We start from the raw sequence: 71317 nt of genomic DNA on the forward strand, positions 1-71317 counted from the left end.
TATGATACTTTTAACCAAATATTAAGAGCTTGGAGCTAAGAACCAGCCGCTTGGGTTGGAATATCAGTTCATCCACTTACTGGCCTGTGCCTTTGACATATTTTCCTCTCTGCACATCAGTCTTCTCATCTGCAAAACGGAGATACCAATAATGCAGTTATTGTCCCATGTGTAGGGTTGCCTTGAGGATTTGAATGTCGAATTCTAAGTATAGAGTGTATGTAGACAGTGCCAGGCACTTGGTAAGCATTTTATAAATGCGAGCTATTATCTTAAGGTTTCCTTTAATGCCTTTTTTCCTGCTTGAGTAAATTTACCAACGCACACCACCTTTGTGTGATAGCATAACGCCACAGACCTGAGAAACACCATAGCAAAAGACCTTAATGATGTCAAGTAGGTAGGAGCAGAACGGTGAACTTCAGGGCTGCGAGCTTCTCTCACAATTTCCCTACATCACTGCGGCTGAAACTGCAGTTTCTCGTTAACACTACGAGATTTCCCCCCCCCTTTTCTTTACTTTTTTTAAGGGGGTAGTGGGGGCTGACGCTCCTAGGGAATACAGCTGTGATTTATCATTCTTGATACCGAGCCAAAAATCCTCCAGATAAAGGGGATGCAGTCTGAGGAGAGGAGGCCCGGGCAACTCTTGTAAACAGTCCCTAAATAAATCCTGGCGGGGGCGCGGGAAATTCCACCTAGTTAAAAATCTAGGAAGCGGTGTCAAGTTCACCCCAGGAGGTCTCTGGGGAGGAAATCCCCATCTCCCCTTGTCCCAGAAACCACATCAGGTTAAAGTCACTGTCTAAAGAGAGTTTGGCGCATTCGGGTTCATTTTAGGGGCACTCTTTTATCTCACGGAGCACAGCCTGTCTAGGGCTGACCGGAGCCGCCTAGAAGCCACACGCAGTCCTCCCAGAGTCACCTGGGCGAGGACGAGGGGGTACCCCGGCGCGGCCGCGGGCGGCGGGTACCGGGCGTGGTATGGGAGGGCGCCCCCCCCCGCGGCTCCTTTAAGGGCCGGCCGCGGCCCACGTGCTCCGTGACGTCAGAGCAGGAAGTGTTTGAGGAAGTCGCGCTGGGCTGGCAGGTTTAAGATTCCCGCATTTTAATGTCTTCGGGGAGGTGCCAGAGCCCCCGGTTTTGCCGCCCCAGCCCCCGCCTCCCCCGCCCCGGGGAGCGGCTCCCTTGCCCCGCGTCCCTGCCAACAGGTGAGTCCCTCGGAAGGCCGCGGGGGGGGGGGCCCTGGTGCCACCTGCAGAGCCCGCCTCTCCTCGCACCTCCCTCCTCACTTGAGGCTCCCGAAGGAACTTCTGTCGAGTTTAAAAGTCGGGGTTTCTGGGCGTACAAACCTATCTCTTGCGCGGGTTGGAGTTGGGAGGCCCGGAACAGCCCTGGCCCGGGTGGTTCCAGGTGGCCTCTTGGAAGTGGTGGCTTTAGGAGAGAGAGAGCCATGATTCATTTGGACTGTGTGAAGACACACGTGACCGTGGGGAAACGCAACGTTAGACTCTGTCCCTGCCACCTTGAGCAGAATGCGGGCGAGGCAGGGCGCCCCTTGCTGGAGTCTCGGCTGGGATGCCCTTTCGAGTTCAGGGGGTGTGGAGTAACGTCTCCTTTGAGTGTCTTTCCTTCCTGCCTCCTTCCACAACAGCTGAGGTGGGGGTGGGGGAAGGTGAGAAAAAAGTTTGCTACCAAAACCCAAAAACAAACCAGACAACCTGGTTTATTTACAAAATGAAAACCAGCTGAGGTTTTTCGTCTGTCGCATAGAAGGGCAATGTTATTTCTTACCTTCTCCGTCTATCTCAATGAGTTTCATTTTTTCTTAACCTTAATCTTTTGTCCCCCACTCCAAATTGCTTACAGAGCTAGCACGGCATCAGTATGAGCTGGTCACCTTCTCTGCCAACCCAGACATGTGGGGCCTGGGAGATGAAAGAACGACTTGGGACGGGGGGATTTGGAAACGTCATCCGATGGCACAATCAGGTAGGGCCTCTGTGGAGCTGGGAAGAGCTAAGGGCGAGCAAGGGTCGGAGGAGGGGAAGACAGGTTCCCCTGGAATCACCTCTGCCCAACACTGTGCTGGGTGGGGGAGGGGGCTCACCTTTGGCCAGGGGCTTCTTGGGAGAGAGTGAGAAGGTGGAACTGGAAAGGGGCTTCAGAGCTGCCAAGCTGACTCTAAGTGGTCTCCAAACTTTACTATGTTCCCCAAATAAACAGTACAAATATTTTAAGTTTTTAGCCTCGGTTTTATGTATCTTAAATTAGTATCTGTGCTACCATCACACTATCATGTACTAATATATTACATGTTACAAAACATACAAAAATAGAAAAATTTAAAGGATGACCATAGTAAAGTATATTTGTGTTTAAAAAGTTGCTTTAAAAATATTTTAAATATGTACTAATTATGATACCTTCCCAGTATTGTTTGCAATATTGCACAGCACAGGATATACAGATCCATATGAAAGTGAGAATTATTGTTAAAGGTAGTGGATGAAAATCCATGTTTCAAAGAATTTTTATAATTTGGAATTATTTGGGCTGATTTCTTTTTAGATCTGATTAGATCCTCATTGTTTTTATTCCTTCTGTGTCTGAAATGAGTTTCTCACAAGAGGAGTGTTCTTCCATATTCCTGTTTGCCTGTGCTGGTGTTACATGTACTGAAGTTCTCTGCAGGAATTTCTTTAGGCACTTGTCCATTTTATGAGAGTCATTTTATTGAAATTGGATAATACAATCCATAATCTACCTAAGCCTGGGCCCCTGTCCACCAGCGCCTGCGGAATCACAAGTGATATGTACTCTTCTGAAAAATAATGTGAGGAGGGTGTCATAAAGCTAATATCAGAAAAGCTTAATTTCTTTTTAATTCTTTTGGATTCCAGTCTTGGGTAACCCTGGTGCACATACACCCAATTTGGAGACCACTGCTCTAGGGAACCCTCAGTCACCAAATAACTAAAGTTAGCTTTCTGACTCCAAAATCAGACCTGTGAAGTCCTTGAAGGAAGGCACCTACTTTTTGATCAGGGGCTGCTGAGCGCTTTTATGGGCTGAAGGGATGGCAGATTGTGTCCCGCTTCCTAGGAGCCCGCTGCAGAAGCCCGCGGGAGAGTCATCAAGCCTACTGGCCAGCCACATGAGAGCGTCATTCCAGACAGCCACCCTCCTTTATCAGTTAGTTGGAAGACGTTCTAGGCCCTGCCCTGAGTCCTGTCAGCTCTGAGTAGATGGAATGACCCCTGGAGGAATGCGGGAGCCAGAGCTGGAGGGCGGCAATTCCCACGTTTGACCCGGAAACCAGAATTCCAGCAAACCCTATGGCCAAGTGGGCCATAGAAACACAACTGGCTCAAATGTGTTCTGTTCTGAATGTAACCATGGGCCTAGCATTACAACATAAGAGCCACATCATTCTATGGCCCCACATAAACCTGGTCTGGGCTGCTTCTAGATAGGCCACAGCTTTTAGATTCTTGACTACAGCATCTGTCTCGCAGCAGCTGAACTAGAGTTGTTTGGTTTCCCTCAAAAGGAGTTCTGTCCAGCTGTGCCATGTGTCTGTCATCTCTAGCTCAAAATGACCTCTGTCTGCTCTGTGAGTTTGGAAAGCTATTGTCAGATGGAATTTGTTTCTGGCTTTATAGATACAGGCCTGAAAAAATTGTGTGTGTGTGTGTGTGTGTGTGTGTGTGTGTGTGTGTGTGTGTATAGATTGGTCTTCTAGAATTACTACTTTCAAGTTCCTCCCCCTGTTCAAAACCCTGTTTGTTTTTCATTTTTATTTTATCTTTTAATTGAAGTATAGTTGGCATACATTGTTATATTAGTTTTAGGTGTACAACATAATGATTTGATGATTCTGTACATTATGCATTGCTCACCGTGAGATAGTCACCGTCTGTCCCCATACAGTGTTCTTATAGTATTATTGACTATTATTTCCAATGCTGTACTTTTCATCCCCCCATGACTTATTTATGGTACTGAAAGTTTGTATCTCTTAATTCCTTCATCTGTTTCACCTATCCCCCAACTCTCCTTTGGGAAACCATTAATTCTCTGTATTTATGGGTCTGTTTCTACTTTTTTTCTTATTCTTTTATTTATTTTGCTTAGATTCCACATGAAGTGAAATCATGTGACATTTTTTCCTCTAACTTATTTCACTTAGCATAATACCCTTTATGTGCATCCATGCTGACACAGATGGCGAGATTTCATTCTTTCTTATGGCTGAGTAATACTCCATTGCATATATATATATCCCACATCTTCTTTATCCATTCATCTGTTGATGGACACTTAGGTCGCTTCTCTGTCTTGGTTGTTATAAATAATGCAAATTATTTCCAGCAAACCCTATGGCCAAGTGGACCATAGAAACACAATTGGCTCAAATGTGGTCTGCTCTGAATGTAACCATAAACATAGGGGTGCAGATATTAGTGTTGTCAAATTAGTGGTTTTGTTTTCTGTGATTAAATATGCAGCAGTGGAATTACTGGATCATATGATAGTTCTGTTTTTAAGTTTTTGAGGAACCTCCATCCTGTTTTCCACAGTGGCTGCAGCAGTTTGCATTCCTACTAACAGTGCACAAGGCTTCCCCTTTCTTCACGTCCTCGCCAACACCTTTTATTTCTTGTCTTTTTGATTCTAGCCATTCTGACAAGTATAAGGTGATATCTCATTGTGGTTTTGATTTGCATTTCCCTGATGATAAGTGATGTTGAGCATCTTTTCATGTGTCCATTTTCCATTTGTATGTCTTTGGAAAAATGTCTTTTCAGGTCTCCTGCCCTTTTTTTAACTGGATTATTGGGGCTTTTTTTGGTGTTGAGTTGTTAAGTTGTTATATTTTGCATACTAACCCCTTATTGGATATATCATTTGCAAATATCTTCTCCCTAGGTTGCCTTTTCATTTTGTTGATCACTGTTCTTTCTTCTTTTCTTTTCTTTTTTTATCTTTATTTTTTAAAGGCCAAACTCCTTATTCTGCTGTTTGAGGCCTCTTCACGGTCTGGCCTTACCCTATCTTTCTAGCATTACCTCCGCTTGTTGGCTCCCAACAAGTTGGTTGGCTGAGCCTTCTCTGGGACAAGCCTCTCTCTCCTGGACAGCTTTACGTAATTCTGCCCATTCCTCCAAGATCGGCTCTAGACCACCTCCTCAATAAACCTGCCATGGACTCCTTCATTCAATGGAAATTAGTTCTTCCATTGAATTCCCTCAGCTCCACTCATTTGGCATGCTTCATATACTGCCCTTTTGTCTGTGTATAAGAATGTGTCTTGTCAAGGCTCTAAGTTCCTGGTCAGCTAGGGCCCTGTCTGGCTTTGGCTTTCTTTCAGTTCCCCCATAGCAATTGTCTTTATGTTATACACACGTTATGTGCATAAAGTCATTCACTTTCTCTAAAGATCTTTTTTTTTAAAGATTTTATTTATTTATTCATGGGGGGGGGCGCAGAGGGAGAAGCAGGTTCCCAAGGAGCAGAGAGCCCGATGCGGGACTCGATCCCAGGACTCTGGGATCATGACCTGAGCCCAAGGCAGACGCTTAACCATCTGAGCCACCCAGGCGCCCCTCTAAAGATCTTTTTGGAAAGGGGAAAGAGCCATTAATCTGTCATTACAAATGTAAGCTCCCAACTATCATAAGTGTGACATGGAGAGGGGCCCATGGCAGTGATACCTTATACCAGGAGGTGGGATTAGTCAGGAGGTCGGGAGTGGGGGGTGGGGGGGAGAGGCTGCTTCAAGGAAGTGGCACTTAAGCAGAGACCTGAGTTATTGGTAGAAGTTAGCCGGGCTTAGCCGGGCTAAGAAAGTGGGAGGAGAGTTCCAGGAAGAGGGAGCAGCCTATTCAGAACCCCTGTGGTGGGGCAGGTCTTGGCAAGCAGGTGGGACAGAAAAGCCAGCAGGACCAGAAGGGAGGAAGGGGGGGAGCCAGTTGCAAGGGAGGCTGGAATGTAGAAAGTGACAGTGAGACCCTGCCAAGAGCTTTCATTTTTATCTGAAGAGCAACAGGAAGCTGTTGGAAGGGGGTCCGCTCCGACTGCAGGAAGAGTTTGGAAGGGGCCCAGGCAGTGATGTGCTGGGAAATTGGCTCCCCAAAATAACATCCTGAGTAGTAGTGTTTACCAGTTTCCATGGGGTAACTACTCCCACTATGGCTTGTTTCAAGCCACTGACAGTTTAATTAGCCGGTCTCACTGAATTCCCAAATGTTTAACAATCCGCTCTCAGAAGAGCTGGTACCAGGACACCACTGGCACTGCCCTGTCATGTGGGGAGACGAGTCATGAAGCTTTTGGAGATTGGACAGGTGAGAGATTGGACACGGCTGAAGGTGGCTGGAGATGGAGAGAAGTGGGCAGATCTATGAGCTATTTTAGGACTTGGTGGGGGAATAGAAGGTGAGGCCTGAGAGAGCAGGAGGAGTCAACTTTCACACATACTTAGTGAAACCTTGCTGATGAGCCTGGCTCAGTCCGGGAAGCTCTCCGTCACCCTCCTGGGTTGTTCCTCGGGTGGGGAAATCCTTAGGTCTGCTGTGGGTGCTTAGGAGGTTCTTTAGTTGATGTCCAAGATCAGAACAGGAGTAGTGTATTCTTTGGTGGATGCGCCAGTGTTCACAGCCTCTTGAAGAAAGCTGGTGGGATAGGTGATTTTGACAACTTAACTCCAGTCATACAATGATTATACATATATCTATATACACATATAACGATTGTACTTTGCAACCGTGTACGTTTCCTAATATTCCATATACTTTATCTTGTCTACAAAAGAGAGACTTTTTAGTTTATCACAAGAGCAATTGCATAAAAGAATCTAAGCCTTGGTATCCTCAGTCACATTTGTGATGCCCAGTAATCAGACCTATCATTTATCGAGAACCTACCATGTGCCATCAGTGGGCTAGGCATTTTACATGTTTTATCTCCAGCCTGCATAACCCTAAAAGGAAGAACTGTTACCTTTTTTTTTTAAGTTTATTTAAGTAATCTCTACCCTCAAAGTGGGGCTCGAGCTCACGATCCCAAGGTCAACAGTCATACCTCCAAGTAAGCCAGCCTATTGTCTTTATTTCTGTTTATTGCTGAGGCAATTGAAGCACAGAGAGGTTAGGTCACTTACCTAAAGAGGCTAAGCTAGTAAGTGAAGGAACTGGAATCTGAACCTACATTGATTCAAATCCCAACTTCCTGTTTCTCTACTGTGGCTTGTGGCTTTTCCATGGTGGGTGATCCAAGATTATGGACACCCCTAGAACATTCTCAGGTCTCTTCAATCAGTCTAAACCATTTTGAAGCACTAAGGGAAAAACTCTCCTTTGGAGGACAACATGCATAAATCTTTCTAAAACAAATATTTCTTAGCAAGGGCAGTGTACCAAATGCCCCTACCCCGGTTTCCCTGAGGTTGTGGAATCTGTTACCAAGCATGGGCCTTGGCAGTCCTTGCTGTGTCTGTACTCCCATAAATCCTTAGCCCGAGGGTCAGCACAAACCGTTTATCAGTAGATAGGCTGATGTTTTCAATAAGACCTTTGTTAAATACAGAGGAAGAAGAAAAAGATGACCTGAGTGACCTCAGCCTGCAGCACCTTTTGGGAATAAGGGGGGAAAACCACATGACTCCCAGTCACCCATACCTGGGTTCCAGTCCTGGCTCTGTTACTTGCCAGCTTCATGGCTTTGGGCCCAAACTTCCCCCATGGATTTTGAGGATGCTAAAGATATTGATCTCCTTGGCTCTCAGCATGTTTGGGCATGAAATAGGGCCGCTGCTTTCTGAAAGGATCTGGAAATGACCCAGGGTGCCTTGCAAATATATTCTCTGTGCACTTTTGCTGTGAAAGAGGCTGGGAATTGCTGTCTGGTTTCTCAAGGATGCCTGTTAGGATGACACGAGGTAATGAATGTACTGGTTATCATAAAGCTATAAAAAGTAAGGTGTTACTAATTATCTCTCCAAAGTAGTACCGACTTTGACTTGTTTCCTCACTGGACAAGATTAAGCTCACTTCAGCTTATGTGTGTGTTTTGGAAGTTTTAAAGACTTCATTCAATTCACTAAGAATTTATTGAGCACCGACCCAAGCTCCATTAGGGGGAAAAAAAGAAACAACCTTGTCCTCAGTGTCTTTATGCTCCAATTGAGGAGGTAAAATGAATGCTTAGCAGTATATTAAATAGGTCTAAATATGGGCGCCGAATTGTGTAGAACTATGAATGGCTGTGTCCTGTACCAGCTGTGTTTGATGCGTTATCCATATTCTCTCGTGAATGCTCAGGGGAGAGGGAAGGCTCCTTGAGGAAAGGGAACTTGAGCAGAATCTTGGAAGGAGACAGACTGTAGAGAGTCTGAAGAGAAGACAAATCAAATGGGTAGAGTAACATCTACACAAGGCCAGAGAAAGGAAATGATGCTACTGTAATTTGCTAAAGGCTCACTCTGTGTCAGACACTCCATCTCGTTTTGCCTGAGGGGTAGAGTCATCTCCCTCTTATGGATAAAGACCCAGAAGCTAAACTAGTGGGCTCAGTGTCCCACATATACCAGGTGAAGGATGAAGGAGGTACACCCTGACTTATTTCACCCCATAAGCCCCTGTGGGTGAGTTTGGAGGCCTCTATGTCTGTTGGCTGTTTACACCAAAGGGAATGGGTTGAACTCAGAGCCTTCTCAGCCTAGACTGGTCAGCGTGGCTGAGTCAGTGGTGAAAGCTATAGCCAGACCCTGTACCTTTTGACTCTCAGACCTGAATTCTGTCCTTAGGCTCTCTCTAGGCCTAGCTTAGCACTTCCTCTCTGAAGTGTTCATCTTGGAGGGCAGGGCCTGAGAAGGAATGAGCTGATTATTACTAATTACCCCCTTTTACCACAGTGGCCTGTTGGATGGTTGCCACGGTAACAGGAAACAGGTTTCTGAGCCAGAGGTTTGAATGTACCTCTTGGCTTCCAGTGAGTTTCCCCTCCTCATGTGAAGAAGGCTAACTCTGGGAAGCTGGGTCAGCTCCTGAGTAGACTGACCTTCAGCTCACTTGTGCTGTCACACCTTTTGGTAGCTCTCAGCCATCTGAGGAGGTGCCCCCCCCCCGCCACTTTATACCATACCCCAGTTCCACACAAGTTTTGTTTTCATGTACAAAAGAATCGCAGACTTGAGGGACCTTCATGATAAACTGCATTCAGTATGGGTAACACTGTTGGTACCTGTCTCCATTTTCTCAAAATACAAACCAGTTTTAAATTTTGTCCCACATGAGGCATCACTTACCAGAAGTTGGAGGCTGAGATGGTTTGCGCCAAGTCTGGGTTTCCACAGAACTGAGCTAAGACTCTAGGAAGTTCTAACCAAATAAAGAAAGTCATCCGCTGCTCTTGGAGTTTCATTGCTAGTGAAGAACAAACTCCCCAGGGTTTCAAAGCCGGTATTTTTAGTCTGTTTCTGAACTGTTTAATTGAATTTTGCTTTCTAGAGCAGGTATGTTTTTAGCAACAAAAAGTCATTCTGTATGGGTTTCTGTTTCAAATGAAGTATTATTCATGGAAAACTGTAATGTTTTAGAATAGCCTCAAGGGTCACTGTGTAAGAAAAGTTTAAGTGTGTCTGTATCTGTATGAGACATTCCCAAGCCTAGGGAGTTAGGATTTCCCCTGAAACCGTAGGACTAAGCTGAGTTGTCCACAAACAGAAAGTGAGTTTTGATGTCTGTGCCCAGTTAGTCCACAATGTGTTTAGTATTCATATTGCGAAGTTCACTTTTTAGTTTGAATTAGGATACTGAGGCCAGTATCAAATCTTCAATCTTTAATATCAGTCTTCAATATCAAAATCTATTTCTGGACTCTGGGTTGGGCTGGGTAACAGCTGTGTGTTAGATCCAGTGAGTGTTGAACAGAAGATTGCAATTATCTACAGTTATCCAATGTATAGATTACCTAAAATATTTTCTAAATCACTTAATCTACCTTTGGGGTTTGATTTATTTGTCATTTTTATGAAGGAAGCATACTGTCTGCGGTAGGCAGAATAATGGCCCCTCCCAAAGATGTCTGCATCCTAACCCCTGAACCTGTGAATATCTTAAAAAAAAAAGTGGAAGAGGGAGGCGGGAGAGTCAGTGTCCAAGTGATACAATGTGACAGGAGTCACCTGGTCCTTGCTGGCTTTGGGGATGGAGGGAGGGACCCTGAGCCAACGAATACAGGCAGCTTCTAGAAGCTGGAAAGGTCAAGGAAATTTATTCTCCCCTAAAGCTTCCAGAAAAGAACACGGCCCTGCTGACATCTTGATTTTTGCCCAGTGAGATCTGTACCAGATTTCTGACTCGAGAACTGTAAGGAAATAAATTTATGTTTTAAGCCACTAAGTTGGTGGCAATTTGTTAATAGCGGCAGTAAAAAACAAACAAAACACAAAAAACTAACTGTTCTGTGTATGGAAGTTAAAATAGGTGCAGATCTTTAAATATCTTGATTTAAGCTCTGAGTCATTCTGAGATGACAGACCGTGAGTTGCAGTATCTTGTTCTAAACTGTTACTTTTATCAGACTGTCCATTAAAAGATTACCTGCTGAATGGACTCCCTTGGCCCTGTTACCTTGTTTTGCACTTGGCCCATCAGTTGTAGAACCGTACATTCCAGTCTCAGTTTCCATGGAGATCCCACCTGACTGGAAACAAGCATCTCTAATGGCACGTCAGAGCTGCCATTGATGAAGTTACCATAGAACTGGGCTAAAATGTTTCAGTCTGAACATTCAGGGGAAGTGAAACCTGAAAGCAAATTTAAATCCGTTTGAGGACAGACAGGAATCGGGAAGTTCACGATGTAGAGGGTGTAACGTTTTGTGAGATCTAACAGTCTGTACATCAATTGAAGAAACAGTATTTTCACATGTTCCCTAACTCATGAAAAGTATTAGATGGATTTCTACCTGAGTTCACTTGTACAGCTGCACTGGTTGGTTCAATAGCAACAGGATTTATGATTTTTGAAAGAGATCAGCTCTTCTTCAGAGAGTGCCTCGGGATCTGGGCCAAAGATCGGGGTTCTAATAGCAATGTGTGAATGGTCTGGTAGGACCTGATTATCAATGCCTGCTTCCACGGGCTGCACCCTCAGGATTGTGTGTCCTTACAAAAATAGGCATGTGGCTACCGCATGGGTGGGCCTTGGAAACATCATGCTAAGTGAAAGAAGCCATCACAGAAGACCACTTAGCATGTGATTCCATTTGTGAAATGTTCAGAACAGGTGAATCTGTGAGGATAGGTGATTGCCCTTGCTCAAGGGGCTGGGAGAAGGGTGCCTGCTAATGGATGTGGGGTTTCCTTGGGGGATGATGAACATGTTTTAAAATTGATGTGTGGTTTTGGTTGTACTATGCTGACCGTACCCCACACCGTTAACACGGCACACTTTAAAATGGATGAATTGTGTGGTATGTGAATTATATTTCAGTAGAGCTGTTAAAAAAGTAGGCATGTGAGGGAACTGCTTGACACACAGCTTAACCACAGCAATATTGGGATCTGGTAGAAGCAACTTCTGAGAATATCGTAGAGGTGTTGTCTCTTTTCTGGCACTGGCACTGTATGAGGCACAAGAGGCTTCTTTCTGAAGCTCATCTTTCTCGAAGGTCAGTTTTAGGGATTGGTCTAACAATAAGTGACTCAGTGGTTTTCTTAGACTACTTCTGCTCATGTTTGGAGACTTCCATTTTTCTTTTCCTTACTGGGTGGGTCTGTGTTCCTGCGGGGATCACGGCCAGTTTGGTAGCTGCGTGCCCATGTTGCAGTTCCTGCTGCAAGACAGCGCGTGCGCATGGGGAGGTCCTGCCACACTTCTCCAGGTGCCTGTTTCAAGATTTTATTGATTTATTTGAGAGAGAGAGGGGGAGAAATATGTGTGATCAGGGGGAGGGGCTGAGGGAAAGGGAGAGGGAGGGAAAGAATCTTGAGCAGACTCCCCGCTGAGCCCAGAGCCCTGAGATCATAACCTGAGATGCCACCCAGAGTCTGTCAACCGACTGAGTCACCCAGGTGCCCCTCAACGTGTCTTGTTCAAGTCCCATTCAGCACCGTATGAATTGCTACACTTACAAGAATGGGGATTCTTTTCAGGGTGCGTTTCCTAAAATGACAAAACTCAGAAAATGGTCTGTCAGGGCCTCTAGAATATCCTTCTTCAGTTGGGCAAGTAGTAGAATCTTGGTATCGTTCTGCCATCTTTTCTTGCTGGAGGTTTTGCTGAAACCATCCTGCAGGCGTGGCTCTTCCCTAGTACATAGGGCTGTTGGGGAGGTCGTTCGTTGCTGCACGGACACAGAATATACAGGTTGCTGGTATAAGTCAGCTTGCTCACTGGTGGTGGGCCCAGCTTTCAGGCCTCTGCCACTAGAGGCATGGCCAGGGACACCCACTGTCTCTCAGCCATCCTGGAGGCCCCGTGGGCCTGAGGAGGTGGCAGCGGTTGCTCCCTGTGGTGGGCAGAGCACCTGAGGCCAGAGTCACTGTCCCTGCTGCCTCCAGCACTGTAGCCGTAGGGCTCACTCCTTTTAGTCTGTCCCCTGGGGCTCCTTGGTGCTGCCTAGAGTACCAAGGAAAAGGGGTGAGTTAATCCTCAGGACACAGGCAGGCAGTTAATTATTCACAAACGTTTTATTGATTGCCTTCCCTTCCATTCACAAAATCTCTCGGCCGAGGGCATTGTGCTGGTTACTAGAGAAGAGGTTAAAGTGCGTGAAGATGGATAAGCCTGTAATCTAACCAAGAAAAGAAAATAAAGCTATGACTCTACAGGAAAGAAGTCTTTGGTAGGTGTGTGTGATGAAGTGGCCTGTTTGGAGAGCAGAGTAAGACCCCCTTGAGGTGGGTTCCTGCAGCGCCTGCGCACCTACGCGAGCAAGAGCATAGACCAGAGAAGCCCGGGACTGGACAGCTGGTCTGATACAGCTGCAGTGTCAGATGCGTGGGCTGGGGGAGGGGATGGGGGGCTTCTCGGGAGAGTGGCTGGAAAGGCCGGGTGGGGCCAAGCTGCAGAGGATTTTGGACGCCAGGAGTACTTGTGTGACATGGGTCTGCTCTGCCCCCAGCAGTGTTATTGGACGCCTGCTGAAAGCTGGACACTGCTAGGTACTAAGCTTCAGGATAGCTCTGGAAAGTGGGTGTAGGCGTTCTCATTTTACAGATGAAGAAACTGAGTCAGACCAGGTGCTCTGCCCCAGGTCACAGAGCTAGGAAATGCTAAATTGAATCATCCTCTGTGTTCCAGCTGCTCTGCTAGGTTTGCCCTCTCTCTGGAGAGACGAAACTTGCATGAAGTATGAAGGCAGTGTGGCATTAACTGTTAGGTTGAGTCACAGGCAGGTGCCATTGGCATGGGTCAAAATGGTCAATACCAGCAATGTCCTGTGGTTCTATCTAGCAGTTGGGGCTCAGAGAAGTGAGAAAGCTCTTCGGCAGGAATGGTGAGCAGAGGTTTCATGCAAGAGGGGGGACCTGAACAAGGCCTTGGTGTTGACTCTGGGTGGCTAGAAGTGAGAAAGTCAGGCAAGAGGTGGAGGTGTGGAGGCCAGCCTGAGAGGCTGGCAAGTGACTTGGGGACATCTATCAGAGGACACGTATGTGGGCCTTGGGATCCCAGAGGTCCTGCGGGCCGTGCTCCGGGCCCCAAGGAGACAATTCATGTTTGACCCATGGCGCTCTTGGTGGGTCTGGTCGGGAGTTCTGCTCCTCCTGTCCCTGTGCGTGCTCTCTCTTCAGGAAACAGGTGAGCAGATTGCCATCAAGCAGTGCCGGCAGGAGCTCAGCCCCCGGAATCGAGAGCGGTGGTGCCTGGAGATCCAGATCATGAGAAGGTGAGGGCCCCCGCGCACCAAGCCAAGACAGGGCTGTCATTGCAGGGGGGACGCGGGGCTTTGAGGCATTGCAATGAAATCTGGAGGGAGCCCTTTGAGCTTTGGGATCGGGAACAACGGCCCCACCTGCTGCATCTGGAAAAGAGAGTCATAAATCTCAGTCCCTCAGTCAGGATAACAGATGACTTCTAGAGGAGTGGCCCTCAGTGTCCAACTCTGGGCTTTTGGTCAGCTTTACTTATATTGAATAATTTAAGATAGCCATCACAGTGACTTGTCCTTTGTCACAGCAGAGATCCTTTTTTTTCCCTCCTATATTTCCGATTCTGAGATGGTATGTGACTCTCCACTGCCGTAAACCGATCGCAGATACTTATTCCTCCATTGTGGAGACAGGGACTGTCAGGCCGTGCATGGGTGCTGTCCTCCCACGTAGTGAGGGGTTTAAGTAAGCATTTAGGTAAACTAGCAACCTAGTTGTTTTGCAAGACCTCAAACAGGTGCTCCCTCCATGAACCTCTTAAAACACACACCCACCCACCCACACACCCTAATCCCCGCTTGAATGGCCTGAGATTGGAAGTCCCTCTACTTTCTATGCTTTTGGCAAGACCTGTAACAGGTGCTCCCTCCGTGAACCTCTTAACACACACACACACACACACACACACACACACACACCCCTAGTCCCTCTACTTTCTATGCTTTTGGCAAGACCTGTAACAGGTGCTCCCTCCGTGAACCTCTTAACACACACACACACACACACACACACACACACACACACACACACACCCCTAGTCCCTCTACTTTCTATGCTTTTGGCAAGACCTGTAACAGGTGCTCCCTCCGTGAACCTCTTAACACACACACACACACACACACACACACACACACACCCCTATCCCTGCGTGAATGGTCTGAGATTGGAAGTCCCTCTACTTTCTATGCTTTTAAAAGCAGTTTCAAAGTATAGTGAGGACTTGATATGGGCACTCTAAAGAAAATTAAGTTGCACATGAGGCACTCACAGTCCTTGAGCTCATGGTGCTGGGTGGATGCTAACTGACCTGGCACCGAGGTAAGTAGCCCGTGCCTGACCTCTGTCCTCCTGCTTATTCCAGAGGGCCCTCGGCTTGTCCGGGCCTTTGTTGTAAAACTTGTAAAATGGACAGAGGAGGAGAGTGGGTTTGAGCCAGATCCTGGGTTTTTCCCTCATTGCTGTCTCCTTCCTAGGCTGAACCACCCCAATGTGGTGGCTGCCCGGGACGTCCCCGAGGGGATGCAGAACTTGGCCCCCAATGACTTGCCCCTGCTGGCCATGGAGTACTGCCAGGGAGGAGATCTCCGAAAGGTGAGGCTTCCAGGGTGGTGGGGAGCAGCGGGGACGCCGTTCGCCCCTTTCCTCACTGGGAAGCGTGGGCAGCCGTGGTGACTTCAGTGGGCTTGCTTTTCCTTCTCAGATCCCCCTCTTCCATGCTCAGGGTGGGGCGACGTGCATGATGTGAATCAAGAGACTGAATCAGAAGCCCTTAGGGGAAAGCCAGGGAGGGGTCGCTGTATGTATGTCCTGCACCATGATTACTAAAATGACAAGAAAAAGTCACCAGATTTTGAGGACGGGGAAAGACTGGACCAGTTCCAAAACAAACTTTCCCTCCCTGGGCATGTTAGGGCCACCAGCTGTCCTTCAGCGTCCACGTCACTGCTGTCCTATCAGGGCTTTTGTCCCCCAGATGTGGCAGCACTGCAGACAGGGTCACAGAGTGGAGCCGGAAGGGAGCTGGTTTAGTAATCAGGGAACTGGGCTGATGTTCCAGAGCCACCAACTGACTCACCATCTGGGCATTTGTCCCTCTAGTGCATTCACTTCTCCTTACAAGAGCATGTACTTCAGGGTGGGTGACGTCAGCCCTTCCTTGTCTCGGGGATGGTCATGTCTGGCCCCCTCCCCAGTGTCGTCCGAAACGGGATCATACAACCTGCTTTTAGACTTGGCCTTGTTTGATTTTCAACATCCCTGAGGTGCTGGTACAACACGATTCCCACGTGAAGGATGTAGATGGATGGTGAGGTGGATTACCAGGCCTCACACGGCTACAGTGGCAGAGCTTGGGTCACAGCCCATGGGAAGCCAACTGCAGGCCACCTCTCCATCTAGGACACTGAAGAATGCCACATAGTATGAGGCAAAATAGAAGTTGTCTCTGGACGACTAAGTTGTTTTTGTATTGAAAAAGAGGTTGCTCTGTTAGTGCACATCTCCCTGAACTCTTCCCTCTGGAAGAAGGGTCACAATATTTTGGGGGGGGGGCGGGGAGGCAGGATACCCTAGCATTTCTTCTGTCTGGCAGTTTCCTGGACCCAGCATCATGTGCTGTTTCCATTACTTTTTTTGGCCCCTTCTGTCTTCTTTTTGTAAAGGAAACCTTCCACAAGGGTTGATCTGCCTGAGTGGCTTTCTCCTGCCATGGGAGATAGGCGGGTCGAGGGAGTGGTGCAGCAGGATGTGAACAGTCATTGGCATGACCTACAAGCTGGGGACTGATAACGGATGAGAAATGGGGAACTTGATAATGCTTCAGTTTTCCTCTTTGTTTTCCTAACCTTTGACAATCATCTGATTACTAAATGCAGTTATTTAAAATGGGAGCTCGAGTCATGTTGTTGCAGTTGAGTGAGTGGTTCTTGGAGGGCAGCATGGGAGTTGGTGGGCTGTGACCTGATTATGGAGGGCTCGGAAGCCTGGCAGAGAACTTGAGACTTGATCATGCAGGCCGCGAAGAGCCAGTCAGCCAGGGAAGAAGATGACGAAAACTGCAGCGTGATTGACCTCGCGTAGGGCACAAGATGATCTGGGGGAGGCGGGCAGCCCTTGCACTCTAAGGGGCCTTTGTCCGTGGGGTCCCCCCACATGGGGTGGGCAGTGCAGGGAGAGCGCCGCTGCCCAGAGCGCCAGAGACCTCTGTTCTCTCTGTGCTCCAAATGAGGTAGCCTGTCTTTCCCTCCTCTCAAGAGTTCAAAGCCTATCCCCCTGCGCACTGAGAGACCAGCTTGGCCAGCATGTGAGCAAATGTAGAAGCCAAAACTGACTGAAAGAGTGAAGTCTGTATGCCCAGCTCAGGAAACGGGCTCTTCAATGTTCTTGGATATAAATATTAGTTAGTGACTATAACCCTCAGCTGGGAAGTTATTTTCTCCATTGTTTTCATTTGAGGCCAGCCACCAGCAGCATATTGAGCCAGGGCCAGGAGGGCAGAGAGGGCACGTGTTTGAGCTCAGGCCTCAGCTAGACACGGCCTCATATTCCAGGGCTGCACTGGAATGGCTGTGTGAGCAGACCTCACAGAACCTCTCCAGTCTCAGGCTCCTCACCTGTGAGGTGCAAATGCCGACGGTATTTCCCTTGGTGGCAGTGGGAGGATGGATGAAAGGAGACAACGTAGGTAGAGCTTCACTGAGCTAAATCGTGTAGAAGTTTGCCGGGTCCCAGGCTCATTAAATATTCCCCGCTACCATCATCACCCCACTGGCCACGTTGGAGAAGTGGTCAGAGCGTGGTGTACAGTGAGTGCCTTCCATCCTAACCTCTTCGGGATGCAGGAGCAGTGGTCCCATTGTGGTGGAGTGTGGCCTCTGGCCTGCCTCCCTCAGAACTGCGGCTCAGGTGAGCCTGAGAAGCCCTCCTCTGAGAATGACTCAGACACCTCACCTGTGAGTACGTGAGGACTTCTGGGAGTTCTCACTACTGCTTCCTACTTCCCTGCCCAGGCCACCTGTTAGCCTACGTCCCCAAAGCCCCGGGGCTGGGGTGAGCACTCAGATGACTTCAGCTGGGAAAACACACTGTGGGCTTGTCGGTGGTCGGGGACTGCTCACTCTGATGCTTCTTCTCACCTTCTTGACAGTACCTGAACCAGTTTGAGAACTGCTGTGGCCTGCGGGAAGGAGCCATCCTCACCTTGCTGAGTGACATTGGTAAATCCCAGCCCTGGAAGTCAGGCTGTGCCCTCCGGGGAGAGTCTGTGGTGCGCCTGTGAGTCCTGGCGGAGCACAGAGGGGAGCTATTTTGGTCCTCCGTTCCCTCCAGAGGGTGGGGTTGAGGGGGCACAGAGTGGGGAGGTCAACAGGGGACTAGTCAGGCAGGTGCTGAACTCAAATAGATTTCTCTTCCTTCCGGACTAGGTCATGAAGTGAATTGTGGGTATATAGAGTAACAGATTTCCTTCCCATTAAAAAGCTCCACTCCCTACTTTCCTGGAATGGCCAGCAATGGAATGGGTTGTCATTTGAATGAATTTCATCCCTTGGCAACTAATTTTTCCACTTCGACATTGGCAGTTCTTTTGCCAATTATAGGCATAGGAAAAACTGCTCCTGCTTAATCCTTTGGTGCTGTTACTGTCCTCGGACACGGACGAGGGTGTCTGCCACTGTCTCTGAGAAGGTCAGGGAAAAGAGTGACCTCAGGTCACAGAGCTCAGGTGCAGTCTCTGGACCCTGGTGCCTGCTCTGGAGGGAGCGTGGACAGGGGTCTCCGCAGGTTAGCACATGGCTCCAGCCTTCAGACGTGAGAGAGGGCCTGATCCAAACCTCTTTTTTTTTTTTAATCTCTGAGGTTGTTGGTACAAGTTGATAGCTTAAAGTTTAAAGTTATCCAGAGCTTATCACTGAGTGTTTGCCCCCAGATGTGGGCACTGATACAGTTTTCATCCCTCTCCCTTGCGAGTTCTTTGATGCTGCATGTTTTTTTCTTTTTGTTTGCTCAAACTTTTTTTTTTTTTTTTTTTAGAAAAATATCAAGTGTATAGAAAAGTTGAAAGAGTAGTACAGTGAAACCCACATACCTTTCCACTGGGTTCATCAGTCATTACCATCTTGCCGCACTTGTAAACCTGTGTTTTCTAACTTTTGTCCTGGAAGGATAGGTGGGCCTCCAGGCTCTAAAATGCTTTGCTTTGTAGGTATGGGTCCGCCTTTACCTTACCCTGCGCCACTTTTCATAGAGGATGGGCAAGAAGGAAATGAAGGCAGGGAGAGCCCAGCAATGACATCAAGTTATGATCCAAACAATCTGACACAGAAAATTCCATCTCCCTTTGGATGGAGTTCACCGTGAGGACAAGTTGACATTGCACGAGTTTATCTGATTTGAATGGTGTCCACCACCCGCCAGGCTGGTTCCTTCGTGAGTTGGCCTGTGTGGGTCTGCCGGAAGGGCCCTCTCTGTTTGCCTGGAGGATCTAGTCCATAGGTTAAGAGTCCCACCTGTTTTCCTGACACTTACTTTGCCACATGGCTCACCAAGGCAAGTTTTGCTTAGACAATACTTGTCTTGTTACCCCAGTGACCAGATTACTCATTTATTCTCTGTTGAGTTCCGTTAAAGGCAGGTTAGTAGGTTGGGAATATTCTTTTGCTCTTCATGGGAAACTCATTTTATTTCTCTCTGGTTAGAGCTTTAAGTCATTTTTTAAAATGTTATTCTCTCAGATATTTTTCTTTCACTGATGAGATTATTTGTGCATTCAGCAAATAGTTATTAAGAAAGTCTTTATTGGCAGGAGTACACAGAACATTCTACTTCCTCATATAACTTTTACTTCCTCAAGTGATTCTCTAGTGATATTAAGAGTGCCTCAACTGGTTGCATCTTCTTTGGACTGGGCACATTTTGTATCCAGTTACCATTGACTGGTGTGACAGCCTTCATATTATGTATTGAAGTTGTAGGTGTGTGTTTAAGTCATTCATAAGTCAGAATTATGAATGCTGGTAAGCTCCCAAGTGCGTATGTAGTTCAGCTCTCCTACAGATGGATGAACATTCAAATTCTTTAGGTCACTGATTCCCTGTCTTTCCTCTTCATGACCCTAAACTGGAAATAGTGAGTCTTTGAAGTACTAATGCACTAGAATTAAATTCTTGAAGGAGAGACTTGAGTCATTGCTGTATCTCCAGCATCTGCAATAGTGGTATCTTATGTAGCAGCTTCTCTGTAAATATCTGTCAAGTGAATGACATAAATCCCAAAGGAAATTAAAATAAGTAAGACCTGCTTAAAAAAAAAAAAAAGATGTTCACATATAATAAACAGTCCCAGGTCAAATGCCCACTCCTCTACTTATTGGCATTGTGACTTTACACATGTTACCTAGTTTTTTTTTTTAATTTTTTATTGTTATGTTAATCACCATATATTACATCATTTGTTTTGGTGTAGTGTTCCATGATTCATTGTTTGTTCATAACACCCAGTGCTCCATGCAGAATGTTACCTAGTTTTTAAGAACATCTGTTTTATTAGCTGTAGAATGGGACTATCACGTGCCTCATTAGAACTGTTACGAGGATCAAATGAGGTGCTATACCAACAGCTGCTAGCACGGTGTCTCCTGCCCCTAGCATCATGTGCCACTAGCACATGTTTGTTCCATTCTCAGTTCCTTCACCCTCTGGATTTGGATTAATAGCATTCCTTTTGAAAAACGTGTCACCCTGATTTGGGATCTGGTAAGCCAGGCTGCTGGTTGCCTTGTTGAAACTTCCCTTCCTGGAAATGGTTACCTTTCAGACCTTTTCCTGTGTCAGTCACTTTTTGGAGGCAGTCACATCCCCTGGTATTGTGGTTGTGGAGGTTGTTGATAAGCTTGTATTTTACTTTCATTCCCATTTCTGATTTGTGTACAAGATTTATCAAATTTATTTCTTTTGCAAGGATCTCCCCACTGAAAGTTCAAAAGCTTTTCTTGGAGCTCGTCTAACATAACTCTTTTGTATTCTGAAACATTTCCTGAGCATATTTTGTTCTAGTTTGTTCCAAGTGCTGGCCTCATGTTTCCTTTGTTGGAGTTGCCACTGCTGTTCTCTGCTGGGTTGACTTCAGATAAGGGGCAGAGCCACACCCTTGACCACGGGGTCCAGAATTCATCGTCTTCTCTTCTGGATTAAACCTGTTTTAACGTAAAACCTCTTCTGCGCCACTAACCTTACAGAGATGCCCACTCAGAGCAGCATCAAGATAATAGAAAAGATTTTTCCAATGAACTTTATATTGGCCAAGAAGATAATACAGAGTACACATGAGAAAATGAGCAGTTGCCTGGTGAGCATGTGCCAGGACAGAACTATTAGACAAATTCTTTTTTTTTTTTTTTAAGATTTTATTTATTTATTTGAGAGAGAGAGCGCGCAAGTGAGCACGAGCGGTGGGGGGTAAGGGGGGGCGTGGGCAGAAGGAGAGGGAGAAGCAGATTTCCTGCCGAGCAGGGAGCCTGATGTGACCTGAGCCGTGTGACCTGAGGTGAAGGCCGATGCTTAACTGAGCCACCCAGGCGCCCCAGACAAATTCTTTTATGCTGGTAAAAGATCAGGAGACAGGTACAGATGCAGCCAGAAATGATCTGGATTTCCATATAACCGTAAAATAGCTCAAGGAGGTTACATCTAAGTGAACTCTATTTAAGCAGTCTTGCTCATTATCCTTTGGAAAATATTGGAGTGTGTTTCCTTTTGCCAGCAGAGGTACAAACTCCTGAGACAAGGTTGAGGGACAGATGGACACACTCCGGAGGCCTATGTCTCCACCGTCTGACAGGGACCTGCCTGTGCCTTGGCCAGCTGGGTGGTCCCTGTTGTGTGATCTCATGGCCTTATTGGGTCTTAAGTCTGAGTCAATCTTCCTTGATTCTCCAGATGGTCAGTTCACTGTGGGGACTGACCATCTTGTCCTCTGAACCTTCAGGAACCCCACTCCCCATCTCATCTGTGCTGCATTTTCAGAGTCACCATTTCTGTCCCTGTTGGAGCTGCTCCTCTCAGGCAGCAGTACATCAACATTAAAAAGCAGAGAGGGTTTCAAAGAGAATACAGGGCTTTAGGGAAGAGAACTTCAGTCTTTGAATCAGAAAATTGGCCTCTCTATTTAGTGTTTCTCTCTAATTGTGGATTTCTAATACAAGAGGATTATCTGATCTCAGAAATTCAGGTCATTGGTATATGAAGTATGTTGGAAAGCATACAGGAACTTTATAATAATAGAAGACAACTGGCTTTTGGTCCTGGCTTCTCCATGTTCCCAGCTCTGTCACCTTGGGCAAGGACCTTTTGGTCTGTTTATCTTTTCATTTCTTCTCTATGGAAAACGATGGTAACTTTCTGGGCCTACATGTCCTCAACTTTAAAACGAAGGGGTTGAGATAGGTGGTCTCTAAGGTCCCTTGTAACTAAATATTTCGTTTTTATTATTCAGGGGCTGGTTTTCAGAATGGGTGCCCCAGAATGTCTTTGACACCCTCTCCACTGTCCCAGCTTGACCGTGTGCCCGGTGTCTCTCGCCGCTCCCCTAATGTGTCATCTTCCCCCAGAGTTTTGTCTGGATGCTTTCTGTTCATTCCTGGTCCATCCCCTTTGTCCCTGTCTGCACCTGGACTGACTGCCCACTGCTTTCCAGTATTCTGTTTGCCAGGCTGTTCTCACAACATCTTTATCAACCATATTCTCTCCAAAGTCTGTGTATTCAACCCTGAGCTCTATCGTCAACTCCATACCCATGTCTATGTACTTCTCCCAAAGTCGTTACCAAATGGAAGTCCTGGTAGATTTCTTCCTTAAGCCAGATCCTTTCCCAGCATCCCTTTGTTGTATCACCAGCCCATCTTCCCATCGGCAACCCAGACATGAATCTTGTGTCTTAGAACCTGCTCTCTTCCTGCTCCATACCCTCTCATTTAAAGGCTCCAGATCCTTTCAGCCCTCCTTCGTGTCACATATCCCGTTTTTCCTCTCTGTTCCCACTGCCTGCACTATGTCAGTGTCAGAGCAATTCATTGTCATGACCCCTCACCCGGCCTTCCTAGCCCCATCTTACTCACCCATCTTCCATGCTTTTGAAGAGGACACTTTTATCATAATCCTTCGAGGCCAGACCTCTTCACCTCACTTTTCTCTCAATCCACTGTCACCAACTTAGCATCTGTATGGCTCTCAAAACCCCCTTAATCAACCCTCCTGCTACCCTTCGCACATGGCCGCTCTCTTTAGAATGCTGCTCTTACACCTCCCCAACGGTCCTAAGTCTTCCTGTCTTCCAGGACACGGCTTTAGACCTGCCCTGGCCTGTCACTCATAGTGGTTCTCCTTCTCATGGCTTTCCTCCGCCCGCTGCCTCCTGCACTCAGTACTTGGTGTCTCTGCTATTGCTATGGGATCTCTGCCTGTGCTTGACCGTGGAGACTGACTTCTGGCACGGGAGCTGCCGGCCAGACTCTGCAGTAAGTGAAGAAAATGCCTTGCTTCAGTGGCACATTTCCCACGATACCTAGGAAATACAAGACACCTTATCAGTACTTGTTGAACGAACGAGAATGATTGTGCACTTTTCTCCCAGCACTCAGTGTGACTGCCTTGTTACCTTGCTGATTAGTCATAGGGGCTATTTTAGCTGAGAAACCCTCAGCTGGATGAAATCTTTCTCCATGTGTTCACACTGGGCCTTCTAATATGTTTTGTTTGGAAAGTCTGGTGACAGCAGAGTGACTGGCACATAGTAATATGAAATGTGCAAAAACAAAATGCAGCTGAGTCGATTTTAAAGATCTTATTGACTTTATTCAGTGATTCATGAATTGGGCAGTGTCCGATCTAGCAAATAGAAAGGAGCTCTGAAGAGCTGTAGAAAATGAAAGACTTTGATAGGCAGAAGGGGGCAGGACAAGGAAGTCACTAGCAAAGAGTGGATTGGTTTAGGTAAGGTCACCTTTCTTTGGAGATGGCAGGGGTCCCATCAGGCAGATTACCTCATTAATGCAGACCAGGTAATTCCAGACTGACTAAGATTACATTCTTGGGAGAGGCTGAATCTATGGTTAGGTTAGGTCTTAAGTCTTGGTTTGGTGACGTGGGCTTAGCACAAGTGACTCCATTTTTGGCCTTTTATCTCTCTCTCTCTCTCTCTCTTTTTTTTTTAACAATTCCTCCCTTTTGATTAGACTTTCAGCTTAACTAAGAGATGTGATCAAAATTAAAGGAATTAGTGCCACTCCCAGCTACTGCTCTGAAGTTCTTACAGCTTTTCCCGAATCTGTGGTATTCACAGGTCATGACTTCAGGTTCTCATTTCTTCAGTCAGTAACTCTCTTCATTCCTTTTTTGACATTCTAGTCTTAGGGAGATCATTTGGTGGTTAGTGGCAATGAACATGCATTTAAAACTTTTTGAGGAAATACAGTGCACCAGGGAGATGACTGTGATTATTATATGCAGGGTGATTCCTGATGTCTAGAGTGCACTTCAAAGCCATGGTCTCAAGACCCAAACCAATCAAAATCAAATAAAGAATAACCGTGTTGAGTCCCTTTGTTAAGCCAGGCAGCTCAGTTCAGTGATTTTATGTAGCTGAGTTCCAGCTTCCCCAGAAGTGTTAATCCAGGGGCAGCAAGCATTGTTGCCCATAGCACAGACACCTTGCTCAGCTGCCGGATTATCAAGAAGGACTGTCCTTTTATCAAGCACAACTTTGGTCAGAGTCTAAGGATTTTTGTTGGGCACCTGTTGCTTTAAGAGTTAAGGAGAGCATCTTGATCATTTGTACCCCTAACTGGGAAAGCAAGGATCTGCAGAAGGGAGCTAATTTTGAATGCCTCCTGGTAATTCCCATTTGAGCCTATGGCACAGGACTGGCATGGAGGCCGGTAAAATTTAGGGGTCTGTGGTCCACACAGGCGGTTTTTATTCTCATTACCCTTGCCTTGTGTCCCTTTCTTTGTGTAGAGCCTGGATGCAAGGTTCCCTGGGTTTGGGATTGTTAACCAGACACCAGGAAATGGTCCCCCCCGGGGTTAGGGAGTCTGACACAATAGAGAGGGGGTAGAGTTTGTTCTAGAGAAACTGACACATTGGAAATCGTACGTTTGTGATAGGCAGAACTGCACAATCACCACCATTGTGGCCTACCCAACAGTTATTTGGGGGTTGGGTTACCCACCTTAGCAGTGGCCTGCAAGGTACAGAGGACAGTGTTCTCTTCCCAGGCCAGTGCCAGAGTAAAGGGCAGAAAAGGAGGAAGAAAGGATTTCATGTTTAAAGTATGAAGTCTTGATCTGGTGGCTTGGGTGGAAGTAGACTACTTTGGTGTTAACTATTTCTCTTGCTAGTCAATTTGATTTTGAGGTCTTCACCTGGTGTGTAGTCCCTGAAGTCTGAAGGAGCCCTTTTTAACTGGTAGATGTGGACCTAAGTCCATGAAGTCTGGCTGCCATTTGTGTGGTGAGGAGGACCTGTTGTAGTCCCTTCCAAGGAGATTCAAGGGCAGTCTTTGTCCTTATTGATTCCAAATCAGAAGGAGTAGGAGAAAATTAGAAATGTTAGTTTGGAGAATCATAGCTAGATATTTGAAGAAACTAGAAGAATTCAGGATCCAGTCCAGTTTACGGGTATATAACAAAACCTCAAAGAAGATTAACAGGACTAGAATCTAATATTTACAAAAGTGCAAACAATTTTTCTCTACAGTTACCCCCATTTTTAAATTAAAGATAATTGCAGTAAAACTGATTTGTTTGCATTCATCTTGGCCTGATTACTTAGATAAATGCAGCAAGAATAGTGATTAGTCATATAAGCTCCGTTTAAGACTACTTTGTGGAACTTTTCATAAAGAATCAGATTGCACTCTTAAAAGCCTCTGAGGCCAGGAAGCCACTCCAAAGACTTACCATCAGATTTTACCTGCAGTACCAATAATTTGGGTGAATTTCTGTCTCCTCGAGGTTCCCCTAAATATCCTGAGGTTTCTGGGCCTGCCGGGAGTGACCTTTCTTACTCATCTGGTAAGGCTGCTAGGAACCTTTTATAAGCAAGGTACCAAGTAATTTTTCCAAACAGTTCCTTAAACTGTCACGTCATAAACATCTTTCTTAAATGTGACATTTCAGTCAAGTCCTTGATAATATAGCCCATGTTTTTTAATTTTGTCCTGTTACAAGGAGAATGGAGTCTTACTGAACTTACACAGTTACCTAACTATATTATCACGATAAGAATACTCAAGAGTTTCTGGATTCTGGAGGGATCAGGTAGGGAGAAAAAGGAAAGGTTTTATTCATACTTTTGTTACAAAGGTATGCTTTATCAAATGGCTGTAAGTCATAGGTAGCTTAAAAACTTTCCTTAAATTTGGAAAGGAAAAACAAAACATTGAGGAACCAGCTGTGTTTCAAACAAAAAGTCATAATAATCATCCTCCTCCGGTCATTCAGTCATTTAATTAACATCTGTTCTGCTTGAATCCAGTTCTTCCATTAGTTCTGGAAATTCTTACTGAGGACAGTTTTATGATCTTAAAGTGATCAGAAACCTGTACTCGCCAAAGTTTTTTCCAGAGTACAAACCTGTTCTCTTTGAAGACGGAGCACTTGCACAAAAACACTTTCTTAAGAGCATCAGAGTAGAACAGTAACTCTCTGCAAGCGACAAAGACTTAAAAATGCCCATTGTTAAAAATCTGAGAGTTCATTTGATTAGGAAATTTAGTAATTTCTGTGATATACAACATTTTAGGATAATAACTGGAATTATTATTGGGGTAATATTCTAGAACGTGTAGATTTCCAGGAATTTCATAGTTTCTGGAACACTTACATATCTACACAAGTACAGAATAAAGAAAGCTTAGTATTACTCCCCACTTGACAATGCTTTCCATGTAATTTAACACAGTAAATAAGCCCAATTAGTTTTTCACACCCCTTTGTATGGAGAGAGTAAATCTTTTGAGATGTTCCAGGAGCCCTCTGCAAAATATCAGGTAGTTCAAGTCAGAAAGACTTCATTTAGACCAGTAGTCCAAGAAAACTTTGTCCTTTTAACAGAGAAAACCAAATTCTAATTTTGTACCAGCTTATTTTTGATCTTAAAAAACTCCTTTTTTTTTCAAATCAATTCATTTTAATCTTAGCTAACTTGACCACACATAAAATTCCTTTCTCAGGATTTCCTTTTTTACAAACCTTCTACATCTTTTTTACATTCAGATTTTGTCCTGTGTCTTTCCTCTTTTCCATTCTGATATAAACAGCTTCACTTTAGGACAAAATGTCTTTTCCCTCAACAAAAATGCCTCTCTGTTCCTCATACCTTCTTTTACCAAAAACACATCCTGCTTTCGTTGTGTACAGAGATGTTTCTCTTATCATTTACAGTAGCTTTGATTATGTATTATTTAGAATTTTTAATCCTTAGAAACTTTATAGTGAAAACTAAGACATAAGCAGTTGTGAACTGCCTGTTACACCAACATTCATTACCATGCAAATGTATGAATATATTTAATAATTTTTAGAAGCATATGCTTTTGTTTAGACTACCCAGGGAAACTTCCTGAGACATTAGACAAAGTCAGCCATCATCCTGTTATTTTTCCTATTGATGATATAGATATCATATGTTCATATATTATCACATAGATAATATCAGGTTATTTGACTTGTAAACCTATGTAGAATAAATGTTCTATGTCTGCATCATATTTAATGCTGACAACACTGAAGACGTCTATTTTAATTGAACCAACAAACTTAAATTAACTTTTAATACTGAATATTTTCCCAGAACATGTGAACCTGAAAGGCATTTGGGTTAGTTTCTATTATATTTCTGAGAATTTTAGGAATACTACATATAAATGCTTGTTTGTTTTTAAGCCAATTAAATAGAGCCCTTTTGCATATGAATTTTGGCAGTACCATTCAGAGGAAGAATATGCCACACATCTGCAACACACATACGTATAGGCGCCCATAAACATACAGACATATGCAAACAGAGCCCTTATAGCTTTCATTTTAAAATTTTAGCAATAAGATGGGTATGATAATGCAAAACTCACTAATTTATAAAAGAGAATTTGGATCCAAATCATGTTTCTGGCAGATGAAATAAGGTTATCTGCTTAGATGCTTAAAGCTTTTTCTATCAATATTTGTGGGGAAGACACTTAAGATTTGTAGTTGTCCTTAAAAGTAAATGTATGGAAGCTGTGGACCAAATTTGGGACAAGGGAGCTTCTACAGCAATTTGTATTTGTAAATAGCCTCCCCCGCTTTTTTCTTAAGTCCTAGGAATTGGGGATGGTCTAGATGAGAGTTCCTGGAGACAACCAGGTAGAGCATTTACCTCTCAAAGGCTCAGGGAAAGAGTGCAAGTTCCTCTAAGAAGTACTTTTGGGGGTGCCTGGGTGGCTCAGTCAGTTAAGTGTCTGCCTTTGGCTCAGGTCGTGATTCTGGGGTCTTGGGATCGAGCCCTGCATCAGGCTTCCCGCTCGGTGGGGAGCCTGCTTCTCCCTCTCCCTCTGCCATTCCCCCTGCTTGTGCTCTTTCGTTCTCTTGTCAAATAAATAAATAAAATCTTTAAAAAATAAAAAAGTAAAAAGATTTAAAAAAAGAAGTACTTTTGTTCCCTAATGTCAGAATTTTCACAGTCCTTACAAGACTTTTGAGAAAACTAGGGGAGGTTTTGGGGTTGGTAAAAAGGATAGGTGGGCTTTGAATTGTTTCTAGAGCTGCATTTCTGGTTTTGTAAAGATTTGTAAGGTAAGGACAGTTGCTTTTAATTTCTCAAGGAATTGGGCTGTAACTTAAGTGATAACATAGGCCGATCTACCCATTTAAACCACATTATCTTTAATTTGCTTTTTTTTATATCAAGGAGAAGATTTCTAATTAAAATCAAAAGTTTGCTGTGTTCTAGATTTAGAACCATTTGTCTTTGGAATGTTTAGCAAATCCTTCTGCAAAGGCTTCAGAAGTTTTTTTCTTTCCCTCTGGATACATAGTTTTATTTTAGTTTAGGGGAGAAGGCCTAAAAAAAAAAATTACCTCTCAGGCTCTGAGTATCAGCTTCCAATTTGGCCAACTTCTGACCACAGTGTTATTTTTAAAAAGTCCTTTCAGGGGCACCTGGCTGGCTCAGTTGGTAGAGTGTGCGACCTTTGATCTCAGGGTTGTGCGTTCAAGCCCCATGTTGGGTGTAGAGATTACATGGAAAAAAAAAAAAGTCTTTTCAAATATTTTGTCAAGTTGGAGCTGGGACAAACAGTAAATATTCCTGGCAGTATTGAACAATCCTTTGGACTCAAGAGGCCTCCCCAGAGAGGATGCAAAAGATATTTCCTTTTCTTTCCTCTCTCTACTGGGTACTAGAGACAGATATCAGGAAGAGCTGACTCTAGTAAGAATTCTCAGCTTAGCTGGCTTCTGCCAGTCTTTAAGGATCCCATCTGTAGACTCTGAGTGGGGTTTAAAGTAGAGTGTAGCTCCTGTGTCTACCAGAATTTGGTAAGGATTTTCATTAGTTTTAATTTGTTTCCCCTTAGCTGTTTAAGGGAATAATGTAGCACTTTACCAGAAAATCCCTCAGAGTCTCATAATTGGGGGCCTTCTTTCGGAGGCAGATATGTGAAGGACATGCACAAAACCTTTGAGAAAACCTTTTTTCCAGTGTCCCAGTTGATTGCCAATGAAACATTGATTTCCAAGCCGGTTTTTTGATAATGCACCCCTGGGACGAGGCAATGCAGAAGACCTAGGTGTTTTATTTATTTATTTATTTAGTTAGTTAGTTAGTTAGTTAGTTAGTTTTGAGAGAGAGAGAGAGAGAGAGAGAGGATGGGAGGAGCATGTGTATGAGTGGGGGGGGGGTGGAGGTACAGAGGCAGAAGGAGAGGGAGAGAGAATCCTAAGCAGGGTGTACATTCAGCACGGAGCCTGGTGCGGAGCTCAACCCCACAACCCTGAGATCACTACTCGAGCCAAAATCAAGAGTCAGACACTCAACCAACTGAGCCACCCAGGTACCCCTAGGTGTTGCTCTAGATACATTTTGTGTCTGATTTTTCATTAGCCTCTTTGCAATGAAACTTTCAATGAAGCTATTTTGAAATCTTGAGACCTTTTGAAAGCTTCTATACATCTATTAAAATAGGTATCCCGTTCTATTTGATTTGGGAACGCTTGCGTTTAAGTGTACTTCTGAAATAAAGTATCTTGTTTAATTGGAATGTTCCCCATGTTGGTCATTGTAATTCTAGGTTGTCCTTAGTAAGATTTTGTCATTTTTGTAGGTATTTATACCTTCCCAAACTGTAGTTCTTAGTCATTAAATAAGCAGGTTGCTGGAAGGTAGTGCACTCAACTCTTTGGAATTTAAGGACTTTTTTTCTTTCTTTCTTTTTTTTTTTTTTAGCTAAGTCTTTGATTCCCTTGGAGCCAACCTAATACCTAAGGGGAATGTGCTGGTGGTTTAGTGATTATAAGGTGTTGTATGGGATACCACACTGTGTGGAAATTTTCTTGAGGTTGCAGGTGCCCTAGTGTCAATCTAACCCAACTTGTAACCAATTTATTCTTAAGTTAGGTGACCAATTTAAAACACAGGAGTCTCAAGAGTTAGGTAGCATGCGTTCTAACAGCTTTTACATGCTCAGTTGTACCCACTGGTTTTGTGGATTTTGGCTTCTGAGATTAACAATAGCCTTCACCTACACAAATCACAGTGGACCCAGTCTGACCCTGGTCGGTAACCACCAGCAGTGCTCACATGGAACTGGGGACTGGGGAAAGGACTAAAGCAACAGACGCCAAAGAATGGGGACTGCAGGCTGGGATTCTAAACAGATGGAGAACTGTGAACTGGACTGCCAGCAGTTCCCGAGGTGGAATCTGGGGACTGAACCAAGGGCTAGGGATTCCAATCAAATGGGGAACTGTGGAAAGCCAGTTAGGTGGGGAGCCATCTTATTGCCAGTTAGTGCAAAGAGCCGAGCTCAGAACCAAGAGGAACTTACCAATGGCCCTTGGACAGCAAAAAGGAGAACTTGAAGGGTTCGAGGGTACCATGCCTGTGTTTCTAGTTGCTGAAGTTATCAGAAGTTTCCTTCGGATCCCACGGTTGTCACCAAATGTATTGGAAAAACAGAAGCCAGCTGAGTAAATTCTAAAGATCTTGTTGGCTTTGTTCAACTATTCATGAATTGGACAGCATCCTGTCTAGCAAACAGAAAGGAGTTCCAAAGAGCCGTACAAAATGGAAGACTTATAGACAGAAGGGGGAGGGACATGGTAGTCACTAGCAAAGAGGTGGATTGTTTCAGGTAAGGTCACCTTCCTTTGGGGGTAGCAGGGATCTATCAGGCAGATTACCTCGCTAGTGCTGACCAGGTAGTTCTAGACAGGCTGAAAATGCAGTGAGGTGAGGTGTTTTTTTTTAAATATTTTATTTTTTTTTGAGAGAGAAAACATGAGCAGGGGGAGGGGCAGAGGGAGAAGCAGACTCCGCGCTGAGCCAGGAGCCTGATGCAGGGCTCTATCCCAGGATCCCGGGATCATGACCTGAGTCGAAGGCGGACGCTTAACTGACTGAGCCCCCAAGCACCCAGTTAGGTTAGGTATTAAGTCCCTGTTGGTGATGTGGCCTTAGCACAAGGGGCACCATTTTGGACCTGTTTCTTTTTTAACATAGTCAATTTTTATTGAGTGAACAAACATCCTGTGCTCCTTCTTAGTCACTGGTGACTTAAATCAGTTGGCGACTGTCTTTCCTTTCTCATCTCTTTGTCAGTTTTTTGGTCCATTTATCTTTCCATTCCTTTTCCATGGAACGTATCCTAAACAAGATTTTTTTTTTTTTTTAAAGATTTGATTTATTTGAGAGAGAGAGCATGAGCAAGGGGGAGAGGGAGAAGCAGACTCCTCACCAAGCAGGGAGCCCAACGTGGGGCTCGATCCCAGGACCCTAGGATCATGACCCGAGCCGAAGGCAGACGCTTAACTGACTGAACCACCCAGGCGCCCCAAACAAGAATGTTCTTAAGGGAGTTTAATAATCCCTTTAAATTTGGGGTGTGGTAAATAGGAATTCATCGATACAACTCTTACAAAACTGCTTTTCTGCATGGAAATTTTGCTGGTCCTGGCTGGTCCCTGATTTGTGGTTGTAATCTGAAAAAAATATGTAAGAGCTGTGATTTGAAATTCTGGTTCATCAGTAAGAACTCCAGAGCGTAGCATTCTTCAGTTAGATATTTATGTCTTCTCATGAACTAAGGGAAAGTTGGGGTAACTACCCAGTTGCCGTTCCCGACAGGGATAACAGAGAAGGCTGTTGTTCTCCTGTGGCAAGCCCTTAACCTGGACCCTCTCTACAGTCTTTTCTAGGAAATGTCAACTGTGTAGCTTAAAAGTTCACAAAGAGTCAGTACTTCTTACAACTCTTTTCTAGAATTAGAATGTGAGAAATTAACTTTTAGGCTTTATGCTCTGTGGTATGATTTTCAGTTTTTACACGCATGTATTATCACTATCACTAAGGGTTTAGATTTTTTTTTTAAATATTTATCTGACAGAGAGCATAAGCAGGCGGAGAAGCAGGCTTCCCGCTGAGCAGAGAGCCTGACGTGGGACTCGATCCCATGACCTGAGCCGAAGGCAGACGCCCAACTGACTGAGCCACCCAGGTGCCCCAAGGGTTTAGATTTTTAATAACCTTTCAGATGCAAAAGTATTTTTCTTAATCTCAAATTCTCATTTTCCATCCAATTAGATTAGTTTCTCTCATCTCGAGACAAGTTTGACTCATTCTGTGACGCTGCTTCTCAGGTTCTATTTTGTAAAATGCAACACAGTCAGGCTGTGCCTTTTACAGACTGATTCAGTAAGGGGAGCTGTTTCAGAGTTGTTGCCTATCGAAATTTTTACTATCTTATTCAGTCCAACAAACTACATATAACAATATTTGAAGAATTCTTTATTTCCAGACGTAATATTAAGTTGACAGAGGTATTTGAGAACAAATGTCCTGAGATGAGGGTTAAAGTTTGTTATGCACAGTTGCTTACATGTAAATAGCTATTAATAGTAATCAAGGGATTAGTTACCAGCTTGTATCCCTCCTCACTAAAGATCAAATGTAAGTATTTTACTCCAAGCTATGCAATAAGCATCCTTATCTATATGTTATGGAGCTTTGACTTTATGAGCTAGATTACTAGAGGTGGAGATAATGGGTCAAACAATATGTACATTTAAGACTCAATAGATATTGTGCTATTTCCCGAAAAGGCACAGCATATGTACTCCTTTAGCCATGTAGGGAAATGCCTTTTATTTCTCATCTGAAATTCTTGCTGATTGAAGAGGAGGAAGAAGGCATTTCATTTTGCTTTATTTTTATTAATTTTTAAAATATTTTTAAAAAGATTTTATTTATTCATTTGAGACAGATACAGAGAGAGAGAGAGCATGAACAGAGGCAGAGGCAGAGGGAGAAGCAGACTCCCCGCTGAGCTGGGATTCCCAGGACCTGACATCATGACCTGAGCCCAAGGCAGACGCTTAATCATCTGAGCCACCCAGCCACTCTTCATTTCACTTTAATTTGCAGTTTGTGGATTACTCATGAGCTCAAGCAACTTTGTGCAGAATTGTTCACTTTTAGAGTAAATTGCTCCCTTTTCTCCTGAGCTTTCTTACTGATTTGTAAGAACTTTTTGTCCATTAGGTATATTTGCTGTCATGTATGTTGCAGTTGTTTTTTTCTAGCCTTTTTGTCTCTTGACTTTGTGTATAGCCTCATGTTGCCATAAACTTTTTTTTTTTTTAAAGATTTTATTTACTTATTTGGCACAGAGAGAGAGCAAGCACAAGCAGGGGGAGCGGCAGAGGGAGAGGGAGAAGCAGACTCCCCACTGAGCAAGGAGCCCGATTCAGGGCTCGATCCCAGGATCCTGGGATCATGACCTGAGCTGAAGGCAGACACTTAACTGACCAAGCCACCCAGGCGCCGCAGTCTATTGAGTTTCTAAGCATAAAGTCATATCAAATACAGATAATTTTATCACCTTCCAGTATTTACCCCATTTTTTTCTTTTGTAGTACAATGAGCTAGGACTTCTGTTAAAGTTATTAAACCTCTTTTATGGGTGCAGATCACATCGGGCTTGGAGCCCTGCTGCAGCGGGAGCGCTGGTACTCTGTGCCATGGCCCTCCCATATGACATGCTCACATCTCTGCACAGCCAGGGTCGCGCAGGCTCTTTCCTTCCTTCCCAGCTGGATTCTGAGCTCTTGGGCATCATGTCTCTTCTTTTATGTCCTTCCCAGAGCCCAGCAGAGAACTGAGCACATAATAAACACATGTTGAACTGTCAGATTCGTGGAATGTGCTCCTTGTCTCTTCTTCAGGGCTCTCCGCTTCTTTCTTGAAGCTGGCCTCGGACATCAGTAGACGTTAGATCAGATGACCAGAGTGCTGTCTGCCCAGAAGGTCCTTCTCCTTTACCCACCCTGTGGAGTTTAGACTTTTGAGCCTCTACACCAGAGACGTTCCCCTTCTCAAACTTCATCAGCGTCACCTGAGATCTTGTTAAAACACAGATTGTGGGGTCACCCCTACATTTCTGAGTTAGTAGGTCTGGGGTGGGACTGCAGAATTTTGCGTTTCTTACAAGTTCAGACGCTGCTGGTCTGGTAGTGCAGTTTGGAAACCATGGCTCTAGACTAATTGGTGACTTTGTGCGAAAAAGCCAGATTCCTGTGGTGCTCCAAATTCTGCTCAAGTAACCAGGTCCCCCTTCACGTCACCCCAGGAGCTTCTGCCCCAGGCCTTGTCCCTCCCTCTGAGTCTGCGCTGAAAGTCAGAGTGTGTGTCAGGGGCACACAATATTCATCTTTCACAGGATAGGCGATTTTGAAGTGAAACACATTTTGTAGGTTTAATGAAAATTGACCCCCTTTCCACCCTCTCAGCCTCTGCACTTAGATACCTTCACGAAAACAGAATCATCCATCGGGATCTAAAGCCAGAAAACATCGTCCTGCAGCAAGGAGAGCAAAGAGTGAGTCACCTTCCTGGAAAGTTCTGGGGACTACCTCAGGGGAGCTGCTCTAGCAGAGAAAGAACACCCTTTGTATCTTTATGTTTGTGTTTCCTTGACTTTGTATTTGCTTTGATTCTCTGGGAACACTTTTTGATTTCAGCAAACAGAATTCAGCAAAAAACTTGCTTGCAGATGGAGGCAAATTTGAATGGATCACATTGTTGCCCAAGTTACAGGAATCTGATAAGGAAAATAATGTTTCTCTTCCCACCTCCGCCCCAGCCTTTGGGACCAGCCCCTCTGAGAAATAGATTTTTTGTTTTTTGTGTGTTCGAGAGCGCAGCTTTTGATGCTAACCTGGAAACCAGCTCTGAGCTGGTTCTGGATGTGATGCAGAGGAGGCATTTGGAGCTGACACCTGCCCATAGAGCCAGGCCCAGCCTGCAGTCTCTCCAGAGCTCTTTGGGACCCTCCTCAGGGCCCCTCCTGCTTGGGTGTGGCGGTTACCTCCCCTTGGCGCTATACCCTTTCATAGCCTTGTTTGTTTAGCTGGGGGTGACAAGCAGGGGCTCAGCTGAGTGGAATATAGTAACCCAACCTGTGGGCCACTCAGTCTTTTCTGGTGGAGCTTCCATCAGCATTCTGGGCCTGACCCCTGACTGTCCTAGCGCTCACCTTGGTTCCAGTTCACACTCCTTCTTGCCAGTAGTTCTAAGATTTGAGAACTACGGGTATTCACTGAGGAGGTCTTTCACCTCATCAAGTCCAGATTTAGCAATCTTGAGGGCTGGTGCAGAGTCCATTCATTTTGACCTTCCTCTGGTGAATAGTTGCAGAGCAAAGGAGAACATGTGCCTTTTTTCAGCATTTTTACCCTGTATTTTTTCTCTTGCCCTCTTTCTGCCATGTTGAAGGCAGTCTCCTGTGTGGTTCTTAGGAATTCAGGATCTAACACCACCTGGGAATTCAGAATATCCTCTGCTCTGGTCAGCAATCTGTTCTTATAGGAGGACAGTGTATTCTCATAATCCTCCAATTTTTCCTTTTTTTTCAGTTAATACACAAAATTATTGACCTAGGATATGCCAAGGAACTGGATCAGGGCAGTCTTTGTACTTCCTTTGTGGGGACCCTGCAATACCTGGTAAGCAATGGGGTTTACATGTTTGCTTATCAGCTGCTCTCTGACGGCTCTACGTGGGTGGCTCCTCTCTGTCCTTGCCTTCTAGCATCTAAGTCTTGCCAGCTCTTTAGAGGTTTCCCAGAAGTATAGGAATTACTGTATGACAGAGACATACTCTGTTCAAGTCAGCACTTTTTGCCAGTGGAGGCCCAATGGAAAGATAGTCATCTTCTCTGATGTCAAAAGGGCTTTGCTAGTGTGTGCTCTCGCACACACATCCCGTAACATCTTGGGCTTCAGTATTTTATCTGAAAATGAAGAGTTTAAACTAGATTCATGCTGGTCTGTAGAAGCCACAGTTTCCATGACATGTCTTGGGCCACCAAGAAGGAGCTGAACTCTGAGCCCCCACCCCTTCTTTACATTATTTGGTCTGAATATTGGGGTTCTATTTGAGTCATTCATTCAGGAAATACTGAGTATAGTCTATGTTTGCCAGGCACTGTGCTGGCAACTGGCGATGGATTGGTAAAGAAGACAAGCATTTCCCTGGTCTTAGGAGTTTGGAGTTTAGTGAGAAAGCAGGCATTGACCCCACACTTACACAGATAACTAAGAAATTAAAATTGTGACAAGTGCTACAAAGGGAAAGTGCAGGGTGTTATAAGAATATGTATTAGGAGGACCTCACCTAGTCTGGGACCTGAAGGATGAGTAGATGCAAGGGGCTGGAGGTCGGGGAAAGGAGAGGAAATTGAAGCAAAGGATGTGAGAACCAGAAGGACATTGAAGGGTTTTAATTTGGAGAGGAATTGGGTTTACCCTTTGAAAAGATCACTCTTGATGCAGTGTGGAGAACGAATTATACTGAACAAGAGTAAATAGTGGGCGAGTAGTAAGGAGGCTGTTGTGATGAGCAGCTGAGAGCTGCTGGTAGCAGTGAGGTTGTAGAAGGTAAGTCAAGAAATGCCTAGCAAGAGACTCAGTAAGACTTGGTAATAGATTGCTTGTTGATGGTAACAACCAGTAAAATTTTGGTTGAATCAAAGGGTCGGCAGTTTAATAAACAAGAAAAAGTTGAAAGCCACTGGGCTAAATGAGCTTAAATATTTTATCTAGTTCTTAGATAAAAAAGAGAAAAATTCTTTGAAGTCTCTCTGAGTGCGTTTCTGCTTCCTGCTTATCTCACCAACTAAAGTAATGGGCTCCATTGCTTTATGACCTGCTCTGTGGAATAGAGGTTTCAGAGTGGTGACCCATGGGGGGTTGTGATTCGGGCCCTGTGTCCATATCACCTAATTATGTAGGTCCTGCTGAGCATCCTCTGAGATCCTCATGGGCTCAGCAGCAGTTAAGCAGGGGGACCCCATGCTCTGACCAGGACGCTTAGTCAAATCCTTCACCTTCAAGAACTAAAACTTCTGTCCATAACCAGATACAGAGATTGATCTGCCCATCCCCCAATTTTTCCTCATGATTTGCACTCCCTGGCCCTTCCATAAGTGTCACACTTCTAACCAGACCATGCACGGTCCTGTTTCCCTGCCTTTGCTTTTGATGGTCCTTTCTAGAATGTCTCTTCACAGACACTCGTGAGGTGCCGCCTTCTGAGCCAGGTTCCATTCCCACCTGTGCTTCAAAGCTTTGCTTGGTCACTCCAGCTCTCTCTGGGCAGCAGTCATGCATCTGGCTTTTTTCCTGCCTGATTGTAAATATCCCATCCCATTGTACCACCACACGTCCTGAGTCACATCAGTTTAGGAGATGTGGTCCGCATTTAATGTGTGTGTTATGCATTTGGTGTGTCTAGCCTGGTATCATTTTCCTTTGTTGTATGTAACTTATCTTCCCACCTGGACACGGCACCCAAGAAAAGGGTAATGATGTGCTCTGGTCTACCTAAAAATACCCCTAGGGGCCCTTGTATCAGCATCAGGCATGCATGAGGTACAGAAAAATTCTAGATACCACCAGCTACACGTGTGGTCCACCTCCTCCTCCTTGAGTGTGGACATGCCAGTGTCCTCTGGATGGAGTCAGGGGAATGGGGGGACATGATGAGAAGGGCCTGTTGCCCCCTCCTGAGGAGGCTCCTCAGCAGCAGGAGCAGCTCAGGTGCTTCCCCACCACATGTTCTTCTGCAGGCCCCAGAACTTCTGGAGCAGCAGAAGTACACGGTGACCGTGGACTACTGGAGCTTTGGCACCTTGGCTTTTGAGTGCATCACAGGGTTCCGACCTTTTCTCCCTAACTGGCAGCCCGTACAGTGGTGAGTGAGGGACTGGGGCCTGCGGGTGGGGCCAGGAGCACCCCCTGAAGGGGCGAGTGTGTCTCTCTGTCTTTGTCATGTCTTTCACCTGTTCCCATCTCACTGGGTGCTCCCAGCCTAAGACCTCTGTCATCTGTCTCCCATAGAGGATGTCCCTTTAGGATCCAGCATGTGGGCACTCCAGGCTCAGAAGTCCTAGAAAAGGAGAGCAGTTGTTAAGTGTTAACGTCTTTAAATATAACACCCTATGAACATTTGCCGTGTGTGCAGTGGCAACATGGCCGTGTTTACAGACCATTGCATACATTGTGCACTTCCACTGAGGATGCTGTGTACTAGTAAACAAAGGACATGTACACATGACAAGTGAGAAGTATTTACATGGAAATGTATTATTGACATATTTTACTATACCTCAATAGAAATTTTTGTTTCAAAAGCATAAGAAAGTGGCTTAAAATATGACCCAGTATGTACACAAATGTTACCAAAAAAAAGATTACTTAATAAAAACTGAAGGATATAATTAAGGTTTTAAAAATTTATATCTTTACCTTTTTTTATTACAAAAATATGTATTCATTGTATATGTGAAGGTTAGTCATTACCAAAATGCATAGTTCAAAAACATTGCCCTAAATCAGGTTTCATTTGGAAATAAATTTTGTTTTTATTCCCAGCTTTTGTCCTTTTGGAGCAGTAATAAGTTCACATGGTTCAAACTTCCAAAAGTAATAAAAGAGTATGCACCGTAAGTCCTCTCTGACCAGCCTCCCAGCCACCTGGCTTCCTTCCCCACAGGCACCTGATACCACTGGTTTTGGGTGTGCTTCCAGGGATGTTTCAGATGGGTATAAGCAAATTGGCCTATTTTTGTCTCTTGGTTCATTTATGTGTTTCACCCCATTTTTACATCAATGATAGCATAATATGAACTGCCCCGCAAGTGCTCTCAAAGCATTTCTATGCCGTGAAAATTTCCTTCACACAATCCAGAAACAACCACTACAAACGTTTTTGTGTGTCTCCAGGCTCTTCAGTATATGTGTTATACTGTAAAAAAACCCACAAATAAATTACTACAAATACCCTCATATAACCTCTTTTTCAGTCTTGCTATTGAAAAGGGCTTTATGTTTTTCCGTTATTTATAATGTCTGTTCAGTATTCAACTGAGTGGCTATACTGGAATTTTTTTTTTTTAATTTATCCCTTGTTACTGGAAGCATGAGTGTTTTATAATCTTTACTTCTTAAAAGAGCACCAAGAATAATGTCCTTGTATGGAAATCCTTGTATATCCATAATTATTTCTAGCCACTAGAAATGGAATGAACTGATCAAAGATTATGCACATTTTAAAGGTTTTTGATGTGTATTAAAATGCTCAACAGTAAGGCTATATAAATAATGTTTCCACAGGAACATACAAAGCTACCTCTTTCACCACACCACTGCCAGCACTGGCTATTATCATTTTTCTAAATACCTTTCTGGAACTAATGAGAACATTAACTTTTTCAAAGGACAGGTATTTGCATCATGAATTATTTATTTATAAGATGTAACCTTGGAAATCCATTCCAGAAGAGTGGTTTTTGTGATGGCAGTCCAGTTTAGTCAATATGTATAAGCCCAACACTGGAAATGCAAAGATGATTGCAGCCAGGTCCCTGCTCTTCAGGAGTCTGGTGAAATGGCAAAGTATGCCCTCCTCTGGTGATTTATTTTAAAACAAGCAATACTTGTTGACCTACATAGGTTCTGGAACATTGAGGAATTAGCTCATTAATTTATAGTCACACCTGATACTCTAGCCATCATAAAAATAACTTTACCTGTACATCAGTAGTGTTTTTAACTAACCAAAGAATTACTACATTTCTGCAGTTCAGATGTTGAGTTTTTCCATTATTTTTAACAAGGTGAGTTAAAAATCCATTCGAACTGGAAGAACAAGTGCTATTTGAAAATATGTCTCTAATGTCTCAGCATCTTTATAGTAAGTCTGTTGTCTGCAGAATCAGCTTCTTAGAACTCCCCTCGCCAGTGCTGGAAGACCAGATGACACTTTCAGGTAGACTTCTTGGACCCCCAATCAGGAGCTGTTCAGTGGACTAGTTTGTGAGAAGTGTCTGTCTCATCTGCCTTGTAATGCCTCAGACAACTTTTTAAAAACTTCACGCTGAGTAATTGGTTATCTTTGAAGCATTGTTCACACTTAAGTTCTTTTCCTCATCACCAAAAAGCTTTGAAACTAGTTGGATTTAAAATTTTTCTCCTTCAGGATGCCTGGGTGGCTCAGTTGTTAAGCATCTGCCTTCAGCTCAGGTCATGATCCCGGGGTCCTGGGATCTAGCCCCGTATCGGGCTCCCTGCTCGGCGGGAAGCCTGCTTCTCCCTCTCCCACTCCCCCTGCTTGTGTTCCCTCTCTCGCTGTTGTCTGTCAAATAAATAAGTAAAATCTTTAAAATTTTTCCCCTTCAAATACTATTTCAGATGCATCAGTGCATCTGTGAGTTCTCTAAACTGGGAAATGTAAAAGTTCCTTCACCACTAGAGGTAACATCTAGCCATCTACATTTAGAGGAACATGAGTTGTGCATGCATGTGTTCATATTTCCCATCAATATGATACTCGTGCAGTGATCCTGGTTTGGAAGTTCTAATTTTATTCCCCGTCAAAACATGAGTTTTGTATGAGATAAAATGAAAAGTAGAGGAAATGATGAAGACACGCTAAGGGCGAGATCAGGAGTCGGCTGTCCTGGCTGTGGAGCTCTGGGCACAGGATGGTCGCTGCCTCCACTCCCGCAGGCAGTCCAGACTAGCCTCTGGCTCTGAAAGAAGCCATCCTAGCAGGATCCTGAGGGACTGACTGTCACCCAAAGATAAAATTGCAACCTGGGGGTATCCTGTACAGTTGTAAAGTGATCTGTTACAGATGTAAAGTGCGTCTTGCCCATTAAGTGACTTAGAGGCTGTAATTAAGGAGATGACATGTTCGCAGGCATTCCAAAGTCCGGCAGAAGAGTGAGATGGACATTGTCGTCAGTGAGGACTTGAATGGAGCCGTGAAGTTTTCAAGCTCTTTACCCTACCCCAATAATCTGAACAGGTAAGGCCCAGTCGCGCTTCTCTACGTAGTTCTCTTCCTCTTTTACAAATAAATGTTTGCGATGACATCGGATAGCTTTTAAAGAGGTTATCAGGATAGCATCCCGTGACTAAGGACTTGACATAACCATCTCCATCTTAAACTTAGAATGGATTCCCGCCCCTCACCCCATCTAGAAATCATCTCTTTCCTCAATTCACATAACAATTTATCTGTACCTCTTACCACCCTTAGTAGCTTCTACCTCATATTACATTTGGTTTTGCATAGGGCTTATCTCCTCAACTGTAGGCCTTTTCAGGGTAGGGAATTATATTTTACTTCTCTTTGCACTCCTGTGTAGACTCATACTGTGTCTTAGTCAACAAATAAATCTTTGTAGTTTGAACAACATTACATTCTAGTCTTAGAGCCCAAATGTGGACACTTAAAATATTATTATCAGCATCGGGTAGTAGTACAAAAGAAAGCAGCAAGGCAGTCACACACAGCTGAGTAGCATGGATAATAATTACCATGGGTATTTAGAGAATGGGGAGAGAGGTATCGTGTGGACTAGAGCTGTGTGGAATGACTTTGGATGAGCTGGAACTTTCTGGAAGGATCTGGAACAATGTGCAGGACATGGATAGATGAAGAGGAAGGAAGTTTGAGGGGGAAGGAGTGAGGGGAGCAAAGGCATATTCCAGGGGGCAGTGAGTAGGGTGTTGGCTTCTGTGGAGGTGGAGAGCACCTGTGGCCAGGGAGGAGTGTAAACTTTGTTGTGGGACCACGAGTGGTTTTTTTTGGGGGGGGTGGATTAACAAATCTGGCAGGATGGCATCTAGCTTGTGTGTGGGGGGCTCACCAGGAGGTAGGACATGCCTGCAGCGTTCAAAGAGTTTTACAGATCATTCTCATGCAGCCAGGTGGAGATCAGTCTGTTGACTCATCTGTTAAGACATCTTGGCTTTCAGGGGGTGTCGTAGCAGACCAGGCGAAGGAATAAGCACCTGAATCATTAGTTTGGCTGGAAATGTTCGCTTTCCCTCAGATTAACTCATTTTCAGTAATCACATATTGGCTGCCACGGATGTGTGTAGCAGTGAATGTACGTGAGGTCGCATGGGAGGCCACCTGAGAACAGCGTTGGAGCTATCCCCTTCCACTCCATGCTCTTGTTCTCCTCAGCATCCTGGCACAGCGACTGGAGAAGTGGCTGCAGCTGATGCTGATGTGGCACCCACGACAAAGGGGCACCGATCCTGTGTACGGGCCCAACGGCTGCTTCAAGGCCCTGGATGACATCTTAAACCTGAAGGTGAGTGCGGAGCCAGGTCAGCCCCGAGGCAGCAGGTCAGGTCCCCAGTGGGCTGTGGTAGGGCTTGGGAGAAAGAAGAGCGCCTTAAAAAGCAGGTCATGGGCCATCTGAGCAGTGGGAAGGGAGGCCCCGTGAGAGTGCTTGCCCTGGGCCAACTGACATTGGTTGTGAGGTGGTAGCTGTGGACAAACAGGAGTATTAAAGACCAGAATGTATGAACCTTGGCACTGGGGCTCCCTTCCCTCCCGCTAGCCTAGCCACTCTCTTTGTGTGGCTGGGAAATGTTGGGAGCAGCAGACGATCCAGGCAAATAGGTGGGCCTCTCTGTAAAGATGGGTTTTTTCCAGTAACATCTGGGTTGTGTTGCAGCTGGTTCATATCTTGAACATGGTCACAGGCATCATTCACACCTATCCAGTGACAGAGGACGAGAGTCTGCAGAGCTTGCAGGCCAGAATCCAGCACGACACAGGAATCCCCGAGAAGGACCAGGAGCTGCTGCAGGAAGCTGGGCTGGCGCTGATCCCTGACAAGCCTGCCACTCAGTGTATTTCAGATGGCAAGGTGAGCCCCTGCTCCTCACCGAAGGAGTGAGGAACACTGAAGTGTTCCTCGGACTTCGCCTCCCAGCTGTTCAGATTTCAGCTCTACTTTGTCACACAGTGCAGACGCCTGCCTGTGTTTTCAGTTGGAACGTCAGATCCCCTGCATGGCCCCATGGGAGACACGAGTCCCTCCACGCTTAACTCGTTACTTCCAGACCGCTCAGAGTGCCTTTCCATTTCGTTTGTTGCCAAGCAATGCTTCATTCCTCCAAGTCAGCCAAAGCTTTGTCCGGTGTACCTCTCGTGTACAAAACTGTGCAGACAGCCAGAGCTATGCACACCACGGCCCCTGCCCCAAGGAACTGATAAAGCCAATTTAGGAGAAACAAGCACTGGATAGGAAGGGAGATGGCGAACGTCTACGTTGCACAGTAAAGACAACAGAGAATAGATAGAAAGTAATGAGTTGTAAATAAGACATCCATTTGGATAATAAGTCTAAAAGAAACGGGAATGGGAAATCTAGGCTGGAGTCATGAAGAAAGGCTGCATGGGCGCTCAGTACTTGCCCGCTGAAGATGCCGTTGGTGAACAGCAGGAAACACTCAGAAATCCCTGTGTTATTACTTGGAAAAAGCAGGGGTGGGAGCCACAAGATCTCATCTTGTTCTTGTTCCTTTGCAGCTGATTGAGGGCCGCACGCTGGACATGGATCTCGTCTTTCTCTTTGACAACAGTAAAATTGCCTATGAGACTCAGATCTCCCCCCGGCCCCAACCTGAAAGTGTCAGCTGTATTCGTAAGAACAGCATTGTTTTCTTGAAAAAATAATCTTTTGTAATGCTTGCGACGGGGTAGGAGGAGGGAGAGACATGGACCAGGGGAGGGGGTCCACACCAAGGAGATGAGCTTACCTGGTCCCCAGGGCAGCCTTCTTTACTTGGAGCCTCTGCGTGGCTCAGCCAGAGAAGAGGAAAGGGAGTCTTCAATTTCAGTGTCATAGGTAGAACTTTAAACATAGGACAGAGAATACTGCCTGCAAGTCTCTGAACTTGATCAAATCAGATGGCCATTTTACTTATTTTTGAAGTTTTATTTATATTTTAATAATTAATACATGTACATGATACAAAAAAAGCAAAAGGTACAAAAAGAATAAACAGTGAAAAATAAGCCATCCTCTCTTCCCAATTTCCCAGTCTCTTCCAGGGAAACTTGCTCCTGTCAGATTCTTGGGTATATCTTCCGGGAGTACTCTACTCATATATAAAGTTTATATATATATATATATATATATATACACACCCCCAACAAATGGTAGCATCAACATGTACTGTTCTGCACCTGTCTTTTTCACTTAATAATATATTTTAGAGATTTTTCCCCTGTTGGTGCATATAGAGCTCCCTAATTTTTTTTAATAAAACTTTTTTCTGAAGATTTATTCATTCATTTGAGAGAGAGTCTGTGGAGCAGGGGGAGGGGCAGAGGGAGAAGGAGAGAGAGAATCCCCAAGCAGACTCCCCACTGAGCTTGGAACCTGAAGCAGGGCTAGATCCCAGAACCCTGAGATCATGACCTGAGCCAAAATCCAGTTGGCTTCTCAGCCAATGGAGCCACCAGGTGCCCTGAGCTCCCTAATTTCTAATGCTTGTATAGTATTCCATTGTATGAGTCTTAATGGACATATTAATGCATCCCTCATTACTACCACACACACACACTTACTCACTCACTCACACTTAAGAATAGATCAAGAGCCCAAAGTCTTAGTTCCAGACTTACTGCTTATTTAAACATCTTCTAATACTACTGGTTGAAGCTGAATTTTTGGAAAAGTTCACGTGACCTTAAATGTTATAAAGCTTTCTGTTGAAAGCATATGAGCCTGTATACATGTGATTGTCTATACATGGTTCACAAACTGTTTCTTCAAATCAATATTTATTGACTGGTACATGCTTGTGCTATCAGTGGAGTGCAAAAAAAAAATGTATGTGACAGTAACCAGGCTTATTACCCAGATAACTTATGTAATAGCATATTAGTTCTTTTTTTTTTTTTTTAAGATTTTATTTATTTATTTGAGAAAGAGAGCACAGAGGGAGAATGAGAGGGAGAAGCAGGCTTCCCGCTGAGCGGGGAGCCCAGTGCAGGACTCGATCCCAGGACCCTGGGATCATGACCTGAGCTGAAGGCAGACGCTTCACTGAGCCACCCAGGTGCCCTGCATAGTAGTATTCTATAACTAAAAAATGTGAGAGTACCAATGATGTCACACGAGGCAGGACATGGTTAATGTGAGGGCAGTTATTTTCTGATGGTTGCATATGTCTCTGTTCCAGTTCAAGAGCCCAAGAGGAACCTGTCTTTCTTCCAGCTGAGGAAGGTGTGGGGCCAGGTCTGGCACAGCATCCAAACCCTGAGGGAGGACTGTAACCGGCTGCAGCAGGGACAGCGAGCTGCCATGTACTGTACCAGGCGGTCTGGGACTTCACTTACTTTAAATTGCTTGGTGGCTTTCGCCACAGGGAGGGGCCCAGAAAGCCACTGGTAGGAGAGACAAGAGGGAGACACTGGTTTGGATGGGCAGGAAGTGGTTGGCTGGGCAGGATTGACTTCATGAGGTTGAGTGAGGTCAGCACATGGAGCAGGAGTATAAACTGAGGGCCGGGCTGGCTGAACTAGGGGCAGAATTTGGACTGTGGAAAAGCTCATGGCAATTTGGGTCAGCAAAACTCCCCTGACTGTCATGCTGGGGACTGCCTGACTCCCTCTCCGGGTTATTGGCCCTTGCTGTGGTTCTGTGCCTAATTCCAGTTTTGGTGCAGAACCTCATGCTTGCTGAGGGCTAGGAAATTGTCTTTATGATTAGAGGTGGCTGCTTTTGTTATAACAATAATAATTATAATAGGGACCTGCCTTGGCCTTTGAGGTGGTTTTGGTATTATATAGGAAATGGTATTTGGATCCCAGCGATGCCCGAAGGTTCTGTTTCTTGTGGTCCCTGCAGGATGAATCTGCTTCGGAATAATAGCTGCCTCTCCAAGATGAAGAATTCTATGGCTTCCATGTCTCAGCAGCTCAAAGCCAAATTGGACTTCTTTAAAACCAGCATCCAGATTGACCTGGAGAAGTACAGTGAGCAAACTGAGTTTGGGATCAGTGAGTGTACTCTCTGCAATCTGTTTGGAGAGACCATTCCTGTCTTTTTTCCCCTCTTCCTGAGGTTTCTTTTGCTTCTTATAATTGAGTTCTTTGTTTCTATTTTGGTTCTGTGGTGTTTTCATTTTGTTTTTCTTTTTTTCCCTACATTTTTTTTTTTTCCAGCATCAGATAAGCTGCTGCTGGCCTGGAGGGAAATGGAACAGGCTGTGGAGCTCTGTGGGCGGGTAGGAGACTCATTTTATTTTATTTTTTTTTAAGATTTCATTTATTTATTTGTCAGAGAGAGAGAGAGCACAAGCAGGGAGAGAAGCAGGCTCCCTGCTGAGCAGGAAGCCTGATGTGGGACTCGATCCCAGGACCCTGGGATCATGACCTGAGCTGAAGGCAGACACTTAACCAACTGAGCCACCCAGGTGTCCCAGGAGACTCATTTTAGATCCCTGTTCTTAGCGGGGTGGGGGGGGGTGGGGGGGTGGGGAGGTGCTTCTTACTACCATTTCTCACTCTGTCCTCAAATACTGGATCGATTTGTATGTCTGAAATCAGGTTGTCCTTGTCATGCTGTCTGACCTTAACTAGGCCTTGCTAGGAAGAGGCCAGGGCAGTAGCTGGCAAAGGGGGCCTCACGATGGCGGATGGAGGAGCCCCCCAGACCCGGTGCAGACTTGAGTAAGGAGCAAAATGTGAAGCATCCTTGTGGGCAGCCCAGACCTCTTCCTCTTAGAAAGGGCCTTGGATGAATGATCGACACTCCATCCCGCCAGGGTTTTGCCTAGTTTTGCTGAGACACTAAATCCACAGGAAAGAAAAAGTCTAAGCGTAAAGTAGTAGGATAGCATAAATCAAATATCACTGAAAAGAGTTAATTGTGAGGTAAGGGAAGTAAGTATAGCTTTAGTGAACCCCACACAAATTGAAGACTGAAGGCTCCACGGCCTTTTCTGGACTTTTTGCCATTTCCTATGTGAACTTGGGTAGGGACCTTCACCTCTGTGTCTTAACATCAGTTTCTGTGAATCAGTACTGACTTAAAGGTGGGTATTACATAGATAGTGCCTCCCCTAGCCACAGAGACAGTCCCACCTTGCACTCACACACAAAAACTGTGAAACAGAGGAGCCTGGGCCTCCCCCCCCATGGGATGGACAAAGGGAAGAGAAAGGGATACGCGTTGGGCATCTTCTCTATGCCAGGCACCCTGCCGGGTACTTTACATGCTGTATCTTATCTAACCCCTAAAGTGGCCCCTTTAGAAGCCTGTTTCATCGTGGAGGAAACTACAGCTCAGGGGTCAGGTGATTTGCCCACTGGTCACACAGCTAGACCCGGGCTCCAGACCCAGGCCATCTGACTCCAAAGTCTGTATCCCTTCTAGCCAATTTTTCGAGAGTCTTCAGTGCATTTGGAGGGTGTTCCCCCCCAAATCTCACGCCTCAGAAGGCTCTCATTACGTCAGTTGACATTAGCACAGCTTTTTCATTAGGAGAACGAAGTGAAGCACCTGGTGGAGCGGATGATGGCGCTGCAGACTGACATAGTGGACCTGCAGAGGAGCCCAATGGGGCGGAAGCAGGGGGGTACGCTGGACGACCTGTGAGTAGCAGCTGGGCAGCAGGCCAACCCGCAGACGCCCCAGACAAGCTTCTGCACGGGTGTTGCGATCATCCAAGGGTTCGAGTGTGGTTATTATGGCAGCTCGGTGAGACCATTCTGTAGAGCATGACCCCCTGGTGAAGCATCTTGGCATGTTCCAGGGGAGTTCCAGAGATGAGCAAAGACAAATCACCATCGCTGTCAGCCTTCATTTCCATATCTATCGAGCGGCAAGCAGAACTGTCTGACCTCACAGAGTTGTGAAGGTCAATTCAGATGATTCAGATAGAGCATGAGTTCATAAACTTATAGGCTGTGATGGAAGCAGCCTTCGCCACAGTATCAGACCTCACTGTTCGTGCAGCCCGGCCTGATCCAGGCGTGGTTCGAAGAGCAGAAAGTACAACAGAGAAGGAGCCTGCCAGGTCTTGAGAGTTTGAACCCGGAAACTGTTCATTTGAGTCTTTATCAGGAATTTGGCCTTGGCTCTAGGAGGTGATAAGGTGTCCCGGCAACGCTGTCCTACCTGAAGGGAATCACACTAGCTCCCAGGGGGCAGGTGGGAGGGAAGCAGGCGAGCTGCATCAGACTCACAGGAGCTCTGGCTTGGGCTCAGCAGGGTCCTCTAATGCCTTTACTAGGGTTCTCAGGACCAGCAGCTCAAATATCAGAAATCTGATGATCTGGATTCTATATTTTCTTAAATTATTTAACCCTTTATTCTCTTTAGTTATCAAATGAAAGTCACCTCTGAAAATGTCAGCCAGTTTCACTGTGTGGAGGCCAGAAAGGGATAGGAGATTGCGTTGCCCCTGGACTTGAGTTTTCAAGGGCTTAGGCCCAGTGATGGTACTGGGGTAGTTATTGCAGAAGCCGTGTGGAGAGGAAATTCCGAGGGACAGAGTAGAAACTCGCTTCCTTGAGACTCTTTCATTAAACCTTAGAGATGGTTCAGGTTTGATGACGAGGGCCATCATTTCCTTGTTGTAGGCTTCACCTATAATGTCTCCAGGGGTAATACTTTTCCCCAATCAAGACAATGCCAGTCTTGCTTCTAAAAGTCAGTAATTGTACTGCCAGAAATTAGTTAACCAGTGTTTCAGATGTGCTTATTTGACCTCACATCTTGACAGAGCTTCTCCTTTGTATGTTTCAGAGAAGAGCAGGCAAGGGAGCTTTACAGGAGACTTCGGGAAAAACCCAGAGGTATGCTGGGCATTCTGTGTGCAGCGGGGGCCTTGTTTTGTCAGTGTGCAGTGTAGGTGCTCTCTGTCAGCTGCCTTGAGGAACTGTGTGGTTCCTTCCCTCTCTCCAGACCAGCGAACGGATGGCGACAGTCAGGAGATGGTCCGGCTGCTCCTCCAGGCCATTCAAGGCTTTGAGAAGAAAGTGCGAGTGATTTACATGCAGCTCAGGTATACGCCCGACTTCCTTCCCCGAGGGTGGAGTTCGGAGAAGCAGCGAGGCCACACGTGAGGTCATTTTCTCAGTCCCCTCTGACTTGCTTAGCCTGGAGAAAATTTATCCGCAGCTGCTGTTGGATTCGTAATTCCCAGGAATTATGTTCTCCTGCTTTTTCCAACCCCAATGCCACTGGAGCCTGTCACATTTACTCTTTACAGTAAAACTGTGGTTTGCAAGCAGAAGGCCCTGGAATTGTTGCCCAAGGTGGAAGAGGTGGTGAGTTTAATGAACGAAGATGAGAAGACTGTTGTCCGGCTTCAGGAGAAGCGGCAGAAGGAGCTCTGGAATCTCCTGAAGATCGCTTGTGTGAGTGAGCCCCACGGCCAGGCCCTCAGCCCTCAGCCCGCCAGTGTCTCGGGGCCTTTCCACCTCTGTGCTGCTGTCACCACCCTCCAGGGGAGACCACAGAGCCACGGACCAAGCACTCAGCTGCCGCCGCTCCGTTCCTATTGCCCTCCTCCGGGGCCGGGCATGGGCGGGAGGGGTGGAGTCAGGCCTGCGCTAGGTGTTCTTACTTCTGCCTGCATGCGTTTCCTGTGGCTACTGTAGTGAGGTACCACCACAGAGTTACTCCTTCACGGTTCTGGAGGCCGGATGTCTGAAACCAAGGTGTTGGCGGGGCTGGGCTCCCTCTGCAAGCTCTAGAGGAGAATCCCTCCTTGCTTCTTCCAGCTTCTGATGGCCCCAAGCATTCCTTGGCTTGTGGCTGTGTCACTCCAGTGTCTGCCTGTGTCTTCACAAGGCCTTCTCTGTGTCTGTCTCCTGGGTGTCTCGTATAAGTATCCTTGCCATTGGATTTGGGTCCCCTCTCAGTAGTCAGGGATGATCTCCTCTCAGGATCCTTACCTGCATCTGCGAAGACCCTTTTTCCACTAAGGTCACATTACCAGTTTCCTGGAGTTAGGACATGGGTGGATCTTTTGGGGGACCTTCATGAAGCCCACTACAGGGCATGTCTGCATGACCTGGTTGATCCTCATCTGAGTCTGTGCTGCTTAGTATCGTCACCCGCACTTTCTTGCCCACTGTCTTACTATAGATTTTATTTATTCATTTGAGAGGGAGAGAGAGTGTGCACAAGTGGGGGAGGGCGGCAGGCAGAGGGAGAAGCAGACGCCCCGCTGAGCAGGGAGCCTGACACAGGACTCAATCCCAGGACCTGGAGATCATGACCTGAGCTGAAGGCAGATGCTTAACCGACTGAGCCATGTAGGCGCCCCCTCCCCCCACCACTCTCTTACTGTAGCTGAGATTCCGCTGCATGTTGCTCACAGAGAAAACGGGACACAAAAAAGAGCCTAAGACAGAGAGGGAGAAGAGCCAGGTAAAGGCCATGGAAGCCAGAGCTGGAGAGAGAGAGAGCACACTGTGCAGGCTGCAGAGAGGTTTGCCTGGGATGAAGAGTGATTGAGTCACTGATAGTGTTAAAGAGCGAAGAGGAGAATGGGAAGATAGTTGCCTAAGGGGGAAGAGGATGCAAAGGTGTTGTTTTTAAGATCATGGACTGGAGCAGATTTGTAGGCCAAGCAGAAGGAGACAGTGCACTGGGAGATTCACAGAATCAGAGAGGCAAGAGACAGTTGAGTCTCTTAAGTCCTGAGAACAACGGCGTATCAGCATGATGAGCATGCATGGAAGGATCGGCCTTGGGAAGGGGTGGGTGACATTTCCTCCTGTAAGAAGGGAAGAAAAGAAAAAAGGAGAGTTGACAAGGAGAGAAGATTGAGGAAGGAGAGGGAAGTTGAGGTATTCCCAGGGATGGCCTGCTCCACCATCTGCATTCATGTGACATTTATTGAGCACTGACCATGTGCCCAGGAGCTTAGGAATGTGATGAAAACTGGAGGTAAAGGAGGAAAGAAGCATGGTGCCCGACCCAGGAGCTCATAATCTGGTGAGGGGCACACACAGGGAAGTGAATTTGAATTTGGGGGCAGGAAGTGTTAATCAGCAGCTTTAGTGCTATAAGCTGAGATGTAGCATGAATGCAAAGAGCTACACCTGCTTCCGTCTTGGAGGGAAGCACAGGGAATGTTCACAAGGAGGTGTTGCTTCAGCTGAATAATGAGTAGGAGTTAGGTGGATAGGCGGAGATGACCTTCAGGAGGGAAGACTTTGCTCTATCAGAGGCACAGGACTTTGGCCTGAAAGAGTAGGTGTGTTCTGGGTGCTACACACAGTGTTGTAGTGTGGGGGAAAGGGTGTCCTGTGGAATGAACGGGGAGGCAGGCGAGGGCCACGTTACACAGGCCACACTTTGTTTTGAAGGCGTTTTTGAAGAAAACACCACAGAATTTGTTTTTATCTTCCATGTTGCAGGAGGTTAAGCATGGGAATGGTTTGATCACATCTGGGTTTTGGAGAAATCCCTCATGGCAGCTGGAGAAGGGATTTGAGGCTTGGACAGACCTCGCCCCCGAGAAGGGCTGGAGTCTCAGAGCCCTTGCTGCACAGGATAGGACAGTGGGAGGGCTGCCCTCCTGCCACACTCACAGGCCCAGGCAGAGGGGAGGAGGCGGATGGCTGGGTCTCTCCATGGGTGACGAGCAGCAGGGCAAAAGTGGGGGGGGGGCTTGACTGACTGGTTAAAGCTGGATCTTGACGTTCAGCTGGAAGGAGGGATATGGAACCAGGGTGGGTCCCCCAGCTTGCGAGGCTGAGTGGGATTGAAGTCACACGGGCTGCGGCAAGCACAGGAGCCGGGTCCATGAGAAATGGCGAGGCCAACAGACCAGCGTTTGGCTGGGGCCGTGGAGAGGGGAGGGGCATGCAGTGCTGAGAAGGTTGACAGTGGGTCATGTCTGTGGGCGGCAGGCACCTGGAGCCCGAGCCACTGGTTTAACCTCTTGACTGAGGTGGAGTGGCTGTGGCAGCCAGCGGGCCGCTGGGGGTGGTCAGAACATCCTGGTTTTCTTCTCGGCCGTCCCACAGATGATGCAGTTCACAGAAGGCCACTTACAAGCTTTTTGTGTGTCTCAGGTCTTCTGCTTGGAAAAGTGAAGCCATGTCTGTCTTAATTTCCTTGTTAGAGTTTGTTAAGCAAACTAGTGAATAAAGCCTATGAATACAGGAACTCAAATCTCCCCAATTTAGCATCTTTTATCAAAAAGTACACCTCTAGCATCTGCCTTCAGCTCAGGGTCCTGGCATCAAGCCCCACTTCTGGCTCCCTGCTCAGCGGGGAGCCTGCTTCTCCCTCTCCCTCTTCCTGCCGCTCTCCCCCTGCTTGGGCTGTCTCTCTCTCTCTCTCTCTCTCTCTCTCTCTCTCAAATAAATAAAATCTTAAAAAGTACACCTGTAGACACAGAAAGATTTTCTAAGCCAAAATGCAAACTGTGGTCATGAGTAGGGATGTTGACTAATAATTTGTAGGAATAGCCAATGTCCTGGTCTTGTGATCAGTTGTTTCATGAGAAAATACCATGGTGTGAATGCAAAATTGGGATCGTCCCTTTGCTCCCAAATTCTATTGACTTTTTTTTGGTTTTGTCCTTTAGAGCAAAGTCCGTGGTCCCGTCAGCGGCAGCCCAGACAGCATGAATGCTTCTCGCCTCAGTCACTCGGGTCAGCTGTTGTCTCAGCCTTCTGCTGCCCCCAACAGCTTACCCGAAGCCGTCAAGGAAAGGTGGGTCACTGTTCAGCACCAGGCGTGACAGCCATGGGCGCATCGGGAGGCCATGGGAATGGAGATGCATGTTTATCATTGAGAGATTATTTCATCTGTCTGGTGATTTCACGCATGTTTTTCTTTGTGTTGGTTCATATGCTCTGCACATACGGTATTTTACTCTCCAAGTCCCTTGTAACTTGCTAGCTAAGTACTTTTCTGGTCTGAGGGTTGGATTACGAATTGCTTGATGAGGACATCAAAAGTGCTAGTCCCGTCAGCCATCACCTGTTGTTGAAAACCAGATTCCCCACAGGGCATGCCCTGTTGGCCACGCCTCGGTCATCTTGCCTCGTCCCTCTCACCCCCCACCACTCTGAGTTACCAAGCTACGGTTTTCCTCCTCCTGCCTGTTCTCACCCCCCACTCTTCCCTCGCTTTCCCCTCCTGTCATTTGGGCCACTGCCACCGCCAAGGTGGTGAGCAGAGCGTCTCTGCCTTTTCTGTAAGTCGTTTCACCTCCCTGCTTCCTGTCTAGTACCACCTCCAAGCCCTTTCTGGTCAAATGAGTCTTCACAGAATCCGAGTGGATCAAGTATTTTCTTGGCCAGTAACTAGTAGTGGCTTCCCACTACCCTAGAGGATCCACGCTGAGCCTTTTCAGACATTTGAGGCCACCTCGGAGCCACTCTCCAGGCTGATCCCCTATTCCTGTACAAACTCCTGGCCTTGCCCAGTGGTTCGGAAAGTCTGATCCAGACCAGCAACATCAGCAGCATCTGGGCACTTGTTAGAGATGCAGATGCTGAATCAGCTGCTCAGGGGTGGGCCCAGCAGGTAGCTTTTCAGACGCCTGGGCTGGTTGCTGGTGCACACTGAAGTTCCAGAACCTCTGGCCAGTGTCCTGCCCTGGGTGGTCCTCCCACCTGCAGGACACATCTGTTTCCCCCTCCTCCAGTGCCCTGATCACACACACACAGAGCTCTCTCATCTTGGACCCCGGCGGGGTGGGGGGGAGGTTGCTTCTAGTTCAGCCCCATGCAGTTTCTTTAACACCTTCTGTGTGTCGGGCCTTAGGCACTGGTGATGGTTAAAATCATTCCCGTGACCCAGTCTTCAGACGTAGAAAATAGATTAATGATTGCCTAGGGCAGGTGGAGAGGGGATGGGAAAGGGCTAATAATGGGTACAAACAAGGTTTCTTTTTAGATGATGAAAATGTTTTAAAACTAGATTGTAAAAATTGTGTAATTCTGTAAGTATACTAAAACTATCGAATTATATGGTTTAAGTGGGTGAACTTTAGGGTCTATAAATTATATCTCAATAAAGCTGTTTTAAAAATTCTGTTCCTGTGCTTGGGGAGTTCATAGCCTCTGCTGTTGTGGAACTTACTCATACGTGGCCTTAGATTCTTAACTCTCCCCAACCTGCGGTGAGCTTGAGGACGGTAACTGGGTCCTGTGCCTCTTCCGTTGCCCTCTGGAGCTGGTACTGAGCCTTCAGACTAGTTAGTAGCCACACGGAAGGGGCTGAGCAAACATGTGGTCTGTGTTCCTTCATCAGAGTGTCATGCTTTGCAAGGTGAGCAGAGTTCCAGGGCACTGTCTTCCTGGATTGGGCATAGTCCCTCCAGTGATATCCTAGAAGCTCTGGAAAAGTCATCCCGGGAGAGGTTGTCTGTCCATATCATGAGGCTGAGGTTGGACTGGGACAGCGGCTTGTTGTACTCTCCCCTCTCCCCCCACAGTGGTTCTTGAAAGGACAGGTGCATTTCTTATCCTAGAAAAGAGAGAGTGGATTAAATCAAATCAGCTTCTAGAACTTGCTTTTTCACAGATCTCAAGGAACTGTGGAAATGGTGAAATTTCTTGGTCTATATAATTTTTTTTTTCTGTTTCAAAAATTGGAAAACAGGTGATTTGTGAGATATCTTCAGATTTTGGCAATTTGGAGAGAATTAAATTCAACTATCTAGTTAAGTCAGAAAGCACTCATTTACTTCTAACTTTTCTATTAAAAAGAGAGGCTGGAGGGGGAGACAAACCGTGAGAGACGATGGACTCTGAGAAACAAACTGAGGGTTTTAGAGGGGAGGGGGGAGGGGGGATGGGTTAGCCTGGTGATGGGTATGAAGGAGGGCGGCACGTTCTGTGTGGAGCACTGGGTGTTACGCAGAAACAGTGAATCATGGAACACTACATCAAAAACTAATGATGTAATGTATGGTGATTAACATGACATAAAAAAAAGACATTAGGTAAAAACTAATGAGATCTGAATAAAGTAAGAACTTCAGTGGAGAAAAAAAGATCTTTTTCACAGTGTGAAACGGTAATGCTTATTTATGGCTGGGTGTGGGCTTCTGAAAAGTGCTTAACGAGATAAATGAGATTACTAGTCAGGACAAGGTGCTTTAAGACACTCAGCATCAAAGTAATTGTAATTTAATTTTTAAAATCTTGTCAAAGGCTCTGTAGCATATTTTCTAAACAATAGTATTATCTCTGAAAAATCACGTGGAGCATTTTCTAACACTGTGATCCTTTCCTTTAGTGAAGAACTGGTGGCTGAAGCACATACTCTCTGCACCCAGCTAGAAAATGCAATGCAAGACACCATCAAAGAACAGGACCAGAGTCTGAGGGTAATGTGCTGTGTGAATCCCAGCTATACCATATCCGTCCTTTCCACGGCAAACCAGAAAAAGAAAACAGAAAGGCAATCCAGCATGTCCTCCGTCTCAGTATATGCTTATGCTTTTCTAGTACTTATTATTATTATTCATAGTAATGCTAACAATTATTGAATCGGTGCACATACTTTGTGTGCAGTACTTCATTTAATCCTCATAACACTTAATTTTTATAAGGAAGGTAACGTCATTCTGGGAAGGTCTTTCTGTCCCTGTGGTTTCCGCGGCACTTCAGCGTCGTGTGTATGGAGTGCTGTGCTAGACTCGGAGGATAGAACCAGACCCTGTCACAACCCCCTCTCAGGGGCTCAGAGCTTAGCGGTAGGTAGTACTCGTTATAGGGAAGCTAAGCTGACGGAAAGTGAGTCAAGATGCGGGTACATTTTAAGGCAAAGCTTACCTTGCTGAGAGGACCCTAAGTCATTCCTCAGATTTTAAAAGGCCCTTTCCTGCCAAGACAGTGACCTGCCAACCTCCCCCTAACTTCTCAGTTGTCAGAGGAATCAGACGGGATACTACTACTAATTGTACTTACTTCTTATTTATTCGAGTGTCCGTCTCTGGTTTGGGGCTTTCTCTGTTCTTCGTCGCTCTTCGTCCTCCTGCTGACAAGGGTGTATGTGGAGCATTTCACTGCCGAGTTGCATTTCTGCCAGAGGAAAAGGAAGTCTTATCAGGCCATTTCATCTGGTAGGGTTGGAAATGGGTAGCTGAGATTAGCTCTTGGTACCACCTACCCACAGCGAGCATAAATAAGTGCCGTGAACCACAGGTAATACTCAAACTTGCCGTCTAGTTTCCATAGTCACAGCATCTGAGGGACTTCACGCTAGGCCAAAGGAAAGTTCCTGTACGGTTTTGAAAATGTAGCTTTAGCCCAAGAGTAGCCTGCAATAACAAGACTGCTATGAATGAGAGGATTTAAGTTTCCTTCTAAACTGTACTGGTCGCCTCCTGAGGAAGACAACTAACCTGAGGTGTATTGGTGGCCACTGTATTTTTAACGTGCCTGTTGACTTTCAGTCTCTAGACTGGAGCTGGTTACAGACGGAAGAAGAAGAGCAGAATAGCCTGGAACAGGCCTCTTGACTGTGTGGGTGGCCTTGACCAACTTGATGGGGCTGCCTGGCCTGAGGTCCTCCCACGGTGGCCCCTGCTATAATGATGTCCCAGAAGTCTCCGGCACCCAGACAAAGATCTCACTTCCCCATGAGTTGAGACATTCGCCATGGGCCAGGGGTGTGGCCCTCCGTGGGCACTACCAGCAACTTGTCTGCACACTGGAAGTCCTCCGTCACAGGGGCTCAGCAAACACTGATGCCAGGCATGAGCTGCTTTCTCTGCTCTGAAAAAGTGCTCAAGGTACTTGCCCCCCAGACCATTGGACAAATGTCTAACGGGACTCTTTCAGGACAAAGTGTGAGGGACACTCGATGTCAGCCTGTCCCCTCCTGACCTTCCTGATCTCCAGAGGCCCCGATCCACCTGTCCTCACAGCTAGTGTCTCATCTGGATTTGGAACCAAACAGACTTTTAAATCATAGACTTGCCTGGCCCCATCCTTTCTCTTCCTCTTTTCATTTCACTGCTGCTAAAATTTCCCTTTTACCAACAACTTTGGTGGTTGTGCTCCCTCAGCAAGGTTGTAGGTGAACACTAGCTCTCCCCGCCACAGTCCTTTCAGCCACAGAGTGACTCGCGAGAGCTAGTGCAGACGAGCCGCTTCCTTCCTTCGGGTCCCAGAGACCACCTGGGAGTGAGTCATCGTGGGGAAGAAGGAAAGAAGAAAAGCGTACCTGTCAACCCCACGTCTGCCGACCGCCGTGCCTACAACTGTACTTGCTCAGACACAGCTGTGTGGGGCCAGTGATGGGACGGGGGAGCCCCTGCTTCTCATATCATCTAGCAGTATTATTAAATTGATTTATTTAAAAAATAGTTTCTATATTTTGTAACGTAACTCAAACATTTGTACTGGGTTCCACAATCTATTTTTACAATATTTATGGTTAGGACTTGGGAACTCGAAAACCAACTTAATGGAAAATGTCATGAAATTGAATAGCATGTGGATCAAATGGTGCCGTGTGGTCCTAGCACTGCTTCTTTGACATTTCACCAAACTTCTGTATATTAAAGCAGGAAAGTAAGACGAGTTCAGATGAGCATAAATAGGCGAGTTTGGTCAGAGAAGGAAGTTGGAATAGAAGAGTTTCACAAACTGGCTTCCATGGAAACAGTACAATGGGTTTCATGGTCAAGTAAGTTTAGGAAATGCTTCATGCTTTAATTGTCTCTTGGAGATTCACATTGTACACTGGCATATTAAAGTTTCTGAGAGCCCTGTGATAATAAACTGCCTTAACTGTGTAAATCTGTTTACCGAACAGACAATAGAGCCTTCCCCCCACCATGTGAGTGTAACATTTATTAACATCCCAAAGAGCTGGAGTTGGATACAGCATGATTTTGGAAATACTGGTGAGGAGCATAGTGGGAAATCAGACCACAAAGACAGGCTGGGATGGGGCCAGATTGGGGAGGGAATGAATGTTGGGCTAAGGGTTATGGGCTTATTTTATAGGCCCTCGGGGGTCACTGAAGAAGTTTGAACAAGAAAATGACATCACCAAAGCAATGGTTTAAAAAGACCAATGTAACTGGGATATGCTAATTGATTTTTTTAAAAAGTGAAAACTCGAGGTAGGACTTCTGCTTCCAAGAACATGAAGTAGATGTACTTTCCCCAACCCTCCCTTTAAGTATAACAAATCCTTCAGCATTTTTTATAAACAAATATAAGAAGTTGCTGAAAGGTAGAAGGCCAAAGACCAGCTGGAGACCTTGGACCTGAGCAGTGACGTGGTGGTGAGTGTCTGGGTTCTCCTTTTGCTTCATCTGCCCCAGCTGGGTGCTGGAGAAGCCAACCAACAGGCACAACTAAAGAGCCTGCTCCCTCTAGTGGTGTTAGACTCCCAGGGCTGCGGTAACAAATTACCACCCACCGCACGGCCTAACACAGCACAAATCTGGTCTCTCACAGTTCTGGAGGCCAGAAGTCTGGAATCCGGGTGCTGACAGGAAGCGCTTCCTCCGAAGTCTGAAGGGGAGATTCTTTTCCTTGCTTCCTCTAGCTTCTGGGGAGTCCAGGTGATCCTCCCCTCGTGGCTGCATCTCTGCCTCCCTGGTCATATTGCCATTCCGTCTTCTGCCTGTCAAATCTCCCCTGTGTGCCTATTATTAGAACGTTGTGACTGAATTTAGGGCTGATCTGGCTAATCCAGGGTAAGCTCCTCTTCTCAGGACCCTTCATATAATCACGTTTTGCCATGTAAGGCAATATTCACAGATTCTGCAGTTTAAGATGTGGACATTTCTTCCAGCGGGGGCCACCATTTAACCCACTCCAGCATACTATCTAGCCCCTCAAAATTCATGCTCATCCCACACGTAAAATACATTCACCCCATCCCAACATCCCCAGAAGTCTCAACCCATTACAGAACCAGCTCCACTACCAAAGTCTAAATGTCGTCAGCTCAGAAGTCCTGAATTTAATCATCATCATCACATTCGGGGAGACTTGGCATGAACTATCTGGGTCGAAAGTCTTCCATCTGTAGACCTGTGAAACTAGAAAACAAGTTACCTGCTTCCAAGATACAATGGTGAGATATGCATATAATAGATATTCCTGTTCCAAAAGGAAGAGAATGAAAGGAATAAAGGAGTCACCAGTCCCAAGCAAGCTAGAAATCCAGCTAGGCAAATTCCATTAGGTTTCAAGTCTTGAGAATCATTCGCTGTCACTTGAGGCTCTGCCCGCTGGGCCCACGCCAGCTCCACAGGCCTCGAGTTTGGGCCCACAGTGACTCATTGGCCTCTGTTTCTGTGTGCCCTCTTCCAGTCTCTGCCTTTGTATCCAAATGTATGGCCTCAGAATCATTCCACTTTCCCTTGAAGGCGCGCATATGTTTACAGCTGAGGGGCTCTTACCAACCGTTCCCAGCCTGAAGAGTCGGAAGTCCAACAGACATCTCTTTTCATCCTCTCTCTGACCCTTTCAATCCAAGCTGGTTTTTGTGATATTCTCAAAAATGTTGCAGGTCTCCTGTGTATGTTCTGAGAGTCCACATACCATTAGACAAAAAGCCCAGATCTTTCTTGGGCAACCCCATCTCAATTCCTGGCTTCCGCTGACATGCTTGAGTGAGTCTGTGAGTCACACACGTAGTCCGGCTGCACCCTTGTCTTACTCTGCAGAGGATGCTTTCCCAACTGTGAATTTCTTAATTTTAGCATCTTTTGCAACCCGGATGGGCTGAAAACCTTGAAAATCATCAAGTGCTGGTTTTTTGTTTTTGTTTTTGTTTTACAGTCCTTCCTTCATGTCCTTCCTTTTGCATTTTACTGTGAGCAGCAGGGAGAAATCAGGCTGCACTTTCAACACTTTGCTTGGAAATCTGAGCAGCTAAACATCCAGGTTCATTGCCTACAAGTTTTGCTTTCCACATAATGGCAGGACATAGCTCAGCCAAGTAACATTCATATTTCTACCAGCATTCTGTCGATGATGATATATGTATTCTCTGAGATGATAGAAGCTTTATCTACCATGCTCCTCACTTTCTGAGCCCTCATCAATGTCTTTATTGTCCTTTTTTTTTTTACCCAAGAGAGCACATGCACATGAGCAGGGGTTGGGGGGCAGAGGGAGAGAATCTTAAGCAGACTCTGTGCTGAGCATGGAGCCCAACACGGGGCTCGATCTCATGACCCTGAGATCATGACCTGAGCTGAAATCAAGAGTTGGATGCTTAACTGACTGAGCCACCCAGGCTCCCCTAATGTCCATTTTTATACCAGTAGTCTGCTTAAGGCAACCTAGGCTGTTTCTATCACACTCTCAGAACTCCTCTAGCCTCTATCCGTTATCTAACTCCAAAGCCACTTCCACATTTTTAGGGATTTTTTATAGCAGCATTTCACTTCTCAGTGCCAAACTGGAACAAATTACCACAAACAAGGTGGCTTAAAACAACACAAATGTATTCTCTCACAGTTCTAGAGGCCAGAAATCTGAAATCAAGATGCTGGCATGATTGCACTTCCTCCAGAGTTCCTAGGGGAGGTATGTTCCTTTCCTTCCAGCTTCTGGGGGCTCCAGGTGATCCTTGGCTTATGGCTACATCTGTCCAGTTTCTGTATATGTGGTCATATTGCCTCCTCTCCTATTTGTCAGATCTCTCCTGTCTCTGGAAGGACACTTATTGTTGGATTTAGGGCCAATCCTTGTACTTTAGGATAACTCCTCTTCTCAAAATCTTTAATCACATATTTTGCCATATAAGATAATACAGGTTCTGGGAATTAGGACATGAACATACCTCTTGGAGGGCCACTGTTCTACCCATTACACTAGTCAAAGAGCCAGGACTGGGGCAGCTTAGCAACACAGAAAAATTTTAAACAATAACCACTCTATTCCAGAAACACCACAGAAAAAAAGTGTCTCACCCCTGCTAGAAAGACCAGGTAGGAAGCTTAAACTTCTAGGCACATCAGGCTATAATGAAGTGCCCCACTGGAGTGATGTCAGACAAGACCAGGTGAGGAACTGGGACTTGCAGTGATGCTAAGCAGTAACAAGGTCTCTCCCACAGGGGTTAAGTGGAGACCACATGGGGAACAGTAAGTTGATATTGGTGGAGACATAGGTGGGAGCTTCCAGGCCCACCTGTGCCAGGAGTAACAAGGAGCTCCTGCCCTCAGGTGTCAGTGGAGGCCTACTGGGGAGCCTGAACCCATACTACCACCCAACAGTAATGAAGAGCCCTTCCCACTCAGGTGTCAGCAGAAGCCAAGTAGAAAGCCTGGGCTTCCACTTGCCCTTGGGGGTAATGAGACAGCATTCTGCTTCCCCCCACTGGAATGATGTCAGAGGAGACCTGCTAAGACAGAAGAATTAAATAAAAGCCAGAGTCTCATGACCTAACATTCAGGTGTCCAGGTTTCAGTCTAAAATCATACCAAAAATTAGGAAACCTCAACTGAGGAAAAGATAAGACACTGAAGTGGCAAAAATTTAAAATTAAGAGGATTTTTAAAGCAACCACCACTAAGAAATGCTTCAAACTTGCTTGAAACAAATAAAAAAAATAGAAAGTCTCAGCGAAGAAAGAGAAAATGTGATGAAGAACGTGAAAATTTTAAAACTGAAAAATACAATAACTGAAGTAAAACTGTCAATGGATAAGGTCAGCAGCAGAAAGCAGAGAAATAAATCAGGGAGCTTGAAGATACAATAGAAATTTCCCAATCAGGGGTGCCTGGGTGGCTCAGTTGTTAAGTGTCTGCTTTTGGCTCAGGTCATGACCCCAGGGTCCTGGGATTGAGCCCCGTGTCAGGCTCCCTGCTCATCAGGAAGCCTGCTTCTCCCTCTCCCACTCTCCCTGCTCATGTTCCCTCCCTTGCTGTGTCTCTCTCTGTCAAATAAATAAATAAAATCTTTAAAAAAGAAAAAAAAAATTCCCAATCAAAACAACCAAGAGAAAATAGACTGGAAACCACAACAGAACCTCAAAGGCCTGTGGGACTATAACAAAAGAGCTAATATTCATGTCATCCAAATCCCACAAAGAGAGAAGAAAGAGGGTGTGGTTGAAAAGTATTCAAACAGGTAATAGCTGTAAATTCCACAAATTTGGCAAAAACAAACTGTATATTCAATAAGCTGAGCAAACCCCAAGCAAGACGAACCCACACAAAGAAGTCCACACAAACACATATAGTCAAGCCTCTTAAAACTAAAGACAAAGGAAAAATGTGTAAAGCTCCAAGACATATTTTACTTTTTGGGGAGTAAGGTGGCAGGAATGATTTGAATGACAGCATATTTCTTATCAGAAACCATGGAAGCCAGAAGAAGTGGCACATTTTTCAAGCGCTGGAAAAAAACCCAAAAAACAAAAAACTGTCGACCCCAAATCCTATTTCCATCTAAAATATACCAGAGGCACATTCAAAAAGTGTCTTCTGAATGAAGGGGAAAATCATGAAATTCTCAAAGAAAACTAGAGAATTTGTAGCCAGTAGACATACCCTAAAAGAATGACTAAATGTAGTTCTTTAAATAGGAAGAAAATGATAAAAGAAGGATTCTTGGAACTTCAAAAAAGAAGGAAGAATAAAATAAAGAGTAAAAGTATGGATAAATACAATAGACTTGACTTTTTTGGAGTTTTCTAAATTATGTTTGATGGTTGAAGCAAAAATTATAACATGGTTTGATATGGCACCTGGTGCATGTAGAGGAACTATTCAAGACAAATTTTTTATAAATAGGGTAAAGGATATAAAGAGAGGCAAGGTTTCTAGACTTAAAGTGAATTCATAAAATAACACTTTAAACTCAAGTATCTAGTTAACTGAGGGGGAGGAACAAGATGGCGGAGGAGCAGGAGACCTAAATTTCGTCTGGTCCCAGGAATTCAGCTGGATAGGGATCAAACCATTCTGAACACCTACGAACTCAACAGGAGATCGAAGAAAAGAAGAGCAGCAACTCTCTGAACAGAAAAGCGACCACTTTCTGGAAGGTAGGACGTGCGGAGAAGTGAATCTGAGGCGATATTCGGGAGGATAGACGGCGGGGGAGGGGGCCTCCGCCAGCCGCTTCTGGCAAGTGATAGAGCCGCGGAGCACAAAATCGGAACTTTTAGAAGTCCGCTCCGCTGAGGGATGTCGCTCCAGTGGCTAAGCGGGGGGTGGAACCCTTGTGGGACAGTGTGGTCTCAGGACCCTCGGGGTCACAGAAAGACCGGGGGTGCCTGAGTGCGGCAGAGCTCCCAGGTATCAGAGCGGGGAAGCCGGCTGCAGAGACGGAGCCGAGGCGCGGGTTCTTGGCTCGGGGTTGCCATAAACTGTGATCCGCGGCCCAGTTGGGCCACTGCTCCTCCAGCAGGGACCCAACAAGCGGCAGATCCGGGGAGACTCCCCTTCCTCCCCCGGGAGGAGCGGCGTGGGAGCGCACCGCAGGGATCTGCTGGGTTTGGAGACTCCACACCGGGTCGGGTGCCAGAGATAGAAATGCTCGGTCACAGGCCGGGTGAGCACGGAGTGCGGCTGGAGACCAGGGAGATGGGAGTGATTCACTGCTTTTCTCTGGGGGTGCACTGAGAAGCGGGGCCCCGAGTTCTCGGCTCCTCTGGGGCGGAGATTGGGAGACTGCCATTTTCACTCTCTTCCTCCAAAGCTGTACCGAGAGCTTGCAGGGAACAAAAGCTCCTGAGAGCAAACCCGAGCAGATTCCGAAGCCCGGACCAGCAAGGGCCGGGCAATTCCACCTCCGGCAAAGACATTTGGGAACCACGGCAACAGGCCCCTCCCCCAGAAGATCAGCACGAACAGCCAGCCAAGACCACGTTTACTGATCAATGAGAACGGCAGAACTCCAGCGCTAGGGAAATACTGCACATAGAATTCATGGCTTTTTCCCCATGATTCTTTAGTCTTTCAAAGTTAATTTTTTTTTAACTTTCTTTTTGTTTCTTGAATTTTTCCCTTTTTCTTTTTTTGTTTTTAATCTTTTTTTTTTTTTTTTTTTTTTAGAGAGAGAGACACAGTGAGAGAGGGCACACAAGCAGGGGGAGTGGGAGAGGGAGAAGCAGACTTCCTGAGGACCAGGGAGCCCAATGCAGGGCTCAATCCCAGGACCCTGGGACCATGACCTGAGCCGAAGGCAGACGCTAAACGACTGAGCCACCTAGGCGCCCCTTTTTTTCCCTTTTTCAATCGACATCTTATCAATCCCTTTTTTAAAAAATCTTTTTTATTTTTCATTTTTAGAGTCATATTCTATCCCGTCGTAGTAGTTAACCTTATTTTTGGTATATATATATATATATATATATATATATATATATATATATATATATATATATAGTTCTCTCTTTAAAATTTTGGGATACAGTTTTTTCTAACAGATCAAAATATACCCTAAATCTTTAGTGTATGGCTTTGTTCTAGTCTCCTGCCTGATCACATTCTCTCCCCTTTTTTTTAAAATCCTCTTCTTTCTTTTTTCAACCAACTTCTCATCAATTCCATTTATTATTTTCATCTTTACAGTCATATTCCATCCCTTCATCATATTTACCCTTATTTTTGTACATATATAAGTTTCTCTTTCTTTAAAATTTTGGGAGGCACTTTCTTCTAACAGACCAAAATACACCCAAAATCTAGTGTGTGGCACTGATCTATGCAACAGTCTGATCATATTTGATGATATTCTTTTATTTTTTTATCTTTTTCTTTTTTTTTTCTTTCCCTTTCTTTCCCCCCCGTTTCAGATCTCTTCTGATTTGTTTAGTGTATGTTTTTTTGGGGTCGTTGTTACCCTGTTAGCATTTTGTTCTCTCATTCACCTATTCTCCTCTGGACAAAATGACAAGATGGAAAAAATCACCTCAAAAAAAAGAGGTAGTACTGACTGCCAGGAACCTAATCAATACGGACATTAGTAAGATGTCGGAACTAGAGTTCAGAATGACGATTATAAAGATACTAGCTGGACTTGAAAAAAGCATGGAAGATATTAGAGAAACCCTTTCTGGAGAAATAAAAGAACTAAAATCTAACCAAGTCGAAATCAAAAAGGCTATTAATGAGGTGCAAAAAAAAATGGAGGCTCTAACTGCTACGATAAATGAGGCAGAAGAGAGAACTGGTGATACAGAAGACCAAATGATGGAAAATAAAGAAGCTGAGAAAAAGAGAGATAAACAACTACTGGATCATGAGGGCAGAATTCGGGAGATAAGTGATACCATAAGACAAAACAATATTAGAATAATTGGGATCCCAGAAGAAAGAAAGAGAGAGAGGGGCAGAAGGTATATTGGAGCAAATTATAGCAGAGAACTTCCCTAATTTGGGGAAGGAAACAGGCATCAAAATCCAGGAGGCACAGAGAATCCCCTCAAAATCAATAAAAATAGGTCAACACCCCAACATCTAATACTAAAACTTAGGAGTCTCAGAGACAAAGAGAAAATCCTGAAAGCAGCTCAGGACAAGAGATCTGTAACCTACAATGGTAGAAACATTAGATTGGCAACAGACCTATCCACAGACACTGGCAGGCCAGAAAGGACTGGCATGATATATTCAGAGCACTAAATGAGAAAACTGTGTAGCCAAGAATACTATATCCAGCTAGGCTGTCATTGAAAATAAAGGAGAGATAAAAATCTTCCAGGACAAACAAAAACTAAAGGAATTTGCAAACACGAAACCAGCCCTACAACAAATATTGAAAGGGGTCCTCTAAGCAAAGAGAGAGCCTAAAAGTAACATAGACCAGAAAGGAACACAGACAATACACAGTAACAGTCACCTTACAGGCAATACAATGGCACCAAATTCATATCTTTCAATAGTTACCCTGAATCTAAATGGGCTAAATGCCCTAATCAAAAGACACAGAGTATCAGATTGGATAAAAAAACAAGACCCATTGATATGCTGTCTGCAAGAGACTCATTTTAGACCCAGAGACACCCCCACATTGAAAGTGAGGGGGTGGAAAACCATTTACCATGCTAATGGACACCATAAGAAAGCTGGGGTGGCAGTTTTTATATCAAATTAGATTTTAAACCAAAGACTATAATAAGAGATGAGGAAGGACACTATATCCTACTTAAAGGGTCTATCCATCAAGAAGATCTAACAATTGTAAATATCTATGCCCCGAACATGGGAGCAGCCAATTATATAAGGCAATTAATAACAAAAGCAAAGAAACATATTGACAACAATACCATAATAGTGGGGGACTTTAACACCCCCCTGACTGAAATGGACAGATCATCTAAGCAAAAGATCAACAAGGAAATAAAGTCTTTAAATGACACACTGGACCAAATGGACTTCACAAACATATTCAGAACATTCCATCCCAGAGCAATGGAATACACATTCTTCTCTAGTGCCCATGGAACATTCTCCAGAATAGATCACATCCTAGGTCACAAATCAGGTCTCTACCGGTACCAAAAGATCGGGATCATTCCCTGCATATTTTCAAACCACAATGCTTTGAAACTAGAACTCAATCACAAGAGGAAAGTCAGAAAGAACTCAAATACATGGAGGCTAAAGAGCATCCAACTAAAAGAATGAATGGGTCAACCAGGAAATTAAAGAAGAATTAAAAAAATTCATGGAAACAAATGAAAATGAAAACAGAACCATTCAAAATCTTTGGGATGCAGCAAAGGCAGTGCTGGAGTCCAGCTCCAGCAGGAAAGTGTTTCTTGAAGGAAAGGATGGCGTCGGCGAGTGAGGAAACACGGACACAGGATCAGATTGTAAGCATCTCCCTCCCGATACCCTCGGAGGGACTTTTTTTATTCATTAGAATGTTTCCTTGTTTTTCCATTCTTTCATGTGATTTTATTTTTTACATTTTATTGCAATCATTTCAGATTTAAAAAACAGAGCGTGACCATGCAAGACAAAGCGTGACCTATAAAGGTTATCTAAAGTTTATTCTTTCTCCAAAGGCAGCTTACAGTGTGTGCATCCTATCTTATCAAAATACTTATTCCATTTCTATATGTCTCTTGTCCTTGCTCCATAGACACCACGGAGGATCACTCCTCTTAATCCTTTCCCAGAGGCTGTCAGATGATGCCTGCACCCTTTTTTCCTTTAATCTTATACTATTTGTTCATGTCCTCATTATCAACTCCATTACAAGGAATGGGAAGAGTAGGGGCAAGGAAGTCAATCGTACACCAGGGGCTCGCCTTGAGGGGCATACCAAAGGTGGCCTCCTATTTTGTATACAACATAGGGAGGTCCCTGTACTGTGGGAATGTCATGAGATTTTTCTTTCCTAGAATCCTGATGTTTCAGAGGTGCCTGAGGAATCTCATCAATAGGAATTTTTACTGGGCCTGGATCCAACAGCTCCCTTACAGATTGGAGGACATTGGGTATTTTTACTTCTTGGCCCATCGTCGGCCTTTTTGGAATCAGTTTCATTATGATTGCTTGCATAGGCATAATTAAATTTATAAATCATTTTATCATGAACCCCCAGAATTGATTATAAAGATTGCCGCAAATAAAATGAAAGGAAGTAGCAGGAGCCAGCTGTGGAGTCTCCTGATTTTTCAGGATTGTCCCTCATACTTGGACTTTGTCAAACAGCATGAGTAGCTTGGCTCACGCCAGGCAGTCCTAAGAGGAAAGTATATAGCAGTACAGCCTTTCTCAAGAAACAAGAAAGGTCTCAAATACACAACCTAACCCTACACCTAAAGGAGTTGTAGAAAGAACAGCAAATAAAGCCTAAACCCAGCAGAAGAGAAATAATAAAGACCAGAGCAGAAATCAATGAACTAGAAACCAAAAGAACAGTAGAACAGATTGACAAAACTGGGAGCTTGTTCTTTGAAAGAATTAATAAGATTGATAAACCCTTGGCCAGACTTATCAAAAAGAAAAGAGAAATGACCCAAATAAATAAAATCATGAATGAAGGAGAGATCACAACCAACACCAAAGAAATACAAACAATTATAAGAACATATTATGAGCAACTCTATGCCAGCAAATTAGATGATCTGGAAGAAATGGATGCATTCCTAGAGATGTATAAACTACCAAAACTGCAACAGGAAGAAATAGAAAACCTGAACAGACCTATAACCACTAAGGAAATTGAAGCAGTCATCAAAAATCTCCCAACAAACAAGAGGCCAGGGCCAGATGGCTTCCCAGGGGAATTCTACCAAATAGTTAAAGAAGAATTAATACCTATTTTTCTGAAACTGTTCCATAAAATAGAAATGGAAGGAAAACATCCAAACTCATTTTATGAGCCCGTGGAAGTTGGTCCCAGCTCTTGCCAGGGGGACTATATCCGTGTCCGCAAAGCCATCACAGCTGGTTACTTCGACCATATGGCCCAGTTGACTCGTAGCAGCTATGGCACAAACAGCGGCAGACAGTGTTCATTCACCCCAACTCCTCCCTCTTTGAGGAAGAGCCACGCTGGCTGCTCTACCATGAACTTGTCTTGACCACCAAAGAGTTCATGAGACAGGTAGTGGACATCGAAAGCAGTTGGTTTCTGGAGGTGGCTCCCCACTATTATAAGGCCAAGGAGCTAGAAGATCCCCATTCTAAGAAAATGCCCCCCTCCAAAAAAAAAAAAAGTAGGCAAGACACAAGAAGAGCTAGGGTAAAGGGGAGGGGACACAAACAGAACCCAACAGCAGCCCCTTTTCCTTCTGTAACATTATTTAATATCTATTTTTGGAATAAAGCTTGTGGGAACTTAAAAAAAAAAAAGGCTCAAGGTTGTGAGATCGAGCCACACGTTAGGCTCTGCGGTAGGCGTGGAGCCTGCTTAAGATTCTCTCCTTCTCCCTCTGCCCCTCCCGCCTCTAAAAAAATAGTGGCAATCAAGTGCTCGTGAACCTGTGGGGAAGCAGAATCTCTCATACGTTGCTTGTGGGAATATAAAGTGATAGTCTGAAATAGCTGGGCAGTTTAAAACAAACAAACAACTGGGGCGCCTGAATGGCTCAGTCAGTTGAGCGTCAGATTCTTGATTTCGGCTCCGGTCATGATCTCAGGGTGGTGAGATTGAGCCCCGTGTGGGACTCCATGCTCAGCACAGAGTCTGCATGAGATTCTTTTCCTCTCCTTTTCTGCCCCTCCCCTGCTCACATTCTGTCTCTCTAAAAAAATAAACAAGTAAAATCTTTAAAACATGCAAAACTAGATACCATATGAGTCAGCAATCACTCCTGGCATTTATCCTAGAGAAATAAAATTATATGTTCATACAAAAAGCTGTTTGTTGCTGCTTTATTTTTAATAACCTAAACCTGGAAGCAAAATTTCCTACAATAGGTGAGTGGTTGAACAAACTGTGACAGATCCATAGCATGGAGTACCACTTGGCGTAAAAAGGCATGCAACAGCTCAGATGGAATTAAGGGTGTTACACTGAGTGAAAAAAATTTAATTTCAAATGTCAGGCACAATCTGGCTCCACTTATATGATTTTCTCAAAATGATTATTGTAGAGATAGAGAATAAAGAGAAATTAGTAATTTCCACAGATTAGGAATCTTGGAGGGGAGGACAGTGGGTGTTTAAAGGGAGAACACAAGGGAGACCTGTATGGTGTATCTGTATCTTGATTCTGGTGGAGTTACACAAATCACACGTGATAAAATGGCATAGAACTATACACACACACTGAACCAGGATCGCTTACCAGGGTTTTAATATTGTAGTGTTGTTACGTAAGATGTAACCCTGAGAAAAACCAGGTGAAGGGGACATGGGACCTCTCTGTAGAATATTTGCAACTTCCTGTACATCGGTAACTATTTGTAATTTCCTGTGGATCTATAATTATTTTAAAATAAAAAGTTAAAAAAGAAACAAGAATAAAGAAATCCCTGGAGGTAGAAGCCCAGTTTTGTGGGTGGATGTTGGGTTGGAGGGTGAGAGAGGGGAAGAGAGGAAGTGTGGACAATAAAGGCTAGGAGTGGAAATGGAAAGAGTGTGGGGAATGTGAGTGACATGAACATTTAGTAATATATTCTATGTATATAATAAGTGCTTAATGCAAATTGACAATAATTTATTTGCTAGTCAGCAATGCTAATTTTATCTTTATCCTTTTCTTCTAGACCCATCCTGATGAATAAATGAGGTAGCCCTCTATGTCATCTTGACTCCAATTTCACTGAGATTCAAACATTTAAATAAAGATATTATGGCATATAATTTGATGTCCTCATTGATAGAATTTCCTAGAAAACTGTCGTTCAATAGAACTTTGATGATGAGAATGTTCTAATCTGCACCGTCCCATAGATAGCTACTAGTCACATACGGCTGTTGAGCATTTAAAATGTGGTTGGGGGGCGCGCCTGGGTGGCTCAGTCGTTGAGCGTCTGCCTTTGGCTCAGGTCATGGTCCCAGGGTCCTGGGATCGAGCCCCACATCGGGCTCCCTGCTCAGCGGGAAGCCTGCTTCTCCCTCTCCCACTCCCCCTGCCTGTGTTCCCTCTCTCGCTGTGTCTCTCTCTGTCAAATAAATAAATAAAATTAAAAAAAATAAAATAAAATGTGGTTAGGGCAACTAAGGAACTGAATTTTTATTTTATTTAATTTCATTTTAAATGTTAATAGCTACATGTGACAAGTAGCTACTATATTGGACAGAGTGGTTTGAGAAGAAAAACACTGTCTTTACAAGATGTGTTTGGAACAGGACCAGCATGTATGAATTGGTTAATATATGCCAGGCAATGAACTAACTTTACTTGAAATGAGTGTTTCATCAACTCTACCACAATCAATGGCAGATCACAGTTACGGGGGGTCAGGTGGCAGTTGTGTCAGTTATAATGACATGTGTGAACTGAGTCATGGCTGTCACTCAGCAGAGCTGTATCCATTTGGTACCAACCATGTTGAGTTTATTGCCTTTTAAAATCTCTTCAGAAATACTGCCCTTTTGGTTTGATTTGAGACAGAAATTGATTGTGTACCCAGAAAGGCATAAGAACAGAGCAGTGAGCATAAATCTGATATTGGTCAAATAAATACTTCTTGAGGAGATATGGC

The 71317-nt window shown here is 45.1% G+C and overlaps 1 protein-coding gene across 5 annotated transcripts; it reads left to right on the forward strand.

The window, feature by feature from the left end:
• The first annotated feature begins 1063 nt into the window (after positions 1 to 1063).
• IKBKB (inhibitor of nuclear factor kappa B kinase subunit beta) lies at positions 1064 to 58005 on the forward strand. Of its 5 annotated transcripts, none has more exons than XM_088020972.1 (22): positions 1120 to 1211; positions 1870 to 1992; positions 13805 to 13899; positions 15136 to 15253; positions 17808 to 17877; positions 34698 to 34786; positions 35823 to 35912; positions 38036 to 38160; positions 41170 to 41277; positions 42448 to 42577; positions 42947 to 43141; positions 43807 to 43921; positions 45468 to 45606; positions 46136 to 46287; positions 46453 to 46514; positions 47774 to 47883; positions 49040 to 49089; positions 49199 to 49298; positions 49506 to 49653; positions 52845 to 52972; positions 55511 to 55601; positions 56673 to 58005. In XM_088020972.1, exons 2-22 carry the CDS (start codon positions 1888 to 1890, stop codon positions 56736 to 56738), a joined length of 2286 nt encoding a protein of 761 aa, XP_087877098.1. In that variant the 5' UTR covers positions 1120 to 1211; positions 1870 to 1887; the 3' UTR covers positions 56739 to 58005. The 5 variants fall into 5 exon arrangements, with proteins under 5 accessions (XP_087877100.1, XP_087877098.1, XP_087877099.1 ...); XM_088020973.1 differs by having other exon boundaries at positions 46136 to 46263; XM_028124118.2 differs by having other exon boundaries at positions 45468 to 45591.
• Positions 58006 to 71317: the final 13312 nt, after the last annotated feature.

Source organism: Eumetopias jubatus, unplaced genomic scaffold (assembly GCF_037043125.1).
Source record: "Eumetopias jubatus isolate StellerSeaLion01/CBP00866 unplaced genomic scaffold, mEumJub1_p1.0 scaffold_2, whole genome shotgun sequence".
Lineage (NCBI taxonomy): Eukaryota > Metazoa > Chordata > Mammalia > Carnivora > Otariidae > Eumetopias > Eumetopias jubatus.

What these genes read in the sequence shown, in the direction of transcription:
- IKBKB (XM_088020972.1), top strand. Translation starts at nt 1,888, where the DNA reads ATGAGCTGGTCACCTTCTCTGCCAACCCAGACATGTGGGGCCTGGGAG. An exon ending in AGGGAGGAGATCTCCGAAAG is followed by an intron (nt 15,254 to 17,807) that starts GTGAGGCTTCCA and finishes CCTTCTTGACAG; the next exon opens with TACCTGAACCAGTTTGAGAA. An exon ending in GGGGGTACGCTGGACGACCT is followed by an intron (nt 47,884 to 49,039) that starts GTGAGTAGCAGC and finishes TGTATGTTTCAG; the next exon opens with AGAAGAGCAGGCAAGGGAGC.